Source organism: Lonchura striata, chromosome 27 (assembly GCF_050655825.1).
Source record: "Lonchura striata isolate lonStrDom1 chromosome 27, ASM5065582v1, whole genome shotgun sequence".
Lineage (NCBI taxonomy): Eukaryota > Metazoa > Chordata > Aves > Passeriformes > Estrildidae > Lonchura > Lonchura striata.
This window is the reverse complement of record NC_140729.1, coordinates 8,966,474-9,038,562: the sequence shown is the minus strand read 5'-3', so window position 1 is coordinate 9,038,562 and position 72,089 is coordinate 8,966,474.

The window sequence follows — 72,089 nt, the reverse complement described above, 5'->3', positions numbered from 1 at the left end:
CAGAGGGACCGGGAGAGGCCCAGCAGCACGGAGCCAGCCTGTCTGGAGCACTGGGGCACCGAGCAGGACGCAAAACCTGCTACAGAGAGGTGCCACTGGCCACAGCAGCAAATGAGGAAATCTTCCTCTGGCTGCAGGTCAGGGAGCAGCGGGTGTGATCAGCGGCGTTCCATGCCCCTGTAAGGTGGAGGTGGAGATTGGAAGAGCCTCTGGAGGGACTGGCTGGACGCTGCAGTGGTCAGTGTGACACGGAGCTGTGGCCGGCCTGGTCAGTGCAGGTCACTCTGGCCCCTCTGTTTGGAGGCACAGGTCACCTCGGGGCTGGAGCCCAGCTGGAGTCAGGAGAGGCTGCGCTCAGCAGTGCCTCTGGAGTTGATAATCTCTCTCTGATTCCCGTGTGGTTCATGTGCCACTTCCCAAACAGCACGGAGAAGCCCACCTCTGCCTTTAGTGTGCTTTGAGAAAGCCCAGCTCAAACCTGCTTAGTTTTCTAGTGAGGGAATTTGTCTTTCTCCACAGGCTGCAGAACCCAGGAGTAGGTTGCCAAGTGTGGACAGTTGGATGTTTTCCTTTCACTGACCACTGGGGCTTTGGGGTCCTGTGTAAATCCATGGGGCAGAGGGATGCTGGGATCAGGTGGCAGTGCTGGCTGCTGGAACGTGCCAGGATCCTTGTCTGCAAGCTGCAGTTGAGTGCATTCTGTAATTCCTGAACCAGAGGTGCTCACCTGCCTCTCCCATCGAGTGGGTTTGTTTTTTGGGGTCCTGTATTTCTTTCTTGTTGTCTTCCACAAATCCAGGGAAAAACACGCATTTTATTTCAGTTCTTCTCCTCACCTAATCCTCTAGCTGCTCATCTAGAGGTCTCTTGCAGCCCCTGATACTGAAGGAGTCTTTTCAGGGTTACCTAGGGGCTCTGTGGGGTGAGAGCTCATGGATGAAGTGCTGCTTGTGGCCAGGGAGCAATGGAATGGCAAGCAGCTGGCTCTCTGGGTAGAGAGGTCTCATTTCTAGCTAAGGGAACCTATTTCTGGCTCTGATCCACAAACTGGGTCAGGTCCAGGCAGTTCTCTCTGGACTGCCCACACTGGTAAATGCAGCTGCCTCAACTTCTAATTTTTCTTTTTTTCAGACTCCATTGATGATGTGTCTTATGACCTCCTGGAATGCCATGGCAAAAGGAACCTTCTTTTCAGCTGCAGGGGTGGCACCTTCATCATGTGCTGCCCTTCTGGAGCAGGAGCTGCTGGCACATCAGCCATTGATCTGAGGGAATGAAGCAGGGTGCACAGGAGAGCATTTCTCAGAGCCAGAGGCCATGGAACAGGGTGGATGCAAGCTTGGGGAGTTCACCTCATATTAAAATCCTCTGTGGCCTATGGGGAAACAGCAAATCTCTCTCTGCAAAGCCTAAGACTGGAATATGCCAGCACCCATCATGCCAATATGTCCCTGTCTTGTTTCCAGACAAACCTCCTGTTAAACCTGCCAGAGTTGCCAAGATGACCAGAAAAGTGAGGGCCTTTCAGACAAATCCTCTTCCCCTTGAAGACCTCTCTGAGCTCCCCAGCTCCTTCTGATCTCTGCCCCATCCTTGGCTTTCCACCCCTCTCCCTGCCTCAGGAGCCATTGCTGGGAAGGATTTACCAGCTTTGGGAACTGGGAGCTTCAAGATTGAAGACTTCCAGCAGGAGCCCCAGTTCCCAGATGTACCCAGTACATCTGTAAATCTCCCCCACAACTGTTATTTGCTAAATGGAGCAGTCCCAGCAGTGCTGTATTTCATCCCAGCATTTATTTAGCTTTATTTTTTGTGCTGTACAATGTGGCTGCTTCAGTGAGGCCGTGGTCCCCCCACCTTCCCCTGCCTGGCCTGGCTGTCCCCAGGGCACCTTGCTGAACTCTCCCATGGTGCTGCTTACTCCTGGGCTTGTGTCACATGTCCTTTCTAGAGGATGATTTTATTCAGCAAACTCCTGGTGCAGGACAGCAAAGCTGCAGAGATGAGCACAGACGCCAACAGAGAACCTGGGTGTGCTGAGGCAGGACATGGAACTGATGCAGGCCAAAACTGCCCCAGGGTCACCCCATTCCAGTCAGGAGTGTGGTATCAGGGCTACCAAACCGTGAAGTGTGGTAGCCCCTCTGTGCATCCCTGTGGGATGAGGAGGACAAGGCAGGGGAGTGTGTGAATGGGGAGGGAAGAGCTTCCAGGTGTTCTGGATGAGGTGTGGTAGAGCCAGGGCAGCCTTCCTGTGCACCTCAGGTGAAGTGCTGAGGGAGTGACCTTCACACAAAGCCTTGGGTTTTCCCACTGCATTCCCCAGGTGCAGCAGAATGTCAGAGAAGGAATCAAAGCACGGAGGATTTCCAGTGAAGGAGATACTGGGAGGAGTTGGACATGTGTTCTTCCATTCCATAAAACAAGGAAAACCAGGGGCCAGAGAGAGGGATAAGGAGTTTCCAACGTCTGCCAATCCCTGGTGACTGCCCTCCCTGCCCTGCCAGACCCTCTGGCACAGATTCCAAAGCTGTGGGGCAGATCATGAGGGTGAATGTCCTGGTTCTGGCCAGGATGGGGTAAATTTTTGCCATAACCAGGACAGGGCATGGCCAGGACGTGGAGGTTGTTCTGAACCACTCCACAACATTTTCCAGGGACAGGGGAAGAAATCTCCGCTGGATAACATGCATGACAGCCTGGTTGGGTACTGCCAGGCTCTATGGGGTGGATGGTTGCATGTGAATTGTCCCAGTCCATTATTAATATTGTTGCGGTTACTGCTCATTTTCTTGTTTCATTGCTGTTTCCATTATATTGTTCTTGTCTCAACCCACAGTCTTTAACTTCTGTGCTTCCAGTTCTATTCTCAAGCCCACCAGAGAAGGGAGGGGAGAGGGAGAAGGGAGTGAGGAGCAGTGGTTTGCAGTGTTCCAGTGGAAACACCAGACTGGGGAATGCCATTCCCAAACCACAAAAGTGAGTGCATGAGCACTCTCCATCTCAGTCCCTTGTTTTCTGCAGCCATGACCTCCAGCACCAGTCTCCAAAGCAAGAGGCAGCACTGAGGCATTTGCAGTACTCACCCTGCTCCAGACATGGAGAATGTATAAACAGACTCAGAAGGGCTTCCTCATGGCATTGAAACTCCTGTCAGCTTCTCGCACTCTGCCATGGTCAGCAATTCCTCTTGCAACACTCAGGAGTTTCCAGGTTTGTTCCATCAGCTAAGGCTTATGTGCCTTGAAGCATCCCCCCAAGTAGTTTGCACATGGCATTGTTCCTTCCTGTCCTCTTTCTAGCTTTGATGTGCTAGTTTTCTCCATCGTGTGGTGGCTCTGAGCACCCTCTCTGACCAAACACTGCCTTTGGAGTGACTTTCCCTCTGTGCCAGATTTGTCTGCCCATGGTGTCGTTTTGCATGTGCGAGGCAAGGGACCCCTTTTGCCTTTCACAACCTTCAAGGTCCCTTCCAGCCCAAACCATTCTGTGGTTCTGTGAGGCTGTGGCCTTTCCCTGCCCTCTGAGGACACTGTGCCCAGAACCTGGAACCACCCACTCTGTGACATCAGCCCCAGGTGCCATGGACAGTGCAGTTGCTGCAGCACTCGTCAGAGACTGCACTGGAAGAGACAAGCTTTTGTCTCTTTCAGCTGACAGATGCTGCTGACAGCGATGAATCTTCTGTACCTGTACCTCTTCATCCTGCTGGCTGTGTACAGACCTGCACATGGTACCTGGGGCAACTGCAGGTATGGCCCCAGGCTCTAGGAGGGTGCTTGTCCCCCATTGCCATACCCCAAACCCCATGTGGGAGCCTCCTTGCCAGCACCCAGGTACTGGAACAGAAGGGCAGTAATGATTTTGTGCTTCCAGAGGGACCTGTGGGCTCCGGCCCATGGCTTCTGACTACAACTCCATAGATGCTGACTACCGAATTGTGACTGGCACAGGTGCCCTGCCAGGGGCCTGGCCCTGGATTGTCAGCATCCAGGACCCCAGGAAAATAGGCACCGGCCATACATGTGGAGGGTCCCTCATCAGCCCACAGTGGGTCCTCACAGCAGCCCATTGCTTCCTCCAGGCCAGGTAAGGAGGAGCAGGGAATGAGGGTATCCTCACCACACAAACAGTTGCCCAGCCTGCAGCACCTCAATACTACGGGGCCCAACTGAGGGACTGCTCAGAAGGCTGGGCTCGTGCCACTGCTGCCCAGCAGCCTCCAGTGTGGCATTCCTGGAGCCTAAGGCATGCTAGGGCAGTCACACTCCTCATTGCCCTGCTTTCCTCTCTGCCTTGAGAAGCAGAAGGAAGGGAAGTGCTGAGCTGCCACAGTGATGCCTTTTCAGGACTACCTAAAAACAGGCCAGACAAGGAATAAAAAGTGATTATATTTATTGAAGGGCCTCCAGGTCCATTTTAGGCAAAACAAAAGACCCCCCCAAGTGCTACAACCCAAAATTGACCACGGGTCAAAGGTTTTCACACCTATAAATTTGGTCCATTTGCATATTTAGGGTTAATCTTCTAATTACAGCTTCAGGTAATGAAGTCATTTACCCCCAGTTTGCTCCCCTCAACTCACTTTTGTTTCCATCTCTCGAGGCCTGAGGCAGTGAGGTATCCTTGATTGCCAGGCCTGGAGAGGAATTTTTGTGACCAGAATGGGAAAGCAGCAGCAGCTCACACTGTGTGCAGAATTTAGTTATACAGTAAAAAACTGCAGGATTACAAATGGATGAAAAATACAAAAGCTAAAATCCTAAGGCATCAACAGCACACGGCTCTGCTCTTCCTCAGACCCCTCTCTGCCTTGCAGGAATGTCACCATGTGGCGTGTGCTGATCGGGGCCACCAAGCTGACCCATCTGGGCTCTGAAACTCAGGTGCGCCACATCAAGCGGCTCCTGGCCCACCAGGAGTACACGGCTGATTCCCAGCAGAACGACATCGCCCTGCTGGAGCTGGACAAGCCCGTGGAGTGCAGTGACTACGTCCAGCTTGCCTGCGTGCCCAACGCCTCGCTCACAGTGTCAGAGCTGAAAACCTGCTACATTGCTGGCTGGGGTTCTGCCACTGCAAAAGGTGAGTTCCCAAAAAGGGCCCTGAGGGTGAGCTGGGCACACCAGCAAGATGGGTTTGGCTTCCTGACAGCACAAACCAAAGTCAGGCTGTAGGATGTATGCCTCTGGAGAGCTGGGCCTGGCCTGCTCCCCAAAGGCAGACAGAAAGGACACAGCGCTTCAACAACTGCTCCAGAGGCAAAGCCAAGCCCTAGGGAATGAGTTCACCCCCAGACAGGGGAGTGGAACTGGCAAAGAGCTGCTGGGTGCCCATTCCTTCCTGTGCTTGCAGCTCAGGGTCCGAGTGATGTCCTGCAGGAAGCCAAGGTCCGTCTCCTGGATATCCGGCTGGTTAACAGCAGCCGTCGGTACGCTGGGGCCATCCACACCCACAACCTGTGTGCTGGCTACCCACGGGGTGGCATGGACACCTGCCAGGTATGAGTGCTGGGAGCCAGCAGCGAAGGTACCCCGTCACCATGGGCTTTGTCTGGCAAACCACTTTTCCTCCACTGCTGGAGTTTCCTTGCCAAGTGACCGTGTTCCCCAGGCCTGCCCCTCTGCCCAGAAAGCCCATCCAGTGTTCTCAGCAGCCCACAGATCCAGATTCTGGATGATCTATGCTCTGCCCATCCAGGATCACTGTGCAGATACAAAAGGGGGCCTTCACAGACACCCACCCTGTTCCCAGCTAAGGTTCTTGAGACTCCAGCACCTGAGCAAAGCCTTTTTGTACCATGAATACAGCTGTGGCAGGGGCTGCAAGAGAGAAACAGGCCTCTAGTGCTGACAGCAGCCACCCAACAGCACCCTAATCCTCTTTCCTCTGTTGCAGGGTGACAGTGGAGGGCCTCTGGTGTGCAAAGATAACCATGCTGGCTACTTTTGGCTTGTTGGAGTGACCAGCTGGGGAAAAGGCTGTGTCAGAACAAAACGCCCGGGAGTCTACACCTCCACTCAGTACTTCTACAACTGGATCCTGATTCAGATGGGCATGCGTCCACCTGGAACAGACACTCTAGCACCAGAGACAACCTACATCTCAACCCCTCTTGAGCAGCCAGAGCCAACACTGACAGAGTCAAACTGCTCTACTCCCACTCCATATCCTGAGTCAGCTGAAACAGCTACTCCAAGACCAGAGCCAACCTTCAGCTCAGCCCCCTTGGAGCAGCCAGAGTCAGCACCAACAGAGTCAGGCTGCTCTACTCCCACTCCATGTCCAGAGTCAGCTGAAACAGCCACTCCAGCACCAGAGCCAACCTTCAGCTCAACCTCTTTTGAGCAGCCAGAGCCAACACCAACAGAGTCAGGCTGCTCTACTCCCACTCCATGTCCAGAGTCAGCTGAAACAGCCACTCCAGCACCAGAGCCAACCTTCAGCTCAACCCCTTTTGAGCAGCCAGAGCCAACACCAACAGAGTCAGGCTGCTCTACTCCCACTCCATGTCCAGAGTCAGCTGAAACAGCTACTCCAGCACCAGAGCCAACCTTCAGCTCAACCTCTTTTGAGCAGCCAGAGCCAACACCAACAGAGTCAGGCTGCTGTACTCCCACTCCTGATCACTCAACTGCAACAGCCACACCAGAGCCAGAGTCGACCTCAAACCCCTCTGAGGAGCCAATGTCAATGCAACCTCTCTTGCCTGCTCCACATCCATACCAGATAGTGGTGAAATTCTTAACTCGGGTGCACCAGATACTGCTGGGCCTCATGAGAAAAAAGACATGGGCAGCAGGATGAACAGGATCCACTGCAGGCTGCAGTGGACCATGACCATTACATACTGGGGCAGTGCCTGCTCGTCCAAAGGCAGCCTCAGGTCAAAGGCGTCCTCTGTCCTGCCAATCTTCCTCCTCTGCATGCACAAATGCTGAAATTTATTTAGTTGTGTAAATAAAGTTGCCTGTTACCACTGTTAGCATGTGTTTGTAGTCCAGTCCAGTCTCCTGTGCAAGGCAAGGACTCCCAAGCCAGGCACCAGCAAAACAAAGCTCTGATGGGAGAAGGGACACAGGTCACAGGGGGCTACAGCTCTTGAGGACAGCAGTTGGGAACACTGTTTTATGCTGCCCAGCAGTGGAATCCCTGGGTGCGGGACTTGAAACTCAACTCTCATGACTCAGGGAACACCGTTCTAGAAAGTCTCAAGGCTGAAGATTGGCCGGACACAGGCTGAGGAGGAGTTCCACAGCCAGAAGTTCCACAGCCAGGAGCAAGGATTTCTGAGCAGTGGGCAGACCAGAAGAGCTTTGTGCCACCCCCAGTGTTGTGATAGATGAACTGTCCACAGCTCCCCTGCAGACACTGCTGGCACTCAGACTGACTCCACATCTGTCAAAGACATAAGGAATATTTTGGCAAAGTGCCTCATGTTCCCCTACTGAGCATCCTTACCACCCTCTCTGAGGAAGCCACATCCCTGTGCTAAGGCTGGAAAGCAAACACCCAAACCCAAACCCTTTACTTCTTCCCTAGCACACCCACCCCAAAGAAACTCAGAACCAAAATTAAAACAAAACACCCCCACCAAATAACACCCCCAAAAAAACCCACCTCCACATTAAAAAATTAAAACTGGACTATTGAATTAATTTCCCATACATTCATAAACTAGATTATCTCTGTGAAGAGGCATCATCTGGCTTTTGCATAACCAATACTTGGCAACTAAAGTTATATTAGGGGATTTTATTATAGGTTGGGTGTTAGGTTTTCTATCCCATATGCAATGGAATGTGAGGTTTTCTATCCCATATGTGAGGGTTTCTGTCCCATATTCAATGGCATGTGAGGTTTTCTATCCCATATATGAAGTTTTCTATCCCATACTCAATGGGATATTAGGTTTTCTATCCCATCTGCATATTTTCCCCATTCCCTGGAGCCTCTTGCACTTTTTGGAACCTCTGCCAGCAACATTCTACTCCTTGATCTCGGTTTTAATATGTTCAACATATTAATTGTCAAACATTATTAGTGTTTGTTCTTAAGCACACATATGCTTTGGTCAGTACAGAATTCTTAAAAAAAAGGTTTGGCAAAGTAAATGGTTGATAAATCAAGGGAACAGAGAAAAAGTAAACTGTAAGGAGAATGTACATAAATAAATACAAACTTTTACCTTCATCAGGTAGCTGAGACTTCTTTCACTGAAGACATCCCTAAGGAATCCCATTTCCTCTTTATGATTTGAATCAGGTCTTAGCTGAGATGTCAAAAGGGCCAAAGTTTCATGCAACCCTAAATTTAGATTCAGGACAGAACAAAAACATTCTACACAGCATTTCTCACAGGACCTTCTACTGCAGTCTTAACAGTCACTACATTTATTTGGGTATCACATTGATGATCATCACATTTGCAGAGACTTGTGATTATCTCGTGTTTATCCACAGCTCATTTTGCAACACTCCCCTCATAAGTGTCAAGCACACCATCATATTAAGGCAAAATCTAACAAAGCAATATATATTTCTTAAGAAATTATCTTTCACATTTAACACTTCATGTTTATTACTCCTTGTTTCCAGAACCCTTTGTTTCCCCTCTTACAAATTTGAAATTTTAGTACCACAGCAGACTCTCAAACTGATTGAATGACCTTTTTTTGCACAGGTAGCAGCTCTACCTCCCCAGCAGCTTTGCTTACAAGTGTTATCCTGCCCCTTCCACTCTGAGGCACCTATAAAAAGCCAGGCCTGACCAGAGGAAGAAAGGATAAAGTGTAGATTTCCATTGTGGTGGAATCAAAGCTTGTGGCTAGTTTTCTAAAAAAATATTTAAATATCCCAATTTTGCAACACACAGAGCCAGACAAAGGCCAGATTTTTCCCGGTGAACCATGTCTGGGAACACAGGACCAAAACAAAACAGGAAATATAAAAAGGCGGAGGGGGTTCAAATCTATTCCTGTGGCTATTCTCTCCACGAACCTTAGAGTGGATTTTGATCCAGGAGACTCAAACTCACTCCTGCTTTAATCCTAAGCATCATTTATTATCTGTGACTTCTCCTGGGCAGCATACTGGAGAAGCTAGTAAAGTAGCCTTGAACAAAGACACTTATTTTAAGTTAAAAGGAAGGATATTTACAATGTTTATCAACCCCTGTTCAGAAAATATTAAGAAATGACACAGCAAGCAGCAGAGATATATGGGCTGATCTTTAGTAAGCACATGTAGAAGGCACTGTTACACTGAGGGGTCCAATTCTGCCTATCAGAATATATTCAGGTCTATCAGAATATATTCAGATCTATCAGAATATATTCAAGTCTATCAGAGTATATTCAGGTCTATCAGAGTATATTTGGGTGCTCTAGGGTTAGTAGGAAACTGATCCTGACAAACTTTATTAATTTTCACCTTTTACATTCCACCTTCCTTCTTGTAGGTAATTGCTCAGAAACTTCAGTTGAATTATCTTAATTCTATTACATTTTACTCCTATTTAAATTATTTTTATGTGTGAAACAGGTATGACAAGATTTCAGTCACTGCTCTGTTGAAAGCATGCAGCTGAATTACCTGAGTCTTCTGAAAGCACTGGCATGGCTTTGTTCTTACTCTTAGAGACAAATGTTCAACTTCAACCAAGAAGATTTTTCTTCTTTCTGGACTGTGGTTCAGAAGCACTCCTGAAATGAGCAAACATAATACCTAAGCTCAAATATGCAAGAAAAATGTCAGGCATGTAAAAATAGCATTTTTTTTAGTTTTCAGTATAACCTGGATCGAGCAGAGTTCTGCAGTTATTCTGCTGTGCAAGTAACAATGTAAAATACTAGGTTATGTAATGAAATGTAAGTAAAATGAAAAAATACTAGGTTATATAATAACCATATTGTATCTTGGATAAAGCTGAGGCTGAAGAGAGTAGCTCTCAAGATAGGTCTAAATAACCATCTGAAAAAACAGAAGGGAAGGGATGTTTGAAAGCACTGGAAAACATCACGTGCAGAAACAGAGCATGCAGGAAGATGTCACACCACCAGATGTTCTGGGGCTTCCTAAAAGCTCATCTCAAAGAAATGTCCACATCCCTGGGATTCTGAGGAAACGAGGGTACACTTACATGCAGCTCCTTAAAGCTGGCAGGACTGGCACTCTACCAACCCTGGTCACAGGTACTAAGAATGTTATAAAAAATAAAGCTACTTCCACTGCCCAGAAATTGGTTTGGATATTTCTCTTGCAGATGACTCTTGTTACCGAGAGCAAATTACTCCAGAGAAATATTTTTATTTTTATTTTAAAGAAAATCAAAACTGAATCCATGTATGTAATTGCCAGTCCAAGAATAAACATGTTTCAGGGCACTTACAATCTTTTACATGCTTATAAAATTCATTGGAGTAGTTTATAAAAATAAACCTCCGTAACAGCACAACATACTCCAGCTCTTTGCTGAGTACAAAAAAGGATGCTCCTTGTGTTTCTATTTGTAGATAAGTCTCTCAGAGTTTTATTGTATGAAACAAGTTTGACGGTCTTCCAATTCAAATTTTCTTGATTAGCTGCCTGAAAATACCATAGTACTGCATGACAAATTAGCATTTACTTATTTAGAATTTTCTTGATTCTTGAGTTTCTCTACAACATAGTGATATACTAAGCTCAACAGTCAGCTGTGTTTTACACCCTGTATTTTCTACCACTACAATTAATTAATCCATCTGGGCATAGGTGGACTTCTCTAAGTAAAGGAACTGAGTGTTGAAATTTCACTCTAATCCATGGATTGTGCTCCAGTGCATTATATATACTATACCTTTATTTAAACACTCTTATGACCTATTGCTTAGAAGAAATAAACATTTCACTCAACACGCTTCATGCCAAAGGAATTTATAGGCAATTCATTCGACTGCTTTGGTTCCTTGACTATGGCATTTCATTTGACATATATTTAAATCATCTCAAATTATTAGAAAGAACTTTAATTGCATGCTTCATCTTTGCAACAATGTGGTTCCTACAGTCAAACCTATTTTGCACTAAACCCCACGAAAAGCCAAGATATTTTCTAGATTCTTAGTGAAAAATAGCCCACACAGGAACCTGGAAAACACACATTTCAGCATCGTAAAAACCTGACAGCAAACTCAGGAGTATCAGAATTAGTCTAGGCACAGCAATCAAAATGGAGACTTCCCCTAGAGGCATCTTCCATGCTCTGTAAAGATCTCGTTACACAGAACTGCCTGGAATGAACACTCCAAAGAATGAAAAGCATTCCATACCCAGGGCTGGCTTCAGAGCTATGACAATCAGCCTCAGCATGTGGTATTTTGCAAGATGGGTCTCAAAACCACAAATCACTGCAGCATCAATAGGCACAAATACATTTTTCCTCTTTAAAAATATCTACCTAAAAGTTAATTCATTTTTCACACAAAATGTGAAAAATGCTAAGAGCTAAATAAAGGGCTAATAAAGAGCTAAATAAACCCAACTGATGCTTGCCATAGGGTCAAAACAGAAGATAAAACAGAAGTGTAACATGATCTGGCATATCCCTATTAACTTGTAGAATAAACCTATTGTGGTTCACAGCCTAACACTACATAAAGCTTCTGTAATCCAGATTGTACCATTCAAAGCACTAGTTGCTTTCAGAAAGCATCTGCAGTTTAACATTTTACACGACCCTAGCGAATAGGTCAGAAAATCCATCAGTATCCTGACCGGGCCATAGGTGATAGCTGACGGCCACACAGATTTCTCCTCCTGTCAAACCTGAGCGATGCTCTTTCGCGGGGTAGCGTAGGTACTGTAGCAGGGAAAAACTCTACTCTGGTGCTGCCCGAGCACAGACAGAACCGCGCATCCCTGCTGGGCACCGCGGGCCGGACTCTGCCCCAGAGCCCCACGTCAGGGGCGGCCCCGGGCTCAGCCGGGCAACCCTCGGCCGGCCCGGGGCCCGCCCGACACCCCACGGGCAAGGGCTGTCCCGCCCCAGGGAGAGCTTCGTGTGAGCTCCACCGAGCCGCTGATTCTGCCGGAGGCGACACCCGAGGGCCCAGACCGCCTCACGGCCGCGTCCGGAGGAGGCTGCGCTCCGCACGGAGCGGACAGCGGCGGCCCTGCCCGAGCTGCTCGCCGAGCCGCGAGGCCGCCCTCAGCAGCGAGCACATTCCCGCACCACTGCGAGGGTGGTGGAGGGCCGTACGTGTCTGGCAGGGCGGCTCGGAGGCGCTGGTGTTCCCCTGGCCGCTGCAGACCCTCACGCTGAAGTTTCCTTCTCTCGTGCCCTCAGGGCTCCCAGAGCCGCCCTGGGCTCTGGTGGAGCAGGCCGGGGCTGCTCCATCCCGGGGCACTGGGCAAAGCCATTCCTTGGTGTGGGTTTGATGTTCCCCACACAGACAGCGCCGGGCTGTTTTGGGGGCTGTTTTGGGGAATTGGGGCTGTTCTGAAGACTCGGCTGCAGCCCTGCTCAGAGGGACCGGGAGAGGCCCAGCAGCACGGAGCCAGCCTGTCTGGAGCACTGGGGCACCGAGCAGGACGCAAAACCTGCTACAGAGAGGTGCCACTGGCCACAGCAGCAAATGAGGAAATCTTCCTCTGGCTGCAGGTCAGGGAGCAGCGGGTGTGATCAGCGGCGTTCCATGCCCCTGTAAGGTGGAGGTGGAGATTGGAAGAGCCTCTGGAGGGACTGGCTGGACGCTGCAGTGGTCAGTGTGACACGGAGCTGTGGCCGGCCTGGTCAGTGCAGGTCACTCTGGCCCCTCTGTTTGGAGGCACAGGTCACCTCGGGGCTGGAGCCCAGCTGGAGTCAGGAGAGGCTGCGCTCAGCAGTGCCTCTGGAGTTGATAATCTCTCTCTGATTCCCGTGTGGTTCATGTGCCACTTCCCAAACAGCACGGAGAAGCCCACCTCTGCCTTTAGTGTGCTTTGAGAAAGCCCAGCTCAAACCTGCTTAGTTTTCTAGTGAGGGAATTTGTCTTTCTCCACAGGCTGCAGAACCCAGGAGTAGGTTGCCAAGTGTGGACAGTTGGATGTTTTCCTTTCACTGACCACTGGGGCTTTGGGGTCCTGTGTAAATCCATGGGGCAGAGGGATGCTGGGATCAGGTGGCAGTGCTGGCTGCTGGAACGTGCCAGGATCCTTGTCTGCAAGCTGCAGTTGAGTGCATTCTGTAATTCCTGAACCAGAGGTGCTCACCTGCCTCTCCCATCGAGTGGGTTTGTTTTTTGGGGTCCTGTATTTCTTTCTTGTTGTCTTCCACAAATCCAGGGAAAAACACGCATTTTATTTCAGTTCTTCTCCTCACCTAATCCTCTAGCTGCTCATCTAGAGGTCTCTTGCAGCCCCTGATACTGAAGGAGTCTTTTCAGGGTTACCTAGGGGCTCTGTGGGGTGAGAGCTCATGGATGAAGTGCTGCTTGTGGCCAGGGAGCAATGGAATGGCAAGCAGCTGGCTCTCTGGGTAGAGAGGTCTCATTTCTAGCTAAGGGAACCTATTTCTGGCTCTGATCCACAAACTGGGTCAGGTCCAGGCAGTTCTCTCTGGACTGCCCACACTGGTAAATGCAGCTGCCTCAACTTCTAATTTTTCTTTTTTTCAGACTCCATTGATGATGTGTCTTATGACCTCCTGGAATGCCATGGCAAAAGGAACCTTCTTTTCAGCTGCAGGGGTGGCACCTTCATCATGTGCTGCCCTTCTGGAGCAGGAGCTGCTGGCACATCAGCCATTGATCTGAGGGAATGAAGCAGGGTGCACAGGAGAGCATTTCTCAGAGCCAGAGGCCATGGAACAGGGTGGATGCAAGCTTGGGGAGTTCACCTCATATTAAAATCCTCTGTGGCCTATGGGGAAACAGCAAATCTCTCTCTGCAAAGCCTAAGACTGGAATATGCCAGCACCCATCATGCCAATATGTCCCTGTCTTGTTTCCAGACAAACCTCCTGTTAAACCTGCCAGAGTTGCCAAGATGACCAGAAAAGTGAGGGCCTTTCAGACAAATCCTCTTCCCCTTGAAGACCTCTCTGAGCTCCCCAGCTCCTTCTGATCTCTGCCCCATCCTTGGCTTTCCACCCCTCTCCCTGCCTCAGGAGCCATTGCTGGGAAGGATTTACCAGCTTTGGGAACTGGGAGCTTCAAGATTGAAGACTTCCAGCAGGAGCCCCAGTTCCCAGATGTACCCAGTACATCTGTAAATCTCCCCCACAACTGTTATTTGCTAAATGGAGCAGTCCCAGCAGTGCTGTATTTCATCCCAGCATTTATTTAGCTTTATTTTTTGTGCTGTACAATGTGGCTGCTTCAGTGAGGCCGTGGTCCCCCCACCTTCCCCTGCCTGGCCTGGCTGTCCCCAGGGCACCTTGCTGAACTCTCCCATGGTGCTGCTTACTCCTGGGCTTGTGTCACATGTCCTTTCTAGAGGATGATTTTATTCAGCAAACTCCTGGTGCAGGACAGCAAAGCTGCAGAGATGAGCACAGACGCCAACAGAGAACCTGGGTGTGCTGAGGCAGGACATGGAACTGATGCAGGCCAAAACTGCCCCAGGGTCACCCCATTCCAGTCAGGAGTGTGGTATCAGGGCTACCAAACCGTGAAGTGTGGTAGCCCCTCTGTGCATCCCTGTGGGATGAGGAGGACAAGGCAGGGGAGTGTGTGAATGGGGAGGGAAGAGCTTCCAGGTGTTCTGGATGAGGTGTGGTAGAGCCAGGGCAGCCTTCCTGTGCACCTCAGGTGAAGTGCTGAGGGAGTGACCTTCACACAAAGCCTTGGGTTTTCCCACTGCATTCCCCAGGTGCAGCAGAATGTCAGAGAAGGAATCAAAGCACGGAGGATTTCCAGTGAAGGAGATACTGGGAGGAGTTGGACATGTGTTCTTCCATTCCATAAAACAAGGAAAACCAGGGGCCAGAGAGAGGGATAAGGAGTTTCCAACGTCTGCCAATCCCTGGTGACTGCCCTCCCTGCCCTGCCAGACCCTCTGGCACAGATTCCAAAGCTGTGGGGCAGATCATGAGGGTGAATGTCCTGGTTCTGGCCAGGATGGGGTAAATTTTTGCCATAACCAGGACAGGGCATGGCCAGGACGTGGAGGTTGTTCTGAACCACTCCACAACATTTTCCAGGGACAGGGGAAGAAATCTCCGTTGGATAACATGCATGACAGCCTGGTTGGGTACTGCCAGGCTCTATGGGGTGGATGGTTGCATGTGAATTGTCCCAGTCCATTATTAATATTGTTGCGGTTACTGCTCATTTTCTTGTTTCATTGCTGTTTCCATTATATTGTTCTTGTCTCAACCCACAGTCTTTAACTTCTGTGCTTCCAGTTCTATTCTCAAGCCCACCAGAGAAGGGAGGGGAGAGGGAGAAGGGAGTGAGGAGCAGTGGTTTGCAGTGTTCCAGTGGAAACACCAGACTGGGGAATGCCATTCCCAAACCACAAAAGTGAGTGCATGAGCACTCTCCATCTCAGTCCCTTGTTTTCTGCAGCCATGACCTCCAGCACCAGTCTCCAAAGCAAGAGGCAGCACTGAGGCATTTGCAGTACTCACCCTGCTCCAGACATGGAGAATGTATAAACAGACTCAGAAGGGCTTCCTCATGGCATTGAAACTCCTGTCAGCTTCTCGCACTCTGCCATGGTCAGCAATTCCTCTTGCAACACTCAGGAGTTTCCAGGTTTGTTCCATCAGCTAAGGCTTATGTGCCTTGAAGCATCCCCCCAAGTAGTTTGCACATGGCATTGTTCCTTCCTGTCCTCTTTCTAGCTTTGATGTGCTAGTTTTCTCCATCGTGTGGTGGCTCTGAGCACCCTCTCTGACCAAACACTGCCTTTGGAGTGACTTTCCCTCTGTGCCAGATTTGTCTGCCCATGGTGTCGTTTTGCATGTGCGAGGCAAGGGACCCCTTTTGCCTTTCACAACCTTCAAGGTCCCTTCCAGCCCAAACCATTCTGTGGTTCTGTGAGGCTGTGGCCTTTCCCTGCCCTCTGAGGACACTGTGCCCAGAACCTGGAACCACCCACTCTGTGACATCAGCCCCAGGTGCCATGGACAGTGCAGTTGCTGCAGCACTCGTCAGAGACTGCACTGGAAGAGACAAGCTTTTGTCTCTTTCAGCTGACAGATGCTGCTGACAGCGATGAATCTTCTGTACCTGTACCTCTTCATCCTGCTGGCTGTGTACAGACCTGCACATGGTACCTGGGGCAACTGCAGGTATGGCCCCAGGCTCTAGGAGGGTGCTTGTCCCCCATTGCCACACCCCAAACCCCATGTGGGAGCCTCCTTGCCAGCACCCAGGTACTGGAACAGAAGGGCAGTAATGATTTTGTGCTTCCAGAGGGACCTGTGGGCTCCGGCCCATGGCTTCTGACTACAACTCCATAGATGCTGACTACCGAATTGTGACTGGCACAGGTGCCCTGCCAGGGGCCTGGCCCTGGATTGTCAGCATCCAGGACCCCAGGAAAATAGGCACCGGCCATACATGTGGAGGGTCCCTCATCAGCCCACAGTGGGTCCTCACAGCAGCCCATTGCTTCCTCCAGGCCAGGTAAGGAGGAGCAGGGAATGAGGGTATCCTCACCACACAAACAGTTGCCCAGCCTGCAGCACCTCAATACTACGGGGCCCAACTGAGGGACTGCTCAGAAGGCTGGGCTCGTGCCACTGCTGCCCAGCAGCCTCCAGTGTGGCATTCCTGGAGCCTAAGGCATGCTAGGGCAGTCACACTCCTCATTGCCCTGCTTTCCTCTCTGCCTTGAGAAGCAGAAGGAAGGGAAGTGCTGAGCTGCCACAGTGATGCCTTTTCAGGACTACCTAAAAACAGGCCAGACAAGGAATAAAAAGTGATTATATTTATTGAAGGGCCTCCAGGTCCATTTTAGGCAAAACAAAAGACCCCCCCAAGTGCTACAACCCAAAATTGACCACGGGTCAAAGGTTTTCACACCTATAAATTTGGTCCATTTGCATATTTAGGGTTAATCTTCTAATTACAGCTTCAGGTAATGAAGTCATTTACCCCCAGTTTGCTCCCCTCAACTCACTTTTGTTTCCATCTCTCGAGGCCTGAGGCAGTGAGGTATCCTTGATTGCCAGGCCTGGAGAGGAATTTTTGTGACCAGAATGGGAAAGCAGCAGCAGCTCACACTGTGTGCAGAATTTAGTTATACAGTAAAAAACTGCAGGATTACAAATGGATGAAAAATACAAAAGCTAAAATCCTAAGGCATCAACAGCACACGGCTCTGCTCTTCCTCAGACCCCTCTCTGCCTTGCAGGAATGTCACCATGTGGCGTGTGCTGATCGGGGCCACCAAGCTGACCCATCTGGGCCCTGAAACTCAGGTGCGCCACATCAAGCGGCTCCTGGCCCACCAGGAGTACACGGCTGATTCCCAGCAGAACGACATCGCCCTGCTGGAGCTGGACAAGCCCGTGGAGTGCAGTGACTACGTCCAGCTTGCCTGCGTGCCCAACGCCTCGCTCACAGTGTCAGAGCTGAAAACCTGCTACATTGCTGGCTGGGGTTCTGCCACTGCAAAAGGTGAGTTCCCAAAAAGGGCCCTGAGGGTGAGCTGGGCACACCAGCAAGATGGGTTTGGCTTCCTGACAGCACAAACCAAAGTCAGGCTGTAGGATGTATGCCTCTGGAGAGCTGGGCCTGGCCTGCTCCCCAAAGGCAGACAGAAAGGACACAGCGCTTCAACAACTGCTCCAGAGGCAAAGCCAAGCCCTAGGGAATGAGTTCACCCCCAGACAGGGGAGTGGAACTGGCAAAGAGCTGCTGGGTGCCCATTCCTTCCTGTGCTTGCAGCTCAGGGTCCGAGTGATGTCCTGCAGGAAGCCAAGGTCCGTCTCCTGGATATCCGGCTGGTTAACAGCAGCCGTCGGTACGCTGGGGCCATCCACACCCACAACCTGTGTGCTGGCTACCCACGGGGTGGCATGGACACCTGCCAGGTATGAGTGCTGGGAGCCAGCAGCGAAGGTACCCCGTCACCATGGGCTTTGTCTGGCAAACCACTTTTCCTCCACTGCTGGAGTTTCCTTGCCAAGTGACCGTGTTCCCCAGGCCTGCCCCTCTGCCCAGAAAGCCCATCCAGTGTTCTCAGCAGCCCACAGATCCAGATTCTGGATGATCTATGCTCTGCCCATCCAGGATCACTGTGCAGATACAAAAGGGGGCCTTCACAGACACCCACCCTGTTCCCAGCTAAGGTTCTTGAGACTCCAGCACCTGAGCAAAGCCTTTTTGTACCATGAATACAGCTGTGGCAGGGGCTGCAAGAGAGAAACAGGCCTCTAGTGCTGACAGCAGCCACCCAACAGCACCCTAATCCTCTTTCCTCTGTTGCAGGGTGACAGTGGAGGGCCTCTGGTGTGCAAAGATAACCATGCTGGCTACTTTTGGCTTGTTGGAGTGACCAGCTGGGGAAAAGGCTGTGTCAGAACAAAACGCCCGGGAGTCTACACCTCCACTCAGTACTTCTACAACTGGATCCTGATTCAGATGGGCATGCGTCCACCTGGAACAGACACTCTAGCACCAGAGACAACCTACATCTCAACCCCTCTTGAGCAGCCAGAGCCAACACTGACAGAGTCAAACTGCTCTACTCCCACTCCATATCCTGAGTCAGCTGAAACAGCTACTCCAAGACCAGAGCCAACCTTCAGCTCAGCCCCCTTGGAGCAGCCAGAGTCAGCACCAACAGAGTCAGGCTGCTCTACTCCCACTCCATGTCCAGAGTCAGCTGAAACAGCTACTCCAGCACCAGAGCCAACCTTCAGCTCAACCTCTTTTGAGCAGCCAGAGCCAACACCAACAGAGTCAGGCTGCTCTACTCCCACTCCATGTCCAGAGTCAGCTGAAACAGCCACTCCAGCACCAGAGCCAACCTTCAGCTCAACCCCTTTTGAGCAGCCAGAGCCAACACCAACAGAGTCAGGCTGCTCTACTCCCACTCCATGTCCAGAGTCAGCTGAAACAGCTACTCCAGCACCAGAGCCAACCTTCAGCTCAATCTCTTTTGAGCAGCCAGAGCCAACACCAACAGAGTCAGGCTGCTGTACTCCCACTCCTGATCACTCAACTGCAACAGCCACACCAGAGCCAGAGTCGACCTCAAACCCCTCTGAGGAGCCAATGTCAATGCAACCTCTCTTGCCTGCTCCACATCCATACCAGATAGTGGTGAAATTCTTAACTCGGGTGCACCAGATACTGCTGGGCCTCATGAGAAAAAAGACATGGGCAGCAGGATGAACAGGATCCACTGCAGGCTGCAGTGGACCATGACCATTACATACTGGGGCAGTGCCTGCTCGTCCAAAGGCAGCCTCAGGTCAAAGGCGTCCTCTGTCCTGCCAATCTTCCTCCTCTGCATGCACAAATGCTGAAATTTATTTAGTTGTGTAAATAAAGTTGCCTGTTACCACTGTTAGCATGTGTTTGTAGTCCAGTCCAGTCTCCTGTGCAAGGCAAGGACTCCCAAGCCAGGCACCAGCAAAACAAAGCTCTGATGGGAGAAGGGACACAGGTCACAGGGGGCTACAGCTCTTGAGGACAGCAGTTGGGAACACTGTTTTATGCTGCCCAGCAGTGGAATCCCTGGGTGCGGGACTTGAAACTCAACTCTCATGACTCAGGGAACACCGTTCTAGAAAGTCTCAAGGCTGAAGATTGGCCGGACACAGGCTGAGGAGGAGTTCCACAGCCAGAAGTTCCACAGCCAGGAGCAAGGATTTCTGAGCAGTGGGCAGACCAGAAGAGCTTTGTGCCACCCCCAGTGTTGTGATAGATGAACTGTCCACAGCTCCCCTGCAGACACTGCTGGCACTCAGACTGACTCCACATCTGTCAAAGACATAAGGAATATTTTGGCAAAGTGCCTCATGTTCCCCTACTGAGCATCCTTACCACCCTCTCTGAGGAAGCCACATCCCTGTGCTAAGGCTGGAAAGCAAACACCCAAACCCAAACCCTTTACTTCTTCCCTAGCACACCCACCCCAAAGAAACTCAGAACCAAAATTAAAACAAAACACCCCCACCAAATAACACCCCCAAAAAAACCCACCTCCACATTAAAAAATTAAAACTGGACTATTGAATTAATTTCCCATACATTCATAAACTAGATTATCTCTGTGAAGAGGCATCATCTGGCTTTTGCATAACCAATACTTGGCAACTAAAGTTATATTAGGGGATTTTATTATAGGTTGGGTGTTAGGTTTTCTATCCCATATGCAATGGAATGTGAGGTTTTCTATCCCATATGTGAGGGTTTCTGTCCCATATTCAATGGCATGTGAGGTTTTCTATCCCATATATGAAGTTTTCTATCCCATACTCAATGGGATATTAGGTTTTCTATCCCATCTGCATATTTTCCCCATTCCCTGGAGCCTCTTGCACTTTTTGGAACCTCTGCCAGCAACATTCTACTCCTTGATCTCGGTTTTAATATGTTCAACATATTAATTGTCAAACATTATTAGTGTTTGTTCTTAAGCACACATATGCTTTGGTCAGTACAGAATTCTTAAAAAAAAGGTTTGGCAAAGTAAATGGTTGATAAATCAAGGGAACAGAGAAAAAGTAAACTGTAAGGAGAATGTACATAAATAAATACAAACTTTTACCTTCATCAGGTAGCTGAGACTTCTTTCACTGAAGACATCCCTAAGGAATCCCATTTCCTCTTTATGATTTGAATCAGGTCTTAGCTGAGATGTCAAAAGGGCCAAAGTTTCATGCAACCCTAAATTTAGATTCAGGACAGAACAAAAACATTCTACACAGCATTTCTCACAGGACCTTCTACTGCAGTCTTAACAGTCACTACATTTATTTGGGTATCACATTGATGATCATCACATTTGCAGAGACTTGTGATTATCTCGTGTTTATCCACAGCTCATTTTGCAACACTCCCCTCATAAGTGTCAAGCACACCATCATATTAAGGCAAAATCTAACAAAGCAATATATATTTCTTAAGAAATTATCTTTCACATTTAACACTTCATGTTTATTACTCCTTGTTTCCAGAACCCTTTGTTTCCCCTCTTACAAATTTGAAATTTTAGTACCACAGCAGACTCTCAAACTGATTGAATGACCTTTTTTTGCACAGGTAGCAGCTCTACCTCCCCAGCAGCTTTGCTTACAAGTGTTATCCTGCCCCTTCCACTCTGAGGCACCTATAAAAAGCCAGGCCTGACCAGAGGAAGAAAGGATAAAGTGTAGATTTCCATTGTGGTGGAATCAAAGCTTGTGGCTAGTTTTCTAAAAAAATATTTAAATATCCCAATTTTGCAACACACAGAGCCAGACAAAGGCCAGATTTTTCCCGGTGAACCATGTCTGGGAACACAGGACCAAAACAAAACAGGAAATATAAAAAGGTGGAGGGGGTTCAAATCTATTCCTGTGGCTATTCTCTCCACGAACCTTAGAGTGGCTTTTGATCCAGGAGACTCAAACTCACTCCTGCTTTAATCCTAAGCATCATTTATTATCTGTGACTTCTCCTGGGCAGCATACTGGAGAAGCTAGTAAAGTAGCCTTGAACAAAGACACTTATTTTAAGTTAAAAGGAAGGATATTTACAATGTTTATCAACCCCTGTTCAGAAAATATTAAGAAATGACACAGCAAGCAGCAGAGATATATGGGCTGATCTTTAGTAAGCACATGTAGAAGGCACTGTTACACTGAGGGGTCCAATTCTGCCTATCAGAATATATTCAGGTCTATCAGAATATATTCAGATCTATCAGAATATATTCAAGTCTATCAGAGTATATTCAGGTCTATCAGAGTATATTTGGGTGCTCTAGGGTTAGTAGGAAACTGATCCTGACAAACTTTATTAATTTTCACCTTTTACATTCCACCTTCCTTCTTGTAGGTAATTGCTCAGAAACTTCAGTTGAATTATCTTAATTCTATTACATTTTACTCCTATTTAAATTATTTTTATGTGTGAAACAGGTATGACAAGATTTCAGTCACTGCTCTGTTGAAAGCATGCAGCTGAATTACCTGAGTCTTCTGAAAGCACTGGCATGGCTTTGTTCTTACTCTTAGAGACAAATGTTCAACTTCAACCAAGAAGATTTTTCTTCTTTCTGGACTGTGGTTCAGAAGCACTCCTGAAATGAGCAAACATAATACCTAAGCTCAAATATGCAAGAAAAATGTCAGGCATGTAAAAATAGCATTTTTTTTAGTTTTCAGTATAACCTGGATCGAGCAGAGTTCTGCAGTTATTCTGCTGTGCAAGTAACAATGTAAAATACTAGGTTATGTAATGAAATGTAAGTAAAATGAAAAAATACTAGGTTATATAATAACCATATTGTATCTTGGATAAAGCTGAGGCTGAAGAGAGTAGCTCTCAAGATAGGTCTAAATAACCATCTGAAAAAACAGAAGGGAAGGGATGTTTGAAAGCACTGGAAAACATCACGTGCAGAAACAGAGCATGCAGGAAGATGTCACACCACCAGATGTTCTGGGGCTTCCTAAAAGCTCATCTCAAAGAAATGTCCACATCCCTGGGATTCTGAGGAAACGAGGGTACACTTACATGCAGCTCCTTAAAGCTGGCAGGACTGGCACTCTACCAACCCTGGTCACAGGTACTAAGAATGTTATAAAAAATAAAGCTACTTCCACTGCCCAGAAATTGGTTTGGATATTTCTCTTGCAGATGACTCTTGTTACCGAGAGCAAATTACTCCAGAGAAATATTTTTATTTTTATTTTAAAGAAAATCAAAACTGAATCCATGTATGTAATTGCCAGTCCAAGAATAAACATGTTTCAGGGCACTTACAATCTTTTACATGCTTATAAAATTCATTGGAGTAGTTTATAAAAATAAACCTCCGTAACAGCACAACATACTCCAGCTCTTTGCTGAGTACAAAAAAGGATGCTCCTTGTGTTTCTATTTGTAGATAAGTCTCTCAGAGTTTTATTGTATGAAACAAGTTTGACGGTCTTCCAATTCAAATTTTCTTGATTAGCTGCCTGAAAATACCATAGTACTGCATGACAAATTAGCATTTACTTATTTAGAATTTTCTTGATTCTTGAGTTTCTCTACAACATAGTGATATACTAAGCTCAACAGTCAGCTGTGTTTTACACCCTGTATTTTCTACCACTACAATTAATTAATCCATCTGGGCATAGGTGGACTTCTCTAAGTAAAGGAACTGAGTGTTGAAATTTCACTCTAATCCATGGATTGTGCTCCAGTGCATTATATATACTATACCTTTATTTAAACACTCTTATGACCTATTGCTTAGAAGAAATAAACATTTCACTCAACACGCTTCATGCCAAAGGAATTTATAGGCAATTCATTCGACTGCTTTGGTTCCTTGACTATGGCATTTCATTTGACATATATTTAAATCATCTCAAATTATTAGAAAGAACTTTAATTGCATGCTTCATCTTTGCAACAATGTGGTTCCTACAGTCAAACCTATTTTGCACTAAACCCCACGAAAAGCCAAGATATTTTCTAGATTCTTAGTGAAAAATAGCCCACACAGGAACCTGGAAAACACACATTTCAGCATCGTAAAAACCTGACAGCAAACTCAGGAGTATCAGAATTAGTCTAGGCACAGCAATCAAAATGGAGACTTCCCCTAGAGGCATCTTCCATGCTCTGTAAAGATCTCGTTACACAGAACTGCCTGGAATGAACACTCCAAAGAATGAAAAGCATTCCATACCCAGGGCTGGCTTCAGAGCTATGACAATCAGCCTCAGCATGTGGTATTTTGCAAGATGGGTCTCAAAACCACAAATCACTGCAGCATCAATAGGCACAAATACATTTTTCCTCTTTAAAAATATCTACCTAAAAGTTAATTCATTTTTCACACAAAATGTGAAAAATGCTAAGAGCTAAATAAAGGGCTAATAAAGAGCTAAATAAACCCAACTGATGCTTGCCATAGGGTCAAAACAGAAGATAAAACAGAAGTGTAACATGATCTGGCATATCCCTATTAACTTGTAGAATAAACCTATTGTGGTTCACAGCCTAACACTACATAAAGCTTCTGTAATCCAGATTGTACCATTCAAAGCACTAGTTGCTTTCAGAAAGCATCTGCAGTTTAACATTTTACACGACCCTAGCGAATAGGTCAGAAAATCCATCAGTATCCTGACCGGGCCATAGGTGATAGCTGACGGCCACACAGATTTCTCCTCCTGTCAAACCTGAGCGATGCTCTTTCGCGGGGTAGCGTAGGTACTGTAGCAGGGAAAAACTCTACTCTGGTGCTGCCCGAGCACAGACAGAACCGCGCATCCCTGCTGGGCACCGCGGGCCGGACTCTGCCCCAGAGCCCCACGTCAGGGGCGGCCCCGGGCTCAGCCGGGCAACCCTCGGCCGGCCCGGGGCCCGCCCGACACCCCACGGGCAAGGGCTGTCCCGCCCCAGGGAGAGCTTCGTGTGAGCTCCACCGAGCCGCTGATTCTGCCGGAGGCGACACCCGAGGGCCCAGACCGCCTCACGGCCGCGTCCGGAGGAGGCTGCGCTCCGCACGGAGCGGACAGCGGCGGCCCTGCCCGAGCTGCTCGCCGAGCCGCGAGGCCGCCCTCAGCAGCGAGCACATTCCCGCACCACTGCGAGGGTGGTGGAGGGCCGTACGTGTCTGGCAGGGCGGCTCGGAGGCGCTGGTGTTCCCCTGGCCGCTGCAGACCCTCACGCTGAAGTTTCCTTCTCTCGTGCCCTCAGGGCTCCCAGAGCCGCCCTGGGCTCTGGTGGAGCAGGCCGGGGCTGCTCCATCCCGGGGCACTGGGCAAAGCCATTCCTTGGTGTGGGTTTGATGTTCCCCACACAGACAGCGCCGGGCTGTTTTGGGGGCTGTTTTGGGGAATTGGGGCTGTTCTGAAGACTCGGCTGCAGCCCTGCTCAGAGGGACCGGGAGAGGCCCAGCAGCACGGAGCCAGCCTGTCTGGAGCACTGGGGCACCGAGCAGGACGCAAAACCTGCTACAGAGAGGTGCCACTGGCCACAGCAGCAAATGAGGAAATCTTCCTCTGGCTGCAGGTCAGGGAGCAGCGGGTGTGATCAGCGGCGTTCCATGCCCCTGTAAGGTGGAGGTGGAGATTGGAAGAGCCTCTGGAGGGACTGGCTGGACGCTGCAGTGGTCAGTGTGACACGGAGCTGTGGCCGGCCTGGTCAGTGCAGGTCACTCTGGCCCCTCTGTTTGGAGGCACAGGTCACCTCGGGGCTGGAGCCCAGCTGGAGTCAGGAGAGGCTGCGCTCAGCAGTGCCTCTGGAGTTGATAATCTCTCTCTGATTCCCGTGTGGTTCATGTGCCACTTCCCAAACAGCACGGAGAAGCCCACCTCTGCCTTTAGTGTGCTTTGAGAAAGCCCAGCTCAAACCTGCTTAGTTTTCTAGTGAGGGAATTTGTCTTTCTCCACAGGCTGCAGAACCCAGGAGTAGGTTGCCAAGTGTGGACAGTTGGATGTTTTCCTTTCACTGACCACTGGGGCTTTGGGGTCCTGTGTAAATCCATGGGGCAGAGGGATGCTGGGATCAGGTGGCAGTGCTGGCTGCTGGAACGTGCCAGGATCCTTGTCTGCAAGCTGCAGTTGAGTGCATTCTGTAATTCCTGAACCAGAGGTGCTCACCTGCCTCTCCCATCGAGTGGGTTTGTTTTTTGGGGTCCTGTATTTCTTTCTTGTTGTCTTCCACAAATCCAGGGAAAAACACGCATTTTATTTCAGTTCTTCTCCTCACCTAATCCTCTAGCTGCTCATCTAGAGGTCTCTTGCAGCCCCTGATACTGAAGGAGTCTTTTCAGGGTTACCTAGGGGCTCTGTGGGGTGAGAGCTCATGGATGAAGTGCTGCTTGTGGCCAGGGAGCAATGGAATGGCAAGCAGCTGGCTCTCTGGGTAGAGAGGTCTCATTTCTAGCTAAGGGAACCTATTTCTGGCTCTGATCCACAAACTGGGTCAGGTCCAGGCAGTTCTCTCTGGACTGCCCACACTGGTAAATGCAGCTGCCTCAACTTCTAATTTTTCTTTTTTTCAGACTCCATTGATGATGTGTCTTATGACCTCCTGGAATGCCATGGCAAAAGGAACCTTCTTTTCAGCTGCAGGGGTGGCACCTTCATCATGTGCTGCCCTTCTGGAGCAGGAGCTGCTGGCACATCAGCCATTGATCTGAGGGAATGAAGCAGGGTGCACAGGAGAGCATTTCTCAGAGCCAGAGGCCATGGAACAGGGTGGATGCAAGCTTGGGGAGTTCACCTCATATTAAAATCCTCTGTGGCCTATGGGGAAACAGCAAATCTCTCTCTGCAAAGCCTAAGACTGGAATATGCCAGCACCCATCATGCCAATATGTCCCTGTCTTGTTTCCAGACAAACCTCCTGTTAAACCTGCCAGAGTTGCCAAGATGACCAGAAAAGTGAGGGCCTTTCAGACAAATCCTCTTCCCCTTGAAGACCTCTCTGAGCTCCCCAGCTCCTTCTGATCTCTGCCCCATCCTTGGCTTTCCACCCCTCTCCCTGCCTCAGGAGCCATTGCTGGGAAGGATTTACCAGCTTTGGGAACTGGGAGCTTCAAGATTGAAGACTTCCAGCAGGAGCCCCAGTTCCCAGATGTACCCAGTACATCTGTAAATCTCCCCCACAACTGTTATTTGCTAAATGGAGCAGTCCCAGCAGTGCTGTATTTCATCCCAGCATTTATTTAGCTTTATTTTTTGTGCTGTACAATGTGGCTGCTTCAGTGAGGCCGTGGTCCCCCCACCTTCCCCTGCCTGGCCTGGCTGTCCCCAGGGCACCTTGCTGAACTCTCCCATGGTGCTGCTTACTCCTGGGCTTGTGTCACATGTCCTTTCTAGAGGATGATTTTATTCAGCAAACTCCTGGTGCAGGACAGCAAAGCTGCAGAGATGAGCACAGACGCCAACAGAGAACCTGGGTGTGCTGAGGCAGGACATGGAACTGATGCAGGCCAAAACTGCCCCAGGGTCACCCCATTCCAGTCAGGAGTGTGGTATCAGGGCTACCAAACCGTGAAGTGTGGTAGCCCCTCTGTGCATCCCTGTGGGATGAGGAGGACAAGGCAGGGGAGTGTGTGAATGGGGAGGGAAGAGCTTCCAGGTGTTCTGGATGAGGTGTGGTAGAGCCAGGGCAGCCTTCCTGTGCACCTCAGGTGAAGTGCTGAGGGAGTGACCTTCACACAAAGCCTTGGGTTTTCCCACTGCATTCCCCAGGTGCAGCAGAATGTCAGAGAAGGAATCAAAGCACGGAGGATTTCCAGTGAAGGAGATACTGGGAGGAGTTGGACATGTGTTCTTCCATTCCATAAAACAAGGAAAACCAGGGGCCAGAGAGAGGGATAAGGAGTTTCCAACGTCTGCCAATCCCTGGTGACTGCCCTCCCTGCCCTGCCAGACCCTCTGGCACAGATTCCAAAGCTGTGGGGCAGATCATGAGGGTGAATGTCCTGGTTCTGGCCAGGATGGGGTAAATTTTTGCCATAACCAGGACAGGGCATGGCCAGGACGTGGAGGTTGTTCTGAACCACTCCACAACATTTTCCAGGGACAGGGGAAGAAATCTCCGCTGGATAACATGCATGACAGCCTGGTTGGGTACTGCCAGGCTCTATGGGGTGGATGGTTGCATGTGAATTGTCCCAGTCCATTATTAATATTGTTGCGGTTACTGCTCATTTTCTTGTTTCATTGCTGTTTCCATTATATTGTTCTTGTCTCAACCCACAGTCTTTAACTTCTGTGCTTCCAGTTCTATTCTCAAGCCCACCAGAGAAGGGAGGGGAGAGGGAGAAGGGAGTGAGGAGCAGTGGTTTGCAGTGTTCCAGTGGAAACACCAGACTGGGGAATGCCATTCCCAAACCACAAAAGTGAGTGCATGAGCACTCTCCATCTCAGTCCCTTGTTTTCTGCAGCCATGACCTCCAGCACCAGTCTCCAAAGCAAGAGGCAGCACTGAGGCATTTGCAGTACTCACCCTGCTCCAGACATGGAGAATGTATAAACAGACTCAGAAGGGCTTCCTCATGGCATTGAAACTCCTGTCAGCTTCTCGCACTCTGCCATGGTCAGCAATTCCTCTTGCAACACTCAGGAGTTTCCAGGTTTGTTCCATCAGCTAAGGCTTATGTGCCTTGAAGCATCCCCCCAAGTAGTTTGCACATGGCATTGTTCCTTCCTGTCCTCTTTCTAGCTTTGATGTGCTAGTTTTCTCCATCGTGTGGTGGCTCTGAGCACCCTCTCTGACCAAACACTGCCTTTGGAGTGACTTTCCCTCTGTGCCAGATTTGTCTGCCCATGGTGTCGTTTTGCATGTGCGAGGCAAGGGACCCCTTTTGCCTTTCACAACCTTCAAGGTCCCTTCCAGCCCAAACCATTCTGTGGTTCTGTGAGGCTGTGGCCTTTCCCTGCCCTCTGAGGACACTGTGCCCAGAACCTGGAACCACCCACTCTGTGACATCAGCCCCAGGTGCCATGGACAGTGCAGTTGCTGCAGCACTCGTCAGAGACTGCACTGGAAGAGACAAGCTTTTGTCTCTTTCAGCTGACAGATGCTGCTGACAGCGATGAATCTTCTGTACCTGTACCTCTTCATCCTGCTGGCTGTGTACAGACCTGCACATGGTACCTGGGGCAACTGCAGGTATGGCCCCAGGCTCTAGGAGGGTGCTTGTCCCCCATTGCCACACCCCAAACCCCATGTGGGAGCCTCCTTGCCAGCACCCAGGTACTGGAACAGAAGGGCAGTAATGATTTTGTGCTTCCAGAGGGACCTGTGGGCTCCGGCCCATGGCTTCTGACTACAACTCCATAGATGCTGACTACCGAATTGTGACTGGCACAGGTGCCCTGCCAGGGGCCTGGCCCTGGATTGTCAGCATCCAGGACCCCAGGAAAATAGGCACCGGCCATACATGTGGAGGGTCCCTCATCAGCCCACAGTGGGTCCTCACAGCAGCCCATTGCTTCCTCCAGGCCAGGTAAGGAGGAGCAGGGAATGAGGGTATCCTCACCACACAAACAGTTGCCCAGCCTGCAGCACCTCAATACTACGGGGCCCAACTGAGGGACTGCTCAGAAGGCTGGGCTCGTGCCACTGCTGCCCAGCAGCCTCCAGTGTGGCATTCCTGGAGCCTAAGGCATGCTAGGGCAGTCACACTCCTCATTGCCCTGCTTTCCTCTCTGCCTTGAGAAGCAGAAGGAAGGGAAGTGCTGAGCTGCCACAGTGATGCCTTTTCAGGACTACCTAAAAACAGGCCAGACAAGGAATAAAAAGTGATTATATTTATTGAAGGGCCTCCAGGTCCATTTTAGGCAAAACAAAAGACCCCCCCAAGTGCTACAACCCAAAATTGACCACGGGTCAAAGGTTTTCACACCTATAAATTTGGTCCATTTGCATATTTAGGGTTAATCTTCTAATTACAGCTTCAGGTAATGAAGTCATTTACCCCCAGTTTGCTCCCCTCAACTCACTTTTGTTTCCATCTCTCGAGGCCTGAGGCAGTGAGGTATCCTTGATTGCCAGGCCTGGAGAGGAATTTTTGTGACCAGAATGGGAAAGCAGCAGCAGCTCACACTGTGTGCAGAATTTAGTTATACAGTAAAAAACTGCAGGATTACAAATGGATGAAAAATACAAAAGCTAAAATCCTAAGGCATCAACAGCACACGGCTCTGCTCTTCCTCAGACCCCTCTCTGCCTTGCAGGAATGTCACCATGTGGCGTGTGCTGATCGGGGCCACCAAGCTGACCCATCTGGGCCCTGAAACTCAGGTGCGCCACATCAAGCGGCTCCTGGCCCACCAGGAGTACACGGCTGATTCCCAGCAGAATGACATCGCCCTGCTGGAGCTGGACAAGCCCGTGGAGTGCAGTGACTACGTCCAGCTTGCCTGCGTGCCCAACGCCTCGCTCACAGTGTCAGAGCTGAAAACCTGCTACATTGCTGGCTGGGGTTCTGCCACTGCAAAAGGTGAGTTCCCAAAAAGGGCCCTGAGGGTGAGCTGGGCACACCAGCAAGATGGGTTTGGCTTCCTGACAGCACAAACCAAAGTCAGGCTGTAGGATGTATGCCTCTGGAGAGCTGGGCCTGGCCTGCTCCCCAAAGGCAGACAGAAAGGACACAGCGCTTCAACAACTGCTCCAGAGGCAAAGCCAAGCCCTAGGGAATGAGTTCACCCCCAGACAGGGGAGTGGAACTGGCAAAGAGCTGCTGGGTGCCCATTCCTTCCTGTGCTTGCAGCTCAGGGTCCGAGTGATGTCCTGCAGGAAGCCAAGGTCCGTCTCCTGGATATCCGGCTGGTTAACAGCAGCCGTCGGTACGCTGGGGCCATCCACACCCACAACCTGTGTGCTGGCTACCCACGGGGTGGCATGGACACCTGCCAGGTATGAGTGCTGGGAGCCAGCAGCGAAGGTACCCCGTCACCATGGGCTTTGTCTGGCAAACCACTTTTCCTCCACTGCTGGAGTTTCCTTGCCAAGTGACCGTGTTCCCCAGGCCTGCCCCTCTGCCCAGAAAGCCCATCCAGTGTTCTCAGCAGCCCACAGATCCAGATTCTGGATGATCTATGCTCTGCCCATCCAGGATCACTGTGCAGATACAAAAGGGGGCCTTCACAGACACCCACCCTGTTCCCAGCTAAGGTTCTTGAGACTCCAGCACCTGAGCAAAGCCTTTTTGTACCATGAATACAGCTGTGGCAGGGGCTGCAAGAGAGAAACAGGCCTCTAGTGCTGACAGCAGCCACCCAACAGCACCCTAATCCTCTTTCCTCTGTTGCAGGGTGACAGTGGAGGGCCTCTGGTGTGCAAAGATAACCATGCTGGCTACTTTTGGCTTGTTGGAGTGACCAGCTGGGGAAAAGGCTGTGTCAGAACAAAACGCCCGGGAGTCTACACCTCCACTCAGTACTTCTACAACTGGATCCTGATTCAGATGGGCATGCGTCCACCTGGAACAGACACTCTAGCACCAGAGACAACCTACATCTCAACCCCTCTTGAGCAGCCAGAGCCAACACTGACAGAGTCAAACTGCTCTACTCCCACTCCATATCCTGAGTCAGCTGAAACAGCTACTCCAAGACCAGAGCCAACCTTCAGCTCAGCCCCCTTGGAGCAGCCAGAGTCAGCACCAACAGAGTCAGGCTGCTCTACTCCCACTCCATGTCCAGAGTCAGCTGAAACAGCCACTCCAGCACCAGAGCCAACCTTCAGCTCAACCCCTTTTGAGCAGCCAGAGCCAACACCAACAGAGTCAGGCTGCTCCACTCCCACTCCATGTCCAGAGTCAGCTGAAACAGCCACTCCAGCACCAGAGCCAACCTTCAGCTCAACCCCTTTTGAGCAGCCAGAGCCAACACCAACAGAGTCAGGCTGCTCTACTCCCACTCCATGTCCAGAGTCAGCTGAAACAGCTACTCCAGCACCAGAGCCAACCTTCAGCTCAACCTCTTTTGAGCAGCCAGAGCCAACACCAACAGAGTCAGGCTGCTGTACTCCCACTCCTGATCACTCAACTGCAACAGCCACACCAGAGCCAGAGTCGACCTCAAACCCCTCTGAGGAGCCAATGTCAATGCAACCTCTCTTGCCTGCTCCACATCCATACCAGATAGTGGTGAAATTCTTAACTCGGGTGCACCAGATACTGCTGGGCCTCATGAGAAAAAAGACATGGGCAGCAGGATGAACAGGATCCACTGCAGGCTGCAGTGGACCATGACCATTACATACTGGGGCAGTGCCTGCTCGTCCAAAGGCAGCCTCAGGTCAAAGGCGTCCTCTGTCCTGCCAATCTTCCTCCTCTGCATGCACAAATGCTGAAATTTATTTAGTTGTGTAAATAAAGTTGCCTGTTACCACTGTTAGCATGTGTTTGTAGTCCAGTCCAGTCTCCTGTGCAAGGCAAGGACTCCCAAGCCAGGCACCAGCAAAACAAAGCTCTGATGGGAGAAGGGACACAGGTCACAGGGGGCTACAGCTCTTGAGGACAGCAGTTGGGAACACTGTTTTATGCTGCCCAGCAGTGGAATCCCTGGGTGCGGGACTTGAAACTCAACTCTCATGACTCAGGGAACACCGTTCTAGAAAGTCTCAAGGCTGAAGATTGGCCGGACACAGGCTGAGGAGGAGTTCCACAGCCAGAAGTTCCACAGCCAGGAGCAAGGATTTCTGAGCAGTGGGCAGACCAGAAGAGCTTTGTGCCACCCCCAGTGTTGTGATAGATGAACTGTCCACAGCTCCCCTGCAGACACTGCTGGCACTCAGACTGACTCCACATCTGTCAAAGACATAAGGAATATTTTGGCAAAGTGCCTCATGTTCCCCTACTGAGCATCCTTACCACCCTCTCTGAGGAAGCCACATCCCTGTGCTAAGGCTGGAAAGCAAACACCCAAACCCAAACCCTTTACTTCTTCCCTAGCACACCCACCCCAAAGAAACTCAGAACCAAAATTAAAACAAAACACCCCCACCAAATAACACCCCCAAAAAAACCCACCTCCACATTAAAAAATTAAAACTGGACTATTGAATTAATTTCCCATACATTCATAAACTAGATTATCTCTGTGAAGAGGCATCATCTGGCTTTTGCATAACCAATACTTGGCAACTAAAGTTATATTAGGGGATTTTATTATAGGTTGGGTGTTAGGTTTTCTATCCCATATGCAATGGAATGTGAGGTTTTCTATCCCATATGTGAGGGTTTCTGTCCCATATTCAATGGTATGTGAGGTTTTCTATCCCATATATGAAGTTTTCTATCCCATACTCAATGGGATATTAGGTTTTCTATCCCATCTGCATATTTTCCCCATTCCCTGGAGCCTCTTGCACTTTTTGGAACCTCTGCCAGCAACATTCTACTCCTTGATCTCGGTTTTAATAGGTTCAACATATTAATTGTCAAACATTATTAGTGTTTGTTCTTAAGCACACATATGCTTTGGTCAGTACAGAATTCTTAAAAAAAAGGTTTGGCAAAGTAAATGGTTGATAAATCAAGGGAACAGAGAAAAAGTAAACTGTAAGGAGAATGTACATAAATAAATACAAACTTTTACCTTCATCAGGTAGCTGAGACTTCTTTCACTGAAGACATCCCTAAGGAATCCCATTTCCTCTTTATGATTTGAATCAGGTCTTAGCTGAGATGTCAAAAGGGCCAAAGTTTCATGCAACCCTAAATTTAGATTCAGGACAGAACAAAAACATTCTACACAGCATTTCTCACAGGACCTTCTACTGCAGTCTTAACAGTCACTACATTTATTTGGGTATCACATTGATGATCATCACATTTGCAGAGACTTGTGATTATCTCGTGTTTATCCACAGCTCATTTTGCAACACTCCCCTCATAAGTGTCAAGCACACCATCATATTAAGGCAAAATCTAACAAAGCAATATATATTTCTTAAGAAATTATCTTTCACATTTAACACTTCATGTTTATTACTCCTTGTTTCCAGAACCCTTTGTTTCCCCTCTTACAAATTTGAAATTTTAGTACCACAGCAGACTCTCAAACTGATTGAATGACCTTTTTTTGCACAGGTAGCAGCTCTACCTCCCCAGCAGCTTTGCTTACAAGTGTTATCCTGCCCCTTCCACTCTGAGGCACCTATAAAAAGCCAGGCCTGACCAGAGGAAGAAAGGATAAAGTGTAGATTTCCATTGTGGTGGAATCAAAGCTTGTGGCTAGTTTTCTAAAAAAATATTTAAATATCCCAATTTTGCAACACACAGAGCCAGACAAAGGCCAGATTTTTCCCGGTGAACCATGTCTGGGAACACAGGACCAAAACAAAACAGGAAATATAAAAAGGTGGAGGGGGTTCAAATCTATTCCTGTGGCTATTCTCTCCACGAACCTTAGAGTGGATTTTGATCCAGGAGACTCAAACTCACTCCTGCTTTAATCCTAAGCATCATTTATTATCTGTGACTTCTCCTGGGCAGCATACTGGAGAAGCTAGTAAAGTAGCCTTGAACAAAGACACTTATTTTAAGTTAAAAGGAAGGATATTTACAATGTTTATCAACCCCTGTTCAGAAAATATTAAGAAATGACACAGCAAGCAGCAGAGATATATGGGCTGATCTTTAGTAAGCACATGTAGAAGGCACTGTTACACTGAGGGGTCCAATTCTGCCTATCAGAATATATTCAGGTCTATCAGAATATATTCAGATCTATCAGAATATATTCAAGTCTATCAGAGTATATTCAGGTCTATCAGAGTATATTTGGGTGCTCTAGGGTTAGTAGGAAACTGATCCTGACAAACTTTATTAATTTTCACCTTTTACATTCCACCTTCCTTCTTGTAGGTAATTGCTCAGAAACTTCAGTTGAATTATCTTAATTCTATTACATTTTACTCCTATTTAAATTATTTTTATGTGTGAAACAGGTATGACAAGATTTCAGTCACTGCTCTGTTGAAAGCATGCAGCTGAATTACCTGAGTCTTCTGAAAGCACTGGCATGGCTTTGTTCTTACTCTTAGAGACAAATGTTCAACTTCAACCAAGAAGATTTTTCTTCTTTCTGGACTGTGGTTCAGAAGCACTCCTGAAATGAGCAAACATAATACCTAAGCTCAAATATGCAAGAAAAATGTCAGGCATGTAAAAATAGCATTTTTTTTAGTTTTCAGTATAACCTGGATCGAGCAGAGTTCTGCAGTTATTCTGCTGTGCAAGTAACAATGTAAAATACTAGGTTATGTAATGAAATGTAAGTAAAATGAAAAAATACTAGGTTATATAATAACCATATTGTATCTTGGATAAAGCTGAGGCTGAAGAGAGTAGCTCTCAAGATAGGTCTAAATAACCATCTGAAAAAACAGAAGGGAAGGGATGTTTGAAAGCACTGGAAAACATCACGTGCAGAAACAGAGCATGCAGGAAGATGTCACACCACCAGATGTTCTGGGGCTTCCTAAAAGCTCATCTCAAAGAAATGTCCACATCCCTGGGATTCTGAGGAAACGAGGGTACACTTACATGCAGCTCCTTAAAGCTGGCAGGACTGGCACTCTACCAACCCTGGTCACAGGTACTAAGAATGTTATAAAAAATAAAGCTACTTCCACTGCCCAGAAATTGGTTTGGATATTTCTCTTGCAGATGACTCTTGTTACCGAGAGCAAATTACTCCAGAGAAATATTTTTATTTTTATTTTAAAGAAAATCAAAACTGAATCCATGTATGTAATTGCCAGTCCAAGAATAAACATGTTTCAGGGCACTTACAATCTTTTACATGCTTATAAAATTCATTGGAGTAGTTTATAAAAATAAACCTCCGTAACAGCACAACATACTCCAGCTCTTTGCTGAGTACAAAAAAGGATGCTCCTTGTGTTTCTATTTGTAGATAAGTCTCTCAGAGTTTTATTGTATGAAACAAGTTTGACGGTCTTCCAATTCAAATTTTCTTGATTAGCTGCCTGAAAATACCATAGTACTGCATGACAAATTAGCATTTACTTATTTAGAATTTTCTTGATTCTTGAGTTTCTCTACAACATAGTGATATACTAAGCTCAACAGTCAGCTGTGTTTTACACCCTGTATTTTCTACCACTACAATTAATTAATCCATCTGGGCATAGGTGGACTTCTCTAAGTAAAGGAACTGAGTGTTGAAATTTCACTCTAATCCATGGATTGTGCTCCAGTGCATTATATATACTATACCTTTATTTAAACACTCTTATGACCTATTGCTTAGAAGAAATAAACATTTCACTCAACACGCTTCATGCCAAAGGAATTTATAGGCAATTCATTCGACTGCTTTGGTTCCTTGACTATGGCATTTCATTTGACATATATTTAAATCATCTCAAATTATTAGAAAGAACTTTAATTGCATGCTTCATCTTTGCAACAATGTGGTTCCTACAGTCAAACCTATTTTGCACTAAACCCCACGAAAAGCCAAGATATTTTCTAGATTCTTAGTGAAAAATAGCCCACACAGGAACCTGGAAAACACACATTTCAGCATCGTAAAAACCTGACAGCAAACTCAGGAGTATCAGAATTAGTCTAGGCACAGCAATCAAAATGGAGACTTCCCCTAGAGGCATCTTCCATGCTCTGTAAAGATCTCGTTACACAGAACTGCCTGGAATGAACACTCCAAAGAATGAAAAGCATTCCATACCCAGGGCTGGCTTCAGAGCTATGACAATCAGCCTCAGCATGTGGTATTTTGCAAGATGGGTCTCAAAACCACAAATCACTGCAGCATCAATAGGCACAAATACATTTTTCCTCTTTAAAAATATCTACCTAAAAGTTAATTCATTTTTCACACAAAATGTGAAAAATGCTAAGAGCTAAATAAAGGGCTAATAAAGAGCTAAATAAACCCAACTGATGCTTGCCATAGGGTCAAAACAGAAGATAAAACAGAAGTGTAACATGATCTGGCATATCCCTATTAACTTGTAGAATAAACCTATTGTGGTTCACAGCCTAACACTACATAAAGCTTCTGTAATCCAGATTGTACCATTCAAAGCACTAGTTGCTTTCAGAAAGCATCTGCAGTTTAACATTTTACACGACCCTAGCGAATAGGTCAGAAAATCCATCAGTATCCTGACCGGGCCATAGGTGATAGCTGACGGCCACACAGATTTCTCCTCCTGTCAAACCTGAGCGATGCTCTTTCGCGGGGTAGCGTAGGTACTGTAGCAGGGAAAAACTCTACTCTGGTGCTGCCCGAGCACAGACAGAACCGCGCATCCCTGCTGGGCACCGCGGGCCGGACTCTGCCCCAGAGCCCCACGTCAGGGGCGGCCCCGGGCTCAGCCGGGCAACCCTCGGCCGGCCCGGGGCCCGCCCGACACCCCACGGGCAAGGGCTGTCCCGCCCCAGGGAGAGCTTCGTGTGAGCTCCACCGAGCCGCTGATTCTGCCGGAGGCGACACCCGAGGGCCCAGACCGCCTCACGGCCGCGTCCGGAGGAGGCTGCGCTCCGCACGGAGCGGACAGCGGCGGCCCTGCCCGAGCTGCTCGCCGAGCCGCGAGGCCGCCCTCAGCAGCGAGCACATTCCCGCACCACTGCGAGGGTGGTGGAGGGCCGTACGTGTCTGGCAGGGCGGCTCGGAGGCGCTGGTGTTCCCCTGGCCGCTGCAGACCCTCACGCTGAAGTTTCCTTCTCTCGTGCCCTCAGGGCTCCCAGAGCCGCCCTGGGCTCTGGTGGAGCAGGCCGGGGCTGCTCCATCCCGGGGCACTGGGCAAAGCCATTCCTTGGTGTGGGTTTGATGTTCCCCACACAGACAGCGCCGGGCTGTTTTGGGGGCTGTTTTGGGGAATTGGGGCTGTTCTGAAGACTCGGCTGCAGCCCTGCTCAGAGGGACCGGGAGAGGCCCAGCAGCACGGAGCCAGCCTGTCTGGAGCACTGGGGCACCGAGCAGGACGCAAAACCTGCTACAGAGAGGTGCCACTGGCCACAGCAGCAAATGAGGAAATCTTCCTCTGGCTGCAGGTCAGGGAGCAGCGGGTGTGATCAGCGGCGTTCCATGCCCCTGTAAGGTGGAGGTGGAGATTGGAAGAGCCTCTGGAGGGACTGGCTGGACGCTGCAGTGGTCAGTGTGACACGGAGCTGTGGCCGGCCTGGTCAGTGCAGGTCACTCTGGCCCCTCTGTTTGGAGGCACAGGTCGCCTCGGGGCTGGAGCCCAGCTGGAGTCAGGAGAGGCTGCGCTCAGCAGTGCCTCTGGAGTTGATAATCTCTCTCTGATTCCCGTGTGGTTCATGTGCCACTTCCCAAACAGCACGGAGAAGCCCACCTCTGCCTTTAGTGTGCTTTGAGAAAGCCCAGCTCAAACCTGCTTAGTTTTCTAGTGAGGGAATTTGTCTTTCTCCACAGGCTGCAGAACCCAGGAGTAGGTTGCCAAGTGTGGACAGTTGGATGTTTTCCTTTCACTGACCACTGGGGCTTTGGGGTCCTGTGTAAATCCATGGGGCAGAGGGATGCTGGGATCAGGTGGCAGTGCTGGCTGCTGGAACGTGCCAGGATCCTTGTCTGCAAGCTGCAGTTGAGTGCATTCTGTAATTCCTGAACCAGAGGTGCTCACCTGCCTCTCCCATCGAGTGGGTTTGTTTTTTGGGGTCCTGTATTTCTTTCTTGTTGTCTTCCACAAATCCAGGGAAAAACACGCATTTTATTTCAGTTCTTCTCCTCACCTAATCCTCTAGCTGCTCATCTAGAGGTCTCTTGCAGCCCCTGATACTGAAGGAGTCTTTTCAGGGTTACCTAGGGGCTCTGTGGGGTGAGAGCTCATGGATGAAGTGCTGCTTGTGGCCAGGGAGCAATGGAATGGCAAGCAGCTGGCTCTCTGGGTAGAGAGGTCTCATTTCTAGCTAAGGGAACCTATTTCTGGCTCTGATCCACAAACTGGGTCAGGTCCAGGCAGTTCTCTCTGGACTGCCCACACTGGTAAATGCAGCTGCCTCAACTTCTAATTTTTCTTTTTTTCAGACTCCATTGATGATGTGTCTTATGACCTCCTGGAATGCCATGGCAAAAGGAACCTTCTTTTCAGCTGCAGGGGTGGCACCTTCATCATGTGCTGCCCTTCTGGAGCAGGAGCTGCTGGCACATCAGCCATTGATCTGAGGGAATGAAGCAGGGTGCACAGGAGAGCATTTCTCAGAGCCAGAGGCCATGGAACAGGGTGGATGCAAGCTTGGGGAGTTCACCTCATATTAAAATCTTCTGTGGCCTATGGGGAAACAGCAAATCTCTCTCTGCAAAGCCTAAGACTGGAATATGCCAGCACCCATCATGCCAATATGTCCCTGTCTTGTTTCCAGACAAACCTCCTGTTAAACCTGCCAGAGTTGCCAAGATGACCAGAAAAGTGAGGGCCTTTCAGACAAATCCTCTTCCCCTTGAAGACCTCTCTGAGCTCCCCAGCTCCTTCTGATCTCTGCCCCATCCTTGGCTTTCCACCCCTCTCCCTGCCTCAGGAGCCATTGCTGGGAAGGATTTACCAGCTTTGGGAACTGGGAGCTTCAAGATTGAAGACTTCCAGCAGGAGCCCCAGTTCCCAGATGTACCCAGTACATCTGTAAATCTCCCCCACAACTGTTATTTGCTAAATGGAGCAGTCCCAGCAGTGCTGTATTTCATCCCAGCATTTATTTAGCTTTATTTTTTGTGCTGTACAATGTGGCTGCTTCAGTGAGGCCGTGGTCCCCCCACCTTCCCCTGCCTGGCCTGGCTGTCCCCAGGGCACCTTGCTGAACTCTCCCATGGTGCTGCTTACTCCTGGGCTTGTGTCACATGTCCTTTCTAGAGGATGATTTTATTCAGCAAACTCCTGGTGCAGGACAGCAAAGCTGCAGAGATGAGCACAGACGCCAACAGAGAACCTGGGTGTGCTGAGGCAGGACATGGAACTGATGCAGGCCAAAACTGCCCCAGGGTCACCCCATTCCAGTCAGGAGTGTGGTATCAGGGCTACCAAACCGTGAAGTGTGGTAGCCCCTCTGTGCATCCCTGTGGGATGAGGAGGACAAGGCAGGGGAGTGTGTGAATGGGGAGGGAAGAGCTTCCAGGTGTTCTGGATGAGGTGTGGTAGAGCCAGGGCAGCCTTCCTGTGCACCTCAGGTGAAGTGCTGAGGGAGTGACCTTCACACAAAGCCTTGGGTTTTCCCACTGCATTCCCCAGGTGCAGCAGAATGTCAGAGAAGGAATCAAAGCACGGAGGATTTCCAGTGAAGGAGATACTGGGAGGAGTTGGACATGTGTTCTTCCATTCCATAAAACAAGGAAAACCAGGGGCCAGAGAGAGGGATAAGGAGTTTCCAACGTCTGCCAATCCCTGGTGACTGCCCTCCCTGCCCTGCCAGACCCTCTGGCACAGATTCCAAAGCTGTGGGGCAGATCATGAGGGTGAATGTCCTGGTTCTGGCCAGGATGGGGTAAATTTTTGCCATAACCAGGACAGGGCATGGCCAGGACGTGGAGGTTGTTCTGAACCACTCCACAACATTTTCCAGGGACAGGGGAAGAAATCTCCGCTGGATAACATGCATGACAGCCTGGTTGGGTACTGCCAGGCTCTATGGGGTGGATGGTTGCATGTGAATTGTCCCAGTCCATTATTAATATTGTTGCGGTTACTGCTCATTTTCTTGTTTCATTGCTGTTTCCATTATATTGTTCTTGTCTCAACCCACAGTCTTTAACTTTTGTGCTTCCAGTTCTATTCTCAAGCCCACCAGAGAAGGGAGGGGAGAGGGAGAAGGGAGTGAGGAGCAGTGGTTTGCAGTGTTCCAGTGGAAACACCAGACTGGGGAATGCCATTCCCAAACCACAAAAGTGAGTGCATGAGCACTCTCCATCTCAGTCCCTTGTTTTCTGCAGCCATGACCTCCAGCACCAGTCTCCAAAGCAAGAGGCAGCACTGAGGCATTTGCAGTACTCACCCTGCTCCAGACATGGAGAATGTATAAACAGACTCAGAAGGGCTTCCTCATGGCATTGAAACTCCTGTCAGCTTCTCGCACTCTGCCATGGTCAGCAATTCCTCTTGCAACACTCAGGAGTTTCCAGGTTTGTTCCATCAGCTAAGGCTTATGTGCCTTGAAGCATCCCCCCAAGTAGTTTGCACATGGCATTGTTCCTTCCTGTCCTCTTTCTAGCTTTGATGTGCTAGTTTTCTCCATCGTGTGGTGGCTCTGAGCACCCTCTCTGACCAAACACTGCCTTTGGAGTGACTTTCCCTCTGTGCCAGATTTGTCTGCCCATGGTGTCGTTTTGCATGTGCGAGGCAAGGGACCCCTTTTGCCTTTCACAACCTTCAAGGTCCCTTCCAGCCCAAACCATTCTGTGGTTCTGTGAGGCTGTGGCCTTTCCCTGCCCTCTGAGGACACTGTGCCCAGAACCTGGAACCACCCACTCTGTGACATCAGCCCCAGGTGCCATGGACAGTGCAGTTGCTGCAGCACTCGTCAGAGACTGCACTGGAAGAGACAAGCTTTTGTCTCTTTCAGCTGACAGATGCTGCTGACAGCGATGAATCTTCTGTACCTGTACCTCTTCATCCTGCTGGCTGTGTACAGACCTGCACATGGTACCTGGGGCAACTGCAGGTATGGCCCCAGGCTCTAGGAGGGTGCTTGTCCCCCATTGCCACACCCCAAACCCCATGTGGGAGCCTCCTTGCCAGCACCCAGGTACTGGAACAGAAGGGCAGTAATGATTTTGTGCTTCCAGAGGGACCTGTGGGCTCCGGCCCATGGCTTCTGACTACAACTCCATAGATGCTGACTACCGAATTGTGACTGGCACAGGTGCCCTGCCAGGGGCCTGGCCCTGGATTGTCAGCATCCAGGACCCCAGGAAAATAGGCACCGGCCATACATGTGGAGGGTCCCTCATCAGCCCACAGTGGGTCCTCACAGCAGCCCATTGCTTCCTCCAGGCCAGGTAAGGAGGAGCAGGGAATGAGGGTATCCTCACCACACAAACAGTTGCCCAGCCTGCAGCACCTCAATACTACGGGGCCCAACTGAGGGACTGCTCAGAAGGCTGGGCTCGTGCCACTGCTGCCCAGCAGCCTCCAGTGTGGCATTCCTGGAGCCTAAGGCATGCTAGGGCAGTCACACTCCTCATTGCCCTGCTTTCCTCTCTGCCTTGAGAAGCAGAAGGAAGGGAAGTGCTGAGCTGCCACAGTGATGCCTTTTCAGGACTACCTAAAAACAGGCCAGACAAGGAATAAAAAGTGATTATATTTATTGAAGGGCCTCCAGGTCCATTTTAGGCAAAACAAAAGACCCCCCCAAGTGCTACAACCCAAAATTGACCACGGGTCAAAGGTTTTCACACCTATAAATTTGGTCCATTTGCATATTTAGGGTTAATCTTCTAATTACAGCTTCAGGTAATGAAGTCATTTACCCCCAGTTTGCTCCCCTCAACTCACTTTTGTTTCCATCTCTCGAGGCCTGAGGCAGTGAGGTATCCTTGATTGCCAGGCCTGGAGAGGAATTTTTGTGACCAGAATGGGAAAGCAGCAGCAGCTCACACTGTGTGCAGAATTTAGTTATACAGTAAAAAACTGCAGGATTACAAATGGATGAAAAATACAAAAGCTAAAATCCTAAGGCATCAACAGCACACGGCTCTGCTCTTCCTCAGACCCCTCTCTGCCTTGCAGGAATGTCACCATGTGGCGTGTGCTGATCGGGGCCACCAAGCTGACCCATCTGGGCCCTGAAACTCAGGTGCGCCACATCAAGCGGCTCCTGGCCCACCAGGAGTACACGGCTGATTCCCAGCAGAACGACATCGCCCTGCTGGAGCTGGACAAGCCCGTGGAGTGCAGTGACTACGTCCAGCTTGCCTGCGTGCCCAACGCCTCGCTCACAGTGTCAGAGCTGAAAACCTGCTACATTGCTGGCTGGGGTTCTGCCACTGCAAAAGGTGAGTTCCCAAAAAGGGCCCTGAGGGTGAGCTGGGCACACCAGCAAGATGGGTTTGGCTTCCTGACAGCACAAACCAAAGTCAGGCTGTAGGATGTATGCCTCTGGAGAGCTGGGCCTGGCCTGCTCCCCAAAGGCAGACAGAAAGGACACAGCGCTTCAACAACTGCTCCAGAGGCAAAGCCAAGCCCTAGGGAATGAGTTCACCCCCAGACAGGGGAGTGGAACTGGCAAAGAGCTGCTGGGTGCCCATTCCTTCCTGTGCTTGCAGCTCAGGGTCCGAGTGATGTCCTGCAGGAAGCCAAGGTCCGTCTCCTGGATATCCGGCTGGTTAACAGCAGCCGTCGGTACGCTGGGGCCATCCACACCCACAACCTGTGTGCTGGCTACCCACGGGGTGGCATGGACACCTGCCAGGTATGAGTGCTGGGAGCCAGCAGCGAAGGTACCCCGTCACCATGGGCTTTGTCTGGCAAACCACTTTTCCTCCACTGCTGGAGTTTCCTTGCCAAGTGACCGTGTTCCCCAGGCCTGCCCCTCTGCCCAGAAAGCCCATCCAGTGTTCTCAGCAGCCCACAGATCCAGATTCTGGATGATCTATGCTCTGCCCATCCAGGATCACTGTGCAGATACAAAAGGGGGCCTTCACAGACACCCACCCTGTTCCCAGCTAAGGTTCTTGAGACTCCAGCACCTGAGCAAAGCCTTTTTGTACCATGAATACAGCTGTGGCAGGGGCTGCAAGAGAGAAACAGGCCTCTAGTGCTGACAGCAGCCACCCAACAGCACCCTAATCCTCTTTCCTCTGTTGCAGGGTGACAGTGGAGGGCCTCTGGTGTGCAAAGATAACCATGCTGGCTACTTTTGGCTTGTTGGAGTGACCAGCTGGGGAAAAGGCTGTGTCAGAACAAAACGCCCGGGAGTCTACACCTCCACTCAGTACTTCTACAACTGGATCCTGATTCAGATGGGCATGCGTCCACCTGGAACAGACACTCTAGCACCAGAGACAACCTACATCTCAACCCCTCTTGAGCAGCCAGAGCCAACACTGACAGAGTCAAACTGCTCTACTCCCACTCCATATCCTGAGTCAGCTGAAACAGCTACTCCAAGACCAGAGCCAACCTTCAGCTCAGCCCCCTTGGAGCAGCCAGAGTCAGCACCAACAGAGTCAGGCTGCTCTACTCCCACTCCATGTCCAGAGTCAGCTGAAACAGCCACTCCAGCACCAGAGCCAACCTTCAGCTCAACCTCTTTTGAGCAGCCAGAGCCAACACCAACAGAGTCAAACTGCTCTACTCCCACTCCATGTCCAGAGTCAGCTGAAACAGCCACTCCAGCACCAGAGCCAACCTTCAGCTCAACCTCTTTTGAGCAGCCAGAGCCAACACCAACAGAGTCAGGCTGCTCTACTCCCACTCCATATCCTGAGTCAGCTGAAACAGCTACTCCAAGACCAGAGCCAACCTTCAGCTCAGCCCCCTTGGAGCAGCCAGAGTCAGCACCAACAGAGTCAGGCTGCTGTACTCCCACTCCTGATCACTCAACTGCAACAGCCACACCAGAGCCAGAGTCGACCTCAAACCCCTCTGAGGAGCCAATGTCAATGCAACCTCTCTTGCCTGCTCCACATCCATACCAGATAGTGGTGAAATTCTTAACTCGGGTGCACCAGATACTGCTGGGCCTCATGAGAAAAAAGACATGGGCAGCAGGATGAACAGGATCCACTGCAGGCTGCAGTGGACCATGACCATTACATACTGGGGCAGTGCCTGCTCGTCCAAAGGCAGCCTCAGGTCAAAGGCGTCCTCTGTCCTGCCAATCTTCCTCCTCTGCATGCACAAATGCTGAAATTTATTTAGTTGTGTAAATAAAGTTGCCTGTTACCACTGTTAGCATGTGTTTGTAGTCCAGTCCAGTCTCCTGTGCAAGGCAAGGACTCCCAAGCCAGGCACCAGCAAAACAAAGCTCTGATGGGAGAAGGGACACAGGTCACAGGGGGCTACAGCTCTTGAGGACAGCAGTTGGGAACACTGTTTTATGCTGCCCAGCAGTGGAATCCCTGGGTGCGGGACTTGAAACTCAACTCTCATGACTCAGGGAACACCGTTCTAGAAAGTCTCAAGGCTGAAGATTGGCCGGACACAGGCTGAGGAGGAGTTCCACAGCCAGAAGTTCCACAGCCAGGAGCAAGGATTTCTGAGCAGTGGGCAGACCAGAAGAGCTTTGTGCCACCCCCAGTGTTGTGATAGATGAACTGTCCACAGCTCCCCTGCAGACACTGCTGGCACTCAGACTGACTCCACATCTGTCAAAGACATAAGGAATATTTTGGCAAAGTGCCTCATGTTCCCCTACTGAGCATCCTTACCACCCTCTCTGAGGAAGCCACATCCCTGTGCTAAGGCTGGAAAGCAAACACCCAAACCCAAACCCTTTACTTCTTCCCTAGCACACCCACCCCAAAGAAACTCAGAACCAAAATTAAAACAAAACACCCCCACCAAATAACACCCCCAAAAAAACCCACCTCCACATTAAAAAATTAAAACTGGACTATTGAATTAATTTCCCATACATTCATAAACTAGATTATCTCTGTGAAGAGGCATCATCTGGCTTTTGCATAACCAATACTTGGCAACTAAAGTTATATTAGGGGATTTTATTATAGGTTGGGTGTTAGGTTTTCTATCCCATATGCAATGGAATGTGAGGTTTTCTATCCCATATGTGAGGGTTTCTGTCCCATATTCAATGGCATGTGAGGTTTTCTATCCCATATATGAAGTTTTCTATCCCATACTCAATGGGATATTAGGTTTTCTATCCCATCTGCATATTTTCCCCATTCCCTGGAGCCTCTTGCACTTTTTGGAACCTCTGCCAGCAACATTCTACTCCTTGATCTCGGTTTTAATATGTTCAACATATTAATTGTCAAACATTATTAGTGTTTGTTCTTAAGCACACATATGCTTTGGTCAGTACAGAATTCTTAAAAAAAAGGTTTGGCAAAGTAAATGGTTGATAAATCAAGGGAACAGAGAAAAAGTAAACTGTAAGGAGAATGTACATAAATAAATACAAACTTTTACCTTCATCAGGTAGCTGAGACTTCTTTCACTGAAGACATCCCTAAGGAATCCCATTTCCTCTTTATGATTTGAATCAGGTCTTAGCTGAGATGTCAAAAGGGCCAAAGTTTCATGCAACCCCAAATTTAGATTCAGGACAGAACAAAAACATTCTACACAGCATTTCTCACAGGACCTTCTACTGCAGTCTTAACAGTCACTACATTTATTTGGGTATCACATTGATGATCATCACATTTGCAGAGACTTGTGATTATCTCGTGTTTATCCACAGCTCATTTTGCAACACTCCCCTCATAAGTGTCAAGCACACCATCATATTAAGGCAAAATCTAACAAAGCAATATATATTTCTTAAGAAATTATCTTTCACATTTAACACTTCATGTTTATTACTCCTTGTTTCCAGAACCCTTTGTTTCCCCTCTTACAAATTTGAAATTTTAGTACCACAGCAGACTCTCAAACTGATTGAATGACCTTTTTTTGCACAGGTAGCAGCTCTACCTCCCCAGCAGCTTTGCTTACAAGTGTTATCCTGCCCCTTCCACTCTGAGGCACCTATAAAAAGCCAGGCCTGACCAGAGGAAGAAAGGATAAAGTGTAGATTTCCATTGTGGTGGAATCAAAGCTTGTGGCTAGTTTTCTAAAAAAATATTTAAATATCCCAATTTTGCAACACACAGAGCCAGACAAAGGCCAGATTTTTCCCGGTGAACCATGTCTGGGAACACAGGACCAAAACAAAACAGGAAATATAAAAAGGTGGAGGGGGTTCAAATCTATTCCTGTGGCTATTCTCTCCACGAACCTTAGAGTGGATTTTGATCCAGGAGACTCAAACTCACTCCTGCTTTAATCCTAAGCATCATTTATTATCTGTGACTTCTCCTGGGCAGCATACTGGAGAAGCTAGTAAAGTAGCCTTGAACAAAGACACTTATTTTAAGTTAAAAGGAAGGATATTTACAATGTTTATCAACCCCTGTTCAGAAAATATTAAGAAATGACACAGCAAGCAGCAGAGATATATGGGCTGATCTTTAGTAAGCACATGTAGAAGGCACTGTTACACTGAGGGGTCCAATTCTGCCTATCAGAATATATTCAGGTCTATCAGAATATATTCAGATCTATCAGAATATATTCAAGTCTATCAGAGTATATTCAGGTCTATCAGAGTATATTTGGGTGCTCTAGGGTTAGTAGGAAACTGATCCTGACAAACTTTATTAATTTTCACCTTTTACATTCCACCTTCCTTCTTGTAGGTAATTGCTCAGAAACTTCAGTTGAATTATCTTAATTCTATTACATTTTACTCCTATTTAAATTATTTTTATGTGTGAAACAGGTATGACAAGATTTCAGTCACTGCTCTGTTGAAAGCATGCAGCTGAATTACCTGAGTCTTCTGAAAGCACTGGCATGGCTTTGTTCTTACTCTTAGAGACAAATGTTCAACTTCAACCAAGAAGATTTTTCTTCTTTCTGGACTGTGGTTCAGAAGCACTCCTGAAATGAGCAAACATAATACCTAAGCTCAAATATGCAAGAAAAATGTCAGGCATGTAAAAATAGCATTTTTTTTAGTTTTCAGTATAACCTGGATCGAGCAGAGTTCTGCAGTTATTCTGCTGTGCAAGTAACAATGTAAAATACTAGGTTATGTAATGAAATGTAAGTAAAATGAAAAAATACTAGGTTATATAATAACCATATTGTATCTTGGATAAAGCTGAGGCTGAAGAGAGTAGCTCTCAAGATAGGTCTAAATAACCATCTGAAAAAACAGAAGGGAAGGGATGTTTGAAAGCACTGGAAAACATCACGTGCAGAAACAGAGCATGCAGGAAGATGTCACACCACCAGATGTTCTGGGGCTTCCTAAAAGCTCATCTCAAAGAAATGTCCACATCCCTGGGATTCTGAGGAAACGAGGGTACACTTACATGCAGCTCCTTAAAGCTGGCAGGACTGGCACTCTACCAACCCTGGTCACAGGTACTAAGAATGTTATAAAAAATAAAGCTACTTCCACTGCCCAGAAATTGGTTTGGATATTTCTCTTGCAGATGACTCTTGTTACCGAGAGCAAATTACTCCAGAGAAATATTTTTATTTTTATTTTAAAGAAAATCAAAACTGAATCCATGTATGTAATTGCCAGTCCAAGAATAAACATGTTTCAGGGCACTTACAATCTTTTACATGCTTATAAAATTCATTGGAGTAGTTTATAAAAATAAACCTCCGTAACAGCACAACATACTCCAGCTCTTTGCTGAGTACAAAAAAGGATGCTCCTTGTGTTTCTATTTGTAGATAAGTCTCTCAGAGTTTTATTGTATGAAACAAGTTTGACGGTCTTCCAATTCAAATTTTCTTGATTAGCTGCCTGAAAATACCATAGTACTGCATGACAAATTAGCATTTACTTATTTAGAATTTTCTTGATTCTTGAGTTTCTCTACAACATAGTGATATACTAAGCTCAACAGTCAGCTGTGTTTTACACCCTGTATTTTCTACCACTACAATTAATTAATCCATCTGGGCATAGGTGGACTTCTCTAAGTAAAGGAACTGAGTGTTGAAATTTCACTCTAATCCATGGATTGTGCTCCAGTGCATTATATATACTATACCTTTATTTAAACACTCTTATGACCTATTGCTTAGAAGAAATAAACATTTCACTCAACACGCTTCATGCCAAAGGAATTTATAGGCAATTCATTCGACTGCTTTGGTTCCTTGACTATGGCATTTCATTTGACATATATTTAAATCATCTCAAATTATTAGAAAGAACTTTAATTGCATGCTTCATCTTTGCAACAATGTGGTTCCTACAGTCAAACCTATTTTGCACTAAACCCCACGAAAAGCCAAGATATTTTCTAGATTCTTAGTGAAAAATAGCCCACACAGGAACCTGGAAAACACACATTTCAGCATCGTAAAAACCTGACAGCAAACTCAGGAGTATCAGAATTAGTCTAGGCACAGCAATCAAAATGGAGACTTCCCCTAGAGGCATCTTCCATGCTCTGTAAAGATCTCGTTACACAGAACTGCCTGGAATGAACACTCCAAAGAATGAAAAGCATTCCATACCCAGGGCTGGCTTCAGAGCTATGACAATCAGCCTCAGCATGTGGTATTTTGCAAGATGGGTCTCAAAACCACAAATCACTGCAGCATCAATAGGCACAAATACATTTTTCCTCTTTAAAAATATCTACCTAAAAGTTAATTCATTTTTCACACAAAATGTGAAAAATGCTAAGAGCTAAATAAAGGGCTAATAAAGAGCTAAATAAACCCAACTGATGCTTGCCATAGGGTCAAAACAGAAGATAAAACAGAAGTGTAACATGATCTGGCATATCCCTATTAACTTGTAGAATAAACCTATTGTGGTTCACAGCCTAACACTACATAAAGCTTCTGTAATCCAGATTGTACCATTCAAAGCACTAGTTGCTTTCAGAAAGCATCTGCAGTTTAACATTTTACACGACCCTAGCGAATAGGTCAGAAAATCCATCAGTATCCTGACCGGGCCATAGGTGATAGCTGACGGCCACACAGATTTCTCCTCCTGTCAAACCTGAGCGATGCTCTTTCGCGGGGTAGCGTAGGTACTGTAGCAGGGAAAAACTCTACTCTGGTGCTGCCCGAGCACAGACAGAACCGCGCATCCCTGCTGGGCACCGCGGGCCGGACTCTGCCCCAGAGCCCCACGTCAGGGGCGGCCCCGGGCTCAGCCGGGCAACCCTCGGCCGGCCCGGGGCCCGCCCGACACCCCACGGGCAAGGGCTGTCCCGCCCCAGGGAGAGCTTCGTGTGAGCTCCACCGAGCCGCTGATTCTGCCGGAGGCGACACCCGAGGGCCCAGACCGCCTCACGGCCGCGTCCGGAGGAGGCTGCGCTCCGCACGGAGCGGACAGCGGCGGCCCTGCCCGAGCTGCTCGCCGAGCCGCGAGGCCGCCCTCAGCAGCGAGCACATTCCCGCACCACTGCGAGGGTGGTGGAGGGCCGTACGTGTCTGGCAGGGCGGCTCGGAGGCGCTGGTGTTCCCCTGGCCGCTGCAGACCCTCACGCTGAAGTTTCCTTCTCTCGTGCCCTCAGGGCTCCCAGAGCCGCCCTGGGCTCTGGTGGAGCAGGCCGGGGCTGCTCCATCCCGGGGCACTGGGCAAAGCCATTCCTTGGTGTGGGTTTGATGTTCCCCACACAGACAGCGCCGGGCTGTTTTGGGGGCTGTTTTGGGGAATTGGGGCTGTTCTGAAGACTCGGCTGCAGCCCTGCTCAGAGGGACCGGGAGAGGCCCAGCAGCACGGAGCCAGCCTGTCTGGAGCACTGGGGCACCGAGCAGGACGCAAAACCTGCTACAGAGAGGTGCCACTGGCCACAGCAGCAAATGAGGAAATCTTCCTCTGGCTGCAGGTCAGGGAGCAGCGGGTGTGATCAGCGGCGTTCCATGCCCCTGTAAGGTGGAGGTGGAGATTGGAAGAGCCTCTGGAGGGACTGGCTGGACGCTGCAGTGGTCAGTGTGACACGGAGCTGTGGCCGGCCTGGTCAGTGCAGGTCACTCTGGCCCCTCTGTTTGGAGGCACAGGTCACCTCGGGGCTGGAGCCCAGCTGGAGTCAGGAGAGGCTGCGCTCAGCAGTGCCTCTGGAGTTGATAATCTCTCTCTGATTCCCGTGTGGTTCATGTGCCACTTCCCAAACAGCACGGAGAAGCCCACCTCTGCCTTTAGTGTGCTTTGAGAAAGCCCAGCTCAAACCTGCTTAGTTTTCTAGTGAGGGAATTTGTCTTTCTCCACAGGCTGCAGAACCCAGGAGTAGGTTGCCAAGTGTGGACAGTTGGATGTTTTCCTTTCACTGACCACTGGGGCTTTGGGGTCCTGTGTAAATCCATGGGGCAGAGGGATGCTGGGATCAGGTGGCAGTGCTGGCTGCTGGAACGTGCCAGGATCCTTGTCTGCAAGCTGCAGTTGAGTGCATTCTGTAATTCCTGAACCAGAGGTGCTCACCTGCCTCTCCCATCGAGTGGGTTTGTTTTTTGGGGTCCTGTATTTCTTTCTTGTTGTCTTCCACAAATCCAGGGAAAAACACGCATTTTATTTCAGTTCTTCTCCTCACCTAATCCTCTAGCTGCTCATCTAGAGGTCTCTTGCAGCCCCTGATACTGAAGGAGTCTTTTCAGGGTTACCTAGGGGCTCTGTGGGGTGAGAGCTCATGGATGAAGTGCTGCTTGTGGCCAGGGAGCAATGGAATGGCAAGCAGCTGGCTCTCTGGGTAGAGAGGTCTCATTTCTAGCTAAGGGAACCTATTTCTGGCTCTGATCCACAAACTGGGTCAGGTCCAGGCAGTTCTCTCTGGACTGCCCACACTGGTAAATGCAGCTGCCTCAACTTCTAATTTTTCTTTTTTTCAGACTCCATTGATGATGTGTCTTATGACCTCCTGGAATGCCATGGCAAAAGGAACCTTCTTTTCAGCTGCAGGGGTGGCACCTTCATCATGTGCTGCCCTTCTGGAGCAGGAGCTGCTGGCACATCAGCCATTGATCTGAGGGAATGAAGCAGGGTGCACAGGAGAGCATTTCTCAGAGCCAGAGGCCATGGAACAGGGTGGATGCAAGCTTGGGGAGTTCACCTCATATTAAAATCCTCTGTGGCCTATGGGGAAACAGCAAATCTCTCTCTGCAAAGCCTAAGACTGGAATATGCCAGCACCCATCATGCCAATATGTCCCTGTCTTGTTTCCAGACAAACCTCCTGTTAAACCTGCCAGAGTTGCCAAGATGACCAGAAAAGTGAGGGCCTTTCAGACAAATCCTCTTCCCCTTGAAGACCTCTCTGAGCTCCCCAGCTCCTTCTGATCTCTGCCCCATCCTTGGCTTTCCACCCCTCTCCCTGCCTCAGGAGCCATTGCTGGGAAGGATTTACCAGCTTTGGGAACTGGGAGCTTCAAGATTGAAGACTTCCAGCAGGAGCCCCAGTTCCCAGATGTACCCAGTACATCTGTAAATCTCCCCCACAACTGTTATTTGCTAAATGGAGCAGTCCCAGCAGTGCTGTATTTCATCCCAGCATTTATTTAGCTTTATTTTTTGTGCTGTACAATGTGGCTGCTTCAGTGAGGCCGTGGTCCCCCCACCTTCCCCTGCCTGGCCTGGCTGTCCCCAGGGCACCTTGCTGAACTCTCCCATGGTGCTGCTTACTCCTGGGCTTGTGTCACATGTCCTTTCTAGAGGATGATTTTATTCAGCAAACTCCTGGTGCAGGACAGCAAAGCTGCAGAGATGAGCACAGACGCCAACAGAGAACCTGGGTGTGCTGAGGCAGGACATGGAACTGATGCAGGCCAAAACTGCCCCAGGGTCACCCCATTCCAGTCAGGAGTGTGGTATCAGGGCTACCAAACCGTGAAGTGTGGTAGCCCCTCTGTGCATCCCTGTGGGATGAGGAGGACAAGGCAGGGGAGTGTGTGAATGGGGAGGGAAGAGCTTCCAGGTGTTCTGGATGAGGTGTGGTAGAGCCAGGGCAGCCTTCCTGTGCACCTCAGGTGAAGTGCTGAGGGAGTGACCTTCACACAAAGCCTTGGGTTTTCCCACTGCATTCCCCAGGTGCAGCAGAATGTCAGAGAAGGAATCAAAGCACGGAGGATTTCCAGTGAAGGAGATACTGGGAGGAGTTGGACATGTGTTCTTCCATTCCATAAAACAAGGAAAACCAGGGGCCAGAGAGAGGGATAAGGAGTTTCCAACGTCTGCCAATCCCTGGTGACTGCCCTCCCTGCCCTGCCAGACCCTCTGGCACAGATTCCAAAGCTGTGGGGCAGATCATGAGGGTGAATGTCCTGGTTCTGGCCAGGATGGGGTAAATTTTTGCCATAACCAGGACAGGGCATGGCCAGGACGTGGAGGTTGTTCTGAACCACTCCACAACATTTTCCAGGGACAGGGGAAGAAATCTCCGCTGGATAACATGCATGACAGCCTGGTTGGGTACTGCCAGGCTCTATGGGGTGGATGGTTGCATGTGAATTGTCCCAGTCCATTATTAATATTGTTGCGGTTACTGCTCATTTTCTTGTTTCATTGCTGTTTCCATTATATTGTTCTTGTCTCAACCCACAGTCTTTAACTTTTGTGCTTCCAGTTCTATTCTCAAGCCCACCAGAGAAGGGAGGGGAGAGGGAGAAGGGAGTGAGGAGCAGTGGTTTGCAGTGTTCCAGTGGAAACACCAGACTGGGGAATGCCATTCCCAAACCACAAAAGTGAGTGCATGAGCACTCTCCATCTCAGTCCCTTGTTTTCTGCAGCCATGACCTCCAGCACCAGTCTCCAAAGCAAGAGGCAGCACTGAGGCATTTGCAGTACTCACCCTGCTCCAGACATGGAGAATGTATAAACAGACTCAGAAGGGCTTCCTCATGGCATTGAAACTCCTGTCAGCTTCTCGCACTCTGCCATGGTCAGCAATTCCTCTTGCAACACTCAGGAGTTTCCAGGTTTGTTCCATCAGCTAAGGCTTATGTGCCTTGAAGCATCCCCCCAAGTAGTTTGCACATGGCATTGTTCCTTCCTGTCCTCTTTCTAGCTTTGATGTGCTAGTTTTCTCCATCGTGTGGTGGCTCTGAGCACCCTCTCTGACCAAACACTGCCTTTGGAGTGACTTTCCCTCTGTGCCAGATTTGTCTGCCCATGGTGTCGTTTTGCATGTGCGAGGCAAGGGACCCCTTTTGCCTTTCACAACCTTCAAGGTCCCTTCCAGCCCAAACCATTCTGTGGTTCTGTGAGGCTGTGGCCTTTCCCTGCCCTCTGAGGACACTGTGCCCAGAACCTGGAACCACCCACTCTGTGACATCAGCCCCAGGTGCCATGGACAGTGCAGTTGCTGCAGCACTCGTCAGAGACTGCACTGGAAGAGACAAGCTTTTGTCTCTTTCAGCTGACAGATGCTGCTGACAGCGATGAATCTTCTGTACCTGTACCTCTTCATCCTGCTGGCTGTGTACAGACCTGCACATGGTACCTGGGGCAACTGCAGGTATGGCCCCAGGCTCTAGGAGGGTGCTTGTCCCCCATTGCCACACCCCAAACCCCATGTGGGAGCCTCCTTGCCAGCACCCAGGTACTGGAACAGAAGGGCAGTAATGATTTTGTGCTTCCAGAGGGACCTGTGGGCTCCGGCCCATGGCTTCTGACTACAACTCCATAGATGCTGACTACCGAATTGTGACTGGCACAGGTGCCCTGCCAGGGGCCTGGCCCTGGATTGTCAGCATCCAGGACCCCAGGAAAATAGGCACCGGCCATACATGTGGAGGGTCCCTCATCAGCCCACAGTGGGTCCTCACAGCAGCCCATTGCTTCCTCCAGGCCAGGTAAGGAGGAGCAGGGAATGAGGGTATCCTCACCACACAAACAGTTGCCCAGCCTGCAGCACCTCAATACTACGGGGCCCAACTGAGGGACTGCTCAGAAGGCTGGGCTCGTGCCACTGCTGCCCAGCAGCCTCCAGTGTGGCATTCCTGGAGCCTAAGGCATGCTAGGGCAGTCACACTCCTCATTGCCCTGCTTTCCTCTCTGCCTTGAGAAGCAGAAGGAAGGGAAGTGCTGAGCTGCCACAGTGATGCCTTTTCAGGACTACCTAAAAACAGGCCAGACAAGGAATAAAAAGTGATTATATTTATTGAAGGGCCTCCAGGTCCATTTTAGGCAAAACAAAAGACCCCCCCCAAGTGCTACAACCCAAAATTGACCACGGGTCAAAGGTTTTCACACCTATAAATTTGGTCCATTTGCATATTTAGGGTTAATCTTCTAATTACAGCTTCAGGTAATGAAGTCATTTACCCCCAGTTTGCTCCCCTCAACTCACTTTTGTTTCCATCTCTCGAGGCCTGAGGCAGTGAGGTATCCTTGATTGCCAGGCCTGGAGAGGAATTTTTGTGACCAGAATGGGAAAGCAGCAGCAGCTCACACTGTGTGCAGAATTTAGTTATACAGTAAAAAACTGCAGGATTACAAATGGATGAAAAATACAAAAGCTAAAATCCTAAGGCATCAACAGCACACGGCTCTGCTCTTCCTCAGACCCCTCTCTGCCTTGCAGGAATGTCACCATGTGGCGTGTGCTGATCGGGGCCACCAAGCTGACCCATCTGGGCCCTGAAACTCAGGTGCGCCACATCAAGCGGCTCCTGGCCCACCAGGAGTACACGGCTGATTCCCAGCAGAACGACATCGCCCTGCTGGAGCTGGACAAGCCCGTGGAGTGCAGTGACTACGTCCAGCTTGCCTGTGTGCCCAACGCCTCGCTCACAGTGTCAGAGCTGAAAACCTGCTACATTGCTGGCTGGGGTTCTGCCACTGCAAAAGGTGAGTTCCCAAAAAGGGCCCTGAGGGTGAGCTGGGCACACCAGCAAGATGGGTTTGGCTTCCTGACAGCACAAACCAAAGTCAGGCTGTAGGATGTATGCCTCTGGAGAGCTGGGCCTGGCCTGCTCCCCAAAGGCAGACAGAAAGGACACAGCGCTTCAACAACTGCTCCAGAGGCAAAGCCAAGCCCTAGGGAATGAGTTCACCCCCAGACAGGGGAGTGGAACTGGCAAAGAGCTGCTGGGTGCCCATTCCTTCCTGTGCTTGCAGCTCAGGGTCCGAGTGATGTCCTGCAGGAAGCCAAGGTCCGTCTCCTGGATATCCGGCTGGTTAACAGCAGCCGTCGGTACGCTGGGGCCATCCACACCCACAACCTGTGTGCTGGCTACCCACGGGGTGGCATGGACACCTGCCAGGTATGAGTGCTGGGAGCCAGCAGCGAAGGTACCCCGTCACCATGGGCTTTGTCTGGCAAACCACTTTTCCTCCACTGCTGGAGTTTCCTTGCCAAGTGACCGTGTTCCCCAGGCCTGCCCCTCTGCCCAGAAAGCCCATCCAGTGTTCTCAGCAGCCCACAGATCCAGATTCTGGATGATCTATGCTCTGCCCATCCAGGATCACTGTGCAGATACAAAAGGGGGCCTTCACAGACACCCACCCTGTTCCCAGCTAAGGTTCTTGAGACTCCAGCACCTGAGCAAAGCCTTTTTGTACCATGAATACAGCTGTGGCAGGGGCTGCAAGAGAGAAACAGGCCTCTAGTGCTGACAGCAGCCACCCAACAGCACCCTAATCCTCTTTCCTCTGTTGCAGGGTGACAGTGGAGGGCCTCTGGTGTGCAAAGATAACCATGCTGGCTACTTTTGGCTTGTTGGAGTGACCAGCTGGGGAAAAGGCTGTGTCAGAACAAAACGCCCGGGAGTCTACACCTCCACTCAGTACTTCTACAACTGGATCCTGATTCAGATGGGCATGCGTCCACCTGGAACAGACACTCTAGCACCAGAGACAACCTACATCTCAACCCCTCTTGAGCAGCCAGAGCCAACACTGACAGAGTCAAACTGCTCTACTCCCACTCCATATCCTGAGTCAGCTGAAACAGCTACTCCAAGACCAGAGCCAACCTTCAGCTCAGCCCCCTTGGAGCAGCCAGAGTCAGCACCAACAGAGTCAGGCTGCTCTACTCCCACTCCATGTCCAGAGTCAGCTGAAACAGCTACTCCAGCACCAGAGCCAACCTTCAGCTCAACCTCTTTTGAGCAGCCAGAGCCAACACCAACAGAGTCAGGCTGCTCTACTCCCACTCCATATCCTGAGTCAGCTGAAACAGCTACTCCAAGACCAGAGCCAACCTTCAGCTCAGCCCCCTTGGAGCAGCCAGAGTCAGCACCAACAGAGTCAGGCTGCTGTACTCCCACTCCTGATCACTCAACTGCAACAGCCACACCAGAGCCAGAGTCGACCTCAAACCCCTCTGAGGAGCCAATGTCAATGCAACCTCTCTTGCCTGCTCCACATCCATACCAGATAGTGGTGAAATTCTTAACTCGGGTGCACCAGATACTGCTGGGCCTCATGAGAAAAAAGACATGGGCAGCAGGATGAACAGGATCCACTGCAGGCTGCAGTGGACCATGACCATTACATACTGGGGCAGTGCCTGCTCGTCCAAAGGCAGCCTCAGGTCAAAGGCGTCCTCTGTCCTGCCAATCTTCCTCCTCTGCATGCACAAATGCTGAAATTTATTTAGTTGTGTAAATAAAGTTGCCTGTTACCACTGTTAGCATGTGTTTGTAGTCCAGTCCAGTCTCCTGTGCAAGGCAAGGACTCCCAAGCCAGGCACCAGCAAAACAAAGCTCTGATGGGAGAAGGGACACAGGTCACAGGGGGCTACAGCTCTTGAGGACAGCAGTTGGGAACACTGTTTTATGCTGCCCAGCAGTGGAATCCCTGGGTGCGGGACTTGAAACTCAACTCTCATGACTCAGGGAACACCGTTCTAGAAAGTCTCAAGGCTGAAGATTGGCCGGACACAGGCTGAGGAGGAGTTCCACAGCCAGAAGTTCCACAGCCAGGAGCAAGGATTTCTGAGCAGTGGGCAGACCAGAAGAGCTTTGTGCCACCCCCAGTGTTGTGATAGATGAACTGTCCACAGCTCCCCTGCAGACACTGCTGGCACTCAGACTGACTCCACATCTGTCAAAGACATAAGGAATATTTTGGCAAAGTGCCTCATGTTCCCCTACTGAGCATCCTTACCACCCTCTCTGAGGAAGCCACATCCCTGTGCTAAGGCTGGAAAGCAAACACCCAAACCCAAACCCTTTACTTCTTCCCTAGCACACCCACCCCAAAGAAACTCAGAACCAAAATTAAAACAAAACACCCCCACCAAATAACACCCCCCAAAAAACCCACCTCCACATTAAAAAATTAAAACTGGACTATTGAATTAATTTCCCATACATTCATAAACTAGATTATCTCTGTGAAGAGGCATCATCTGGCTTTTGCATAACCAATACTTGGCAACTAAAGTTATATTAGGGGATTTTATTATAGGTTGGGTGTTAGGTTTTCTATCCCATATGCAATGGAATGTGAGGTTTTCTATCCCATATGTGAGGGTTTCTGTCCCATATTCAATGGCATGTGAGGTTTTCTATCCCATATATGAAGTTTTCTATCCCATACTCAATGGGATATTAGGTTTTCTATCCCATCTGCATATTTTCCCCATTCCCTGGAGCCTCTTGCACTTTTTGGAACCTCTGCCAGCAACATTCTACTCCTTGATCTCGGTTTTAATAGGTTCAACATATTAATTGTCAAACATTATTAGTGTTTGTTCTTAAGCACACATATGCTTTGGTCAGTACAGAATTCTTAAAAAAAAGGTTTGGCAAAGTAAATGGTTGATAAATCAAGGGAACAGAGAAAAAGTAAACTGTAAGGAGAATGTACATAAATAAATACAAACTTTTACCTTCATCAGGTAGCTGAGACTTCTTTCACTGAAGACATCCCTAAGGAATCCCATTTCCTCTTTATGATTTGAATCAGGTCTTAGCTGAGATGTCAAAAGGGCCAAAGTTTCATGCAACCCTAAATTTAGATTCAGGACAGAACAAAAACATTCTACACAGCATTTCTCACAGGACCTTCTACTGCAGTCTTAACAGTCACTACATTTATTTGGGTATCACATTGATGATCATCACATTTGCAGAGACTTGTGATTATCTCGTGTTTATCCACAGCTCATTTTGCAACACTCCCCTCATAAGTGTCAAGCACACCATCATATTAAGGCAAAATCTAACAAAGCAATATATATTTCTTAAGAAATTATCTTTCACATTTAACACTTCATGTTTATTACTCCTTGTTTCCAGAACCCTTTGTTTCCCCTCTTACAAATTTGAAATTTTAGTACCACAGCAGACTCTCAAACTGATTGAATGACCTTTTTTTGCACAGGTAGCAGCTCTACCTCCCCAGCAGCTTTGCTTACAAGTGTTATCCTGCCCCTTCCACTCTGAGGCACCTATAAAAAGCCAGGCCTGACCAGAGGAAGAAAGGATAAAGTGTAGATTTCCATTGTGGTGGAATCAAAGCTTGTGGCTAGTTTTCTAAAAAAATATTTAAATATCCCAATTTTGCAACACACAGAGCCAGACAAAGGCCAGATTTTTCCCGGTGAACCATGTCTGGGAACACAGGACCAAAACAAAACAGGAAATATAAAAAGGTGGAGGGGGTTCAAATCTATTCCTGTGGCTATTCTCTCCACGAACCTTAGAGTGGATTTTGATCCAGGAGACTCAAACTCACTCCTGCTTTAATCCTAAGCATCATTTATTATCTGTGACTTCTCCTGGGCAGCATACTGGAGAAGCTAGTAAAGTAGCCTTGAACAAAGACACTTATTTTAAGTTAAAAGGAAGGATATTTACAATGTTTATCAACCCCTGTTCAGAAAATATTAAGAAATGACACAGCAAGCAGCAGAGATATATGGGCTGATCTTTAGTAAGCACATGTAGAAGGCACTGTTACACTGAGGGGTCCAATTCTGCCTATCAGAATATATTCAGGTCTATCAGAATATATTCAGATCTATCAGAATATATTCAAGTCTATCAGAGTATATTCAGGTCTATCAGAGTATATTTGGGTGCTCTAGGGTTAGTAGGAAACTGATCCTGACAAACTTTATTAATTTTCACCTTTTACATTCCACCTTCCTTCTTGTAGGTAATTGCTCAGAAACTTCAGTTGAATTATCTTAATTCTATTACATTTTACTCCTATTTAAATTATTTTTATGTGTGAAACAGGTATGACAAGATTTCAGTCACTGCTCTGTTGAAAGCATGCAGCTGAATTACCTGAGTCTTCTGAAAGCACTGGCATGGCTTTGTTCTTACTCTTAGAGACAAATGTTCAACTTCAACCAAGAAGATTTTTCTTCTTTCTGGACTGTGGTTCAGAAGCACTCCTGAAATGAGCAAACATAATACCTAAGCTCAAATATGCAAGAAAAATGTCAGGCATGTAAAAATAGCATTTTTTTTAGTTTTCAGTATAACCTGGATCGAGCAGAGTTCTGCAGTTATTCTGCTGTGCAAGTAACAATGTAAAATACTAGGTTATGTAATGAAATGTAAGTAAAATGAAAAAATACTAGGTTATATAATAACCATATTGTATCTTGGATAAAGCTGAGGCTGAAGAGAGTAGCTCTCAAGATAGGTCTAAATAACCATCTGAAAAAACAGAAGGGAAGGGATGTTTGAAAGCACTGGAAAACATCACGTGCAGAAACAGAGCATGCAGGAAGATGTCACACCACCAGATGTTCTGGGGCTTCCTAAAAGCTCATCTCAAAGAAATGTCCACATCCCTGGGATTCTGAGGAAACGAGGGTACACTTACATGCAGCTCCTTAAAGCTGGCAGGACTGGCACTCTACCAACCCTGGTCACAGGTACTAAGAATGTTATAAAAAATAAAGCTACTTCCACTGCCCAGAAATTGGTTTGGATATTTCTCTTGCAGATGACTCTTGTTACCGAGAGCAAATTACTCCAGAGAAATATTTTTATTTTTATTTTAAAGAAAATCAAAACTGAATCCATGTATGTAATTGCCAGTCCAAGAATAAACATGTTTCAGGGCACTTACAATCTTTTACATGCTTATAAAATTCATTGGAGTAGTTTATAAAAATAAACCTCCGTAACAGCACAACATACTCCAGCTCTTTGCTGAGTACAAAAAAGGATGCTCCTTGTGTTTCTATTTGTAGATAAGTCTCTCAGAGTTTTATTGTATGAAACAAGTTTGACGGTCTTCCAATTCAAATTTTCTTGATTAGCTGCCTGAAAATACCATAGTACTGCATGACAAATTAGCATTTACTTATTTAGAATTTTCTTGATTCTTGAGTTTCTCTACAACATAGTGATATACTAAGCTCAACAGTCAGCTGTGTTTTACACCCTGTATTTTCTACCACTACAATTAATTAATCCATCTGGGCATAGGTGGACTTCTCTAAGTAAAGGAACTGAGTGTTGAAATTTCACTCTAATCCATGGATTGTGCTCCAGTGCATTATATATACTATACCTTTATTTAAACACTCTTATGACCTATTGCTTAGAAGAAATAAACATTTCACTCAACACGCTTCATGCCAAAGGAATTTATAGGCAATTCATTCGACTGCTTTGGTTCCTTGACTATGGCATTTCATTTGACATATATTTAAATCATCTCAAATTATTAGAAAGAACTTTAATTGCATGCTTCATCTTTGCAACAATGTGGTTCCTACAGTCAAACCTATTTTGCACTAAACCTCACGAAAAGCCAAGATATTTTCTAGATTCTTAGTGAAAAATAGCCCACACAGGAACCTGGAAAACACACATTTCAGCATCGTAAAAACCTGACAGCAAACTCAGGAGTATCAGAATTAGTCTAGGCACAGCAATCAAAATGGAGACTTCCCCTAGAGGCATCTTCCATGCTCTGTAAAGATCTCGTTACACAGAACTGCCTGGAATGAACACTCCAAAGAATGAAAAGCATTCCATACCCAGGGCTGGCTTCAGAGCTATGACAATCAGCCTCAGCATGTGGTATTTTGCAAGATGGGTCTCAAAACCACAAATCACTGCAGCATCAATAGGCACAAATACATTTTTCCTCTTTAAAAATATCTACCTAAAAGTTAATTCATTTTTCACACAAAATGTGAAAAATGCTAAGAGCTAAATAAAGGGCTAATAAAGAGCTAAATAAACCCAACTGATGCTTGCCATAGGGTCAAAACAGAAGATAAAACAGAAGTGTAACATGATCTGGCATATCCCTATTAACTTGTAGAATAAACCTATTGTGGTTCACAGCCTAACACTACATAAAGCTTCTGTAATCCAGATTGTACCATTCAAAGCACTAGTTGCTTTCAGAAAGCATCTGCAGTTTAACATTTTACACGACCCTAGCGAATAGGTCAGAAAATCCATCAGTATCCTGACCGGGCCATAGGTGATAGCTGACGGCCACACAGATTTCTCCTCCTGTCAAACCTGAGCGATGCTCTTTCGCGGGGTAGCGTAGGTACTGTAGCAGGGAAAAACTCTACTCTGGTGCTGCCCGAGCACAGACAGAACCGCGCATCCCTGCTGGGCACCGCGGGCCGGACTCTGCCCCAGAGCCCCACGTCAGGGGCGGCCCCGGGCTCAGCCGGGCAACCCTCGGCCGGCCCGGGGCCCGCCCGACACCCCACGGGCAAGGGCTGTCCCGCCCCAGGGAGAGCTTCGTGTGAGCTCCACCGAGCCGCTGATTCTGCCGGAGGCGACACCCGAGGGCCCAGACCGCCTCACGGCCGCGTCCGGAGGAGGCTGCGCTCCGCACGGAGCGGACAGCGGCGGCCCTGCCCGAGCTGCTCGCCGAGCCGCGAGGCCGCCCTCAGCAGCGAGCACATTCCCGCACCACTGCGAGGGTGGTGGAGGGCCGTACGTGTCTGGCAGGGCGGCTCGGAGGCGCTGGTGTTCCCCTGGCCGCTGCAGACCCTCACGCTGAAGTTTCCTTCTCTCGTGCCCTCAGGGCTCCCAGAGCCGCCCTGGGCTCTGGTGGAGCAGGCCGGGGCTGCTCCATCCCGGGGCACTGGGCAAAGCCATTCCTTGGTGTGGGTTTGATGTTCCCCACACAGACAGCGCCGGGCTGTTTTGGGGGCTGTTTTGGGGAATTGGGGCTGTTCTGAAGACTCGGCTGCAGCCCTGCTCAGAGGGACCGGGAGAGGCCCAGCAGCACGGAGCCAGCCTGTCTGGAGCACTGGGGCACCGAGCAGGACGCAAAACCTGCTACAGAGAGGTGCCACTGGCCACAGCAGCAAATGAGGAAATCTTCCTCTGGCTGCAGGTCAGGGAGCAGCGGGTGTGATCAGCGGCGTTCCATGCCCCTGTAAGGTGGAGGTGGAGATTGGAAGAGCCTCTGGAGGGACTGGCTGGACGCTGCAGTGGTCAGTGTGACACGGAGCTGTGGCCGGCCTGGTCAGTGCAGGTCACTCTGGCCCCTCTGTTTGGAGGCACAGGTCACCTCGGGGCTGGAGCCCAGCTGGAGTCAGGAGAGGCTGCGCTCAGCAGTGCCTCTGGAGTTGATAATCTCTCTCTGATTCCCGTGTGGTTCATGTGCCACTTCCCAAACAGCACGGAGAAGCCCACCTCTGCCTTTAGTGTGCTTTGAGAAAGCCCAGCTCAAACCTGCTTAGTTTTCTAGTGAGGGAATTTGTCTTTCTCCACAGGCTGCAGAACCCAGGAGTAGGTTGCCAAGTGTGGACAGTTGGATGTTTTCCTTTCACTGACCACTGGGGCTTTGGGGTCCTGTGTAAATCCATGGGGCAGAGGGATGCTGGGATCAGGTGGCAGTGCTGGCTGCTGGAACGTGCCAGGATCCTTGTCTGCAAGCTGCAGTTGAGTGCATTCTGTAATTCCTGAACCAGAGGTGCTCACCTGCCTCTCCCATCGAGTGGGTTTGTTTTTTGGGGTCCTGTATTTCTTTCTTGTTGTCTTCCACAAATCCAGGGAAAAACACGCATTTTATTTCAGTTCTTCTCCTCACCTAATCCTCTAGCTGCTCATCTAGAGGTCTCTTGCAGCCCCTGATACTGAAGGAGTCTTTTCAGGGTTACCTAGGGGCTCTGTGGGGTGAGAGCTCATGGATGAAGTGCTGCTTGTGGCCAGGGAGCAATGGAATGGCAAGCAGCTGGCTCTCTGGGTAGAGAGGTCTCATTTCTAGCTAAGGGAACCTATTTCTGGCTCTGATCCACAAACTGGGTCAGGTCCAGGCAGTTCTCTCTGGACTGCCCACACTGGTAAATGCAGCTGCCTCAACTTCTAATTTTTCTTTTTTTCAGACTCCATTGATGATGTGTCTTATGACCTCCTGGAATGCCATGGCAAAAGGAACCTTCTTTTCAGCTGCAGGGGTGGCACCTTCATCATGTGCTGCCCTTCTGGAGCAGGAGCTGCTGGCACATCAGCCATTGATCTGAGGGAATGAAGCAGGGTGCACAGGAGAGCATTTCTCAGAGCCAGAGGCCATGGAACAGGGTGGATGCAAGCTTGGGGAGTTCACCTCATATTAAAATCCTCTGTGGCCTATGGGGAAACAGCAAATCTCTCTCTGCAAAGCCTAAGACTGGAATATGCCAGCACCCATCATGCCAATATGTCCCTGTCTTGTTTCCAGACAAACCTCCTGTTAAACCTGCCAGAGTTGCCAAGATGACCAGAAAAGTGAGGGCCTTTCAGACAAATCCTCTTCCCCTTGAAGACCTCTCTGAGCTCCCCAGCTCCTTCTGATCTCTGCCCCATCCTTGGCTTTCCACCCCTCTCCCTGCCTCAGGAGCCATTGCTGGGAAGGATTTACCAGCTTTGGGAACTGGGAGCTTCAAGATTGAAGACTTCCAGCAGGAGCCCCAGTTCCCAGATGTACCCAGTACATCTGTAAATCTCCCCCACAACTGTTATTTGCTAAATGGAGCAGTCCCAGCAGTGCTGTATTTCATCCCAGCATTTATTTAGCTTTATTTTTTGTGCTGTACAATGTGGCTGCTTCAGTGAGGCCGTGGTCCCCCCACCTTCCCCTGCCTGGCCTGGCTGTCCCCAGGGCACCTTGCTGAACTCTCCCATGGTGCTGCTTACTCCTGGGCTTGTGTCACATGTCCTTTCTAGAGGATGATTTTATTCAGCAAACTCCTGGTGCAGGACAGCAAAGCTGCAGAGATGAGCACAGACGCCAACAGAGAACCTGGGTGTGCTGAGGCAGGACATGGAACTGATGCAGGCCAAAACTGCCCCAGGGTCACCCCATTCCAGTCAGGAGTGTGGTATCAGGGCTACCAAACCGTGAAGTGTGGTAGCCCCTCTGTGCATCCCTGTGGGATGAGGAGGACAAGGCAGGGGAGTGTGTGAATGGGGAGGGAAGAGCTTCCAGGTGTTCTGGATGAGGTGTGGTAGAGCCAGGGCAGCCTTCCTGTGCACCTCAGGTGAAGTGCTGAGGGAGTGACCTTCACACAAAGCCTTGGGTTTTCCCACTGCATTCCCCAGGTGCAGCAGAATGTCAGAGAAGGAATCAAAGCACGGAGGATTTCCAGTGAAGGAGATACTGGGAGGAGTTGGACATGTGTTCTTCCATTCCATAAAACAAGGAAAACCAGGGGCCAGAGAGAGGGATAAGGAGTTTCCAACGTCTGCCAATCCCTGGTGACTGCCCTCCCTGCCCTGCCAGACCCTCTGGCACAGATTCCAAAGCTGTGGGGCAGATCATGAGGGTGAATGTCCTGGTTCTGGCCAGGATGGGGTAAATTTTTGCCATAACCAGGACAGGGCATGGCCAGGACGTGGAGGTTGTTCTGAACCACTCCACAACATTTTCCAGGGACAGGGGAAGAAATCTCCGCTGGATAACATGCATGACAGCCTGGTTGGGTACTGCCAGGCTCTATGGGGTGGATGGTTGCATGTGAATTGTCCCAGTCCATTATTAATATTGTTGCGGTTACTGCTCATTTTCTTGTTTCATTGCTGTTTCCATTATATTGTTCTTGTCTCAACCCACAGTCTTTAACTTCTGTGCTTCCAGTTCTATTCTCAAGCCCACCAGAGAAGGGAGGGGAGAGGGAGAAGGGAGTGAGGAGCAGTGGTTTGCAGTGTTCCAGTGGAAACACCAGACTGGGGAATGCCATTCCCAAACCACAAAAGTGAGTGCATGAGCACTCTCCATCTCAGTCCCTTGTTTTCTGCAGCCATGACCTCCAGCACCAGTCTCCAAAGCAAGAGGCAGCACTGAGGCATTTGCAGTACTCACCCTGCTCCAGACATGGAGAATGTATAAACAGACTCAGAAGGGCTTCCTCATGGCATTGAAACTCCTGTCAGCTTCTCGCACTCTGCCATGGTCAGCAATTCCTCTTGCAACACTCAGGAGTTTCCAGGTTTGTTCCATCAGCTAAGGCTTATGTGCCTTGAAGCATCCCCCCAAGTAGTTTGCACATGGCATTGTTCCTTCCTGTCCTCTTTCTAGCTTTGATGTGCTAGTTTTCTCCATCGTGTGGTGGCTCTGAGCACCCTCTCTGACCAAACACTGCCTTTGGAGTGACTTTCCCTCTGTGCCAGATTTGTCTGCCCATGGTGTCGTTTTGCATGTGCGAGGCAAGGGACCCCTTTTGCCTTTCACAACCTTCAAGGTCCCTTCCAGCCCAAACCATTCTGTGGTTCTGTGAGGCTGTGGCCTTTCCCTGCCCTCTGAGGACACTGTGCCCAGAACCTGGAACCACCCACTCTGTGACATCAGCCCCAGGTGCCATGGACAGTGCAGTTGCTGCAGCACTCGTCAGAGACTGCACTGGAAGAGACAAGCTTTTGTCTCTTTCAGCTGACAGATGCTGCTGACAGCGATGAATCTTCTGTACCTGTACCTCTTCATCCTGCTGGCTGTGTACAGACCTGCACATGGTACCTGGGGCAACTGCAGGTATGGCCCCAGGCTCTAGGAGGGTGCTTGTCCCCCATTGCCACACCCCAAACCCCATGTGGGAGCCTCCTTGCCAGCACCCAGGTACTGGAACAGAAGGGCAGTAATGATTTTGTGCTTCCAGAGGGACCTGTGGGCTCCGGCCCATGGCTTCTGACTACAACTCCATAGATGCTGACTACCGAATTGTGACTGGCACAGGTGCCCTGCCAGGGGCCTGGCCCTGGATTGTCAGCATCCAGGACCCCAGGAAAATAGGCACCGGCCATACATGTGGAGGGTCCCTCATCAGCCCACAGTGGGTCCTCACAGCAGCCCATTGCTTCCTCCAGGCCAGGTAAGGAGGAGCAGGGAATGAGGGTATCCTCACCACACAAACAGTTGCCCAGCCTGCAGCACCTCAATACTACGGGGCCCAACTGAGGGACTGCTCAGAAGGCTGGGCTCGTGCCACTGCTGCCCAGCAGCCTCCAGTGTGGCATTCCTGGAGCCTAAGGCATGCTAGGGCAGTCACACTCCTCATTGCCCTGCTTTCCTCTCTGCCTTGAGAAGCAGAAGGAAGGGAAGTGCTGAGCTGCCACAGTGATGCCTTTTCAGGACTACCTAAAAACAGGCCAGACAAGGAATAAAAAGTGATTATATTTATTGAAGGGCCTCCAGGTCCATTTTAGGCAAAACAAAAGACCCCCCCAAGTGCTACAACCCAAAATTGACCACGGGTCAAAGGTTTTCACACCTATAAATTTGGTCCATTTGCATATTTAGGGTTAATCTTCTAATTACAGCTTCAGGTAATGAAGTCATTTACCCCCAGTTTGCTCCCCTCAACTCACTTTTGTTTCCATCTCTCGAGGCCTGAGGCAGTGAGGTATCCTTGATTGCCAGGCCTGGAGAGGAATTTTTGTGACCAGAATGGGAAAGCAGCAGCAGCTCACACTGTGTGCAGAATTTAGTTATACAGTAAAAAACTGCAGGATTACAAATGGATGAAAAATACAAAAGCTAAAATCCTAAGGCATCAACAGCACACGGCTCTGCTCTTCCTCAGACCCCTCTCTGCCTTGCAGGAATGTCACCATGTGGCGTGTGCTGATCGGGGCCACCAAGCTGACCCATCTGGGCCCTGAAACTCAGGTGCGCCACATCAAGCGGCTCCTGGCCCACCAGGAGTACACGGCTGATTCCCAGCAGAACGACATCGCCCTGCTGGAGCTGGACAAGCCCGTGGAGTGCAGTGACTACGTCCAGCTTGCCTGCGTGCCCAACGCCTCGCTCACAGTGTCAGAGCTGAAAACCTGCTACATTGCTGGCTGGGGTTCTGCCACTGCAAAAGGTGAGTTCCCAAAAAGGGCCCTGAGGGTGAGCTGGGCACACCAGCAAGATGGGTTTGGCTTCCTGACAGCACAAACCAAAGTCAGGCTGTAGGATGTATGCCTCTGGAGAGCTGGGCCTGGCCTGCTCCCCAAAGGCAGACAGAAAGGACACAGCGCTTCAACAACTGCTCCAGAGGCAAAGCCAAGCCCTAGGGAATGAGTTCACCCCCAGACAGGGGAGTGGAACTGGCAAAGAGCTGCTGGGTGCCCATTCCTTCCTGTGCTTGCAGCTCAGGGTCCGAGTGATGTCCTGCAGGAAGCCAAGGTCCGTCTCCTGGATATCCGGCTGGTTAACAGCAGCCGTCGGTACGCTGGGGCCATCCACACCCACAACCTGTGTGCTGGCTACCCACGGGGTGGCATGGACACCTGCCAGGTATGAGTGCTGGGAGCCAGCAGCGAAGGTACCCCGTCACCATGGGCTTTGTCTGGCAAACCACTTTTCCTCCACTGCTGGAGTTTCCTTGCCAAGTGACCGTGTTCCCCAGGCCTGCCCCTCTGCCCAGAAAGCCCATCCAGTGTTCTCAGCAGCCCACAGATCCAGATTCTGGATGATCTATGCTCTGCCCATCCAGGATCACTGTGCAGATACAAAAGGGGGCCTTCACAGACACCCACCCTGTTCCCAGCTAAGGTTCTTGAGACTCCAGCACCTGAGCAAAGCCTTTTTGTACCATGAATACAGCTGTGGCAGGGGCTGCAAGAGAGAAACAGGCCTCTAGTGCTGACAGCAGCCACCCAACAGCACCCTAATCCTCTTTCCTCTGTTGCAGGGTGACAGTGGAGGGCCTCTGGTGTGCAAAGATAACCATGCTGGCTACTTTTGGCTTGTTGGAGTGACCAGCTGGGGAAAAGGCTGTGTCAGAACAAAACGCCCGGGAGTCTACACCTCCACTCAGTACTTCTACAACTGGATCCTGATTCAGATGGGCATGCGTCCACCTGGAACAGACACTCTAGCACCAGAGACAACCTACATCTCAACCCCTCTTGAGCAGCCAGAGCCAACACTGACAGAGTCAAACTGCTCTACTCCCACTCCATATCCTGAGTCAGCTGAAACAGCTACTCCAAGACCAGAGCCAACCTTCAGCTCAGCCCCCTTGGAGCAGCCAGAGTCAGCACCAACAGAGTCAGGCTGCTCTACTCCCACTCCATGTCCAGAGTCAGCTGAAACAGCCACTCCAGCACCAGAGCCAACCTTCAGCTCAACCTCTTTTGAGCAGCCAGAGCCAACACCAACAGAGTCAAACTGCTCTACTCCCACTCCATGTCCAGAGTCAGCTGAAACAGCCACTCCAGCACCAGAGCCAACCTTCAGCTCAACCCCTTTTGAGCAGCCAGAGCCAACACCAACAGAGTCAGGCTGCTCCACTCCCACTCCATGTCCAGAGTCAGCTGAAACAGCCACTCCAGCACCAGAGCCAACCTTCAGCTCAACCCCTTTTGAGCAGCCAGAGCCAACACCAACAGAGTCAGGCTGCTCTACTCCCACTCCATGTCCAGAGTCAGCTGAAACAGCTACTCCAGCACCAGAGCCAACCTTCAGCTCAACCTCTTTTGAGCAGCCAGAGCCAACACCAACAGAGTCAGGCTGCTCTACTGTGGTGGTGCGTTTTTATTTATTTTATGTACGGTTTTACAATTTTGTATTTCCCCAATGGTTTGTTCCTGTCTTCCCCTATTTGCTGTATTGGTACATCCTTTTGTTCTGTTTTCCCGCCTGGTCCCCCTTTCCCTCCTTCCCAACACCTGTCCGTCATCCCCAAAACTGCCAAGTCATCCCCCTGTCCCCTCCCAGGTACCTTGTCTGTCACTCGGTGTTCCTTCCCCTCTGTCCAGAAACTTCTCCACAGGGCACCGAGTGATTGGACGAGGGCCTGGGGCCACTCCCCTGTCCCCTTCCCATTGGACCAGGCGGAATCACCCCACCGTGGAGCCACTCCCTTCCCCGTCTCCCATTGGTTTTCCCTCCCTGGTTTCCACTCCCATTCCCTTCCCAAATCCTATAATTGCCTGCCCCGAACCCCACTCGGGGTTCCAGCTTGGGGGGGTTTCCTGTTGGTGTATCTTCTTTGCGTTGGCCACGTTGGCTCCAGATTAAAGAAGACTTTTACCCCAGCTGGTTCCGGCTTTTCCTTGCCGCCTTAGGGTAGCCGCTGCTGATTCAGGACCCACGGGGACACCTCTCAAACCCCATCAGGGCGCAGCGAGAGGTGCCTCATTGCCCGTCCTCACCCCAGGTGCCGAGCTAGCCGGGGTTGAGCGCAACATCAGAGGGCACTTGGGGCTGGGGAGCGCGGCAAGTTGGCGCCCAACGTGGGGCCCTGGAATCGCAGCTAGGACCCCGTGGCAGAGGAGTTTGAGGTCCCCCAGACCTCGGGAATTACCCCTCGTGGCCGTCAACTGCCCCTGGTTAGAGCGCGCTCCGTTTTAGAGAGCTGCGCTCCCAGGGGACGGAGCCGGTAGTGCCGGAGACACCAGCGGCGTCGGTCTCCACCGCGGCGGTTTGGTAAGTTCTGTTTTTTCGTTTCTACCCTCCCCTGGTGGACCCTCACCGTGTAGACGGTGTAGGGGCGGTCCGGCTCTCCCCTAGCCCTCACCGGGTTTGCCTCCCTTCCCGGGCGGGAGTGCGTCGAGGGTGGGGACAGAGCGGGGAGCGGCAGTCTTCTTCGTTCTTTTGGGATTTTCAGAACTTACCTCGCGGGGCACCAATTAACAGCGAGCTATGGGTGCTAAGCTCTCGGTGCCCCAGAAAAGCCTCTATACCCAAGTTGTGGGCATCCTTTTAGTGGGTGGGGTGAAAATTAAGAAAAATGAAGTTAAAAAATTTGTCAGATGGTTGTCGCAGGCTTTTCCTGACGTTTCGGCAGCTAAATTGTACCAGGTCCCCTTTTGGGACCAAGTCGGGAGGGAGATTCTGCGTAAGTCAGATCTTTCTCTCGCAAAATTCACTTTATTGGCTCTCCAAATTCGCGATATTGTTAAAAATAACTACGGAAACCTGCCACAGCCAACTGACAAACAAATCCCCAGTTCAGCGGGTGGGTTTAGCAACCCTAAACCTCTTTCCTCTCCCTCTGCTCCTAATTCTCCCCCAGGCGAGACAGGCGCCGTCTCTGCCTCTCCCCGTTCCCCTGCTTCTCCCAAATGTACAGCCCTGTCCCGTAGAGGGTCTGTTCGTGTTAAGTTATCCCCCGAACCCAAAACCTCTCCCTCGGCCACTCTCCCTGGGCTGCCACAAAATGGCCGCCCATCTCCCTCAGTCTCCCGGGCACAAGATGGCGGAGCCCGCGCGGCTTTTCCCGCCACTTGTGCTCCCCCCTCCCGCAACCCCTTTCTTCCCGCCTCCTGAAGTTCCGCCCCTTCCCCGGATCTCCCCGCCCATGTCCCTCCTCCACCCTATCCCGACCACGCCCCTGCTGACGCGGGGTTTTCCCCGCCCCCTGACTCCGCCTCCGGGGAGGGGAGTTCCCATCCTGCCACTCCCCCTGCTCCTGGCCACGCCCCTTCCGCCCCGCCCCCTGGTTCCCACGCTCTAACTTCCGGTTCCCACGCTATCGGTTCCGGAAGGGAGGGGCGTGGGAACCCGGAACCCTCTCCAACCCTTCCGGCCTTCTCTGCCGCGCCAGTCGTCTACACACCGCGGCAGGGGGCCGGGCCCCTTGCACAGTGGTCACCCATCCCACAGCATGTCATCAAGGAGCTGTGCAAGGCTCAGAGGGAGTTTGGCCGCGAAAGCGAATATTTTCGGGGGTTGCTGAAAGCAACCTTTTCTGCGGCCGAATATGTCCCCGCAGACATTCGGACGCTCATATCATGTCTCATCTCACATGGTGAGTTCCTGATATGGGAGTCGGAATGGAAGCGGGAGATCAGGGATGTTCTCCCTGACCTCTGGGCCTCTGCAGAGACCTCCCGGGATGGGGATGGGGCAGTGATATCCCTCGACCACTTGTGCGGGGAGGGGGATTGGAAGGAGGGGGCAAAGCAGGCGGAAAAAATCCCACGGGGCGCACTGCAGGTCAGTGCGAGAGCGGCGGAAAAGGCACTGGTCACCTTGCGATCGCGCGGGGCGGCCATTGATTTCTTATCTATTAAGCAGGGACCAATCGAGCCATTCGTGACCTTCGTGGACCGCCTGCACAGGGCGATGGAGGCTCAGGTTCCGGACGAGCGCCTGAGGGAGGGGATGCTTGCCACAGTGGCAAAGCAGAACGCAAACGAGCCCTGTCGGCAAGCGATCCTCAGCCTCCCTCTTGAACCTGAGCCCGCCCTGCAGGCAATGTTGCAGGTTTGCGCTCGGAAGGTCACGGTCCCTGCGGAGGATCCGCGGAGGACCCCTCAACCGCCATCAAGGAGGGTGTCCTTCGCCGCCGCCCGGACGCCGCCGGCCACACCATCGGCCAACCGTCGTCCGCCAGGAGCATCCCCAAGAGGACCCCCGCAGACGGAAAAGTGCCACCTCTGCGGGCAGGGGGGACACTGGGTCAACAAGTGTCCCCTCAGGGAGGAGTTCTTAAATTACAGGCAACACCAGGGGAGGTCTACCCCCAACTTGGGGGCT